Source organism: Amphiura filiformis, chromosome 11 (genome assembly GCF_039555335.1).
Source record: "Amphiura filiformis chromosome 11, Afil_fr2py, whole genome shotgun sequence".
In the NCBI taxonomy this organism is placed as follows: Eukaryota; Metazoa; Echinodermata; class Ophiuroidea; order Amphilepidida; family Amphiuridae; genus Amphiura; species Amphiura filiformis.
Genome location: NC_092638.1, coordinates 45461215 through 45533303, shown reverse-complemented (window position 1 = coordinate 45533303; position 72089 = coordinate 45461215). Strand labels below are relative to the sequence as shown.

Genomic DNA, 72089 nt, shown 5'->3' with positions numbered 1-72089 from the left:
AACATCCTTTTTGCACACCATGACCCAAAATTACTTGAATTAACTATAAATAAGGAACTAAAGATAATATCTAACTGGTTCAAACTAAATAAATTGTCACTAAATATAAAGAAAACTAATTATATTGTATTTAAAAATAAACATAATAATAAACCTGATATTTCATATGATATAAAATAGATAGCACACCAATTGAAAAAGTAAATACAACTAAATTCCTAGGCCTGCTTATAGATCACAACTTATCATGGAACTCCCACACACAACACATTTCAAAATAGTTTCCAAATACAACGGTATCATTCGCAAGGTCCGGCAATTCATCCCCTCATCTTCACTTTTCACCCTCTATAACTCTCTTGTTCTTCCATACCTGTCTTACGGTGCTCTTGTGTGGGCTGACCCCAACAACACCAACTTACATTCGCTATTTCTTCTTCAAAAGAGAGTTATTAGAACTTGCACCTACTCCCTATGGCTTGCTCATACTGACCCTCTATTTTCCTCCCTTCGCACTCTAAAACTCTATGATATATACAAACTTCAACTTGGCTCTTTTATGTATCAATTTCATATTGGTCTTCTCCCGCCAGATCTTCTACATGACAATTTCTTTAACGTAGATGTATCTGCTCATTCTTATAACACGAGACATGCCAATGAGTCATTCATCATCCATACTAACACTATTTTAGCTGGCAATACTTCTAAAACCAAAGGACCCCTTCTCTGGAACACTATTCCACTCAACATCAGACACTCTGTGTCCCATGTTGCTTTCAAAAGCAGGTTGAAAAAATCTATGGTCCTTGAGTATGAATCGGCGTAGCTGCTGCCTATACTCGAAGCCTTACGGTACTTGTATGGATTGCTAATTTTGCCTTATTCTGGTTCCTTTGTGTGCTTTAATTGTCATCCATTGTCTGCCCTCTTACAATAGTACTCACCGAGCTTCTTCACATTAGGCCCTATTACTGTTTCGTCGGAATCACCAGAAGCCTTCGACACTTGTTCCATCTTGCTCTTGATTTAAGTAGTAGCTATGACCCTCACTATTCTCCTCTATCTCTTTCATTCCTCTCCCTCTTTCCTATTTTCTTCTCTTTCTCTCTCGCTCTCTTCTTCTTCTTCTTCTTCTTATCGGATAATGTGTGTGTTTGTCTGTCAACGAGGTCTCTGCACCCCACGCCCCGCGTTTAGCAGAGTCCTCGTCAATCATCTTTTTCCCCTCCCATTTTCATTTTGCTCAACAACCTAATTCTAAAATAAAATCTCTGTCATCATGTATAGCCCCTCTCACTGTAAAGTATGCTGAGATTGACTCATTAACATTATTATCCATTGTATCAATGGTCATTTATGTATTTTGTAAAATCTAATGTATCATACTTATGATTCTTATCATGCATTACTATGCATTATATTATGCATCCATTGTATCAACATGATCAACAAACATTTAAAATGTACTCTGCCATCACTATAACTAAGAGAATTAGAAATATTATTATTATACTATTTTATCATTATGTTATTACATTATTATATTATAATATTACTATATTATCATTACATTATTATGTTCTATTATGTTATATTATTAAAAACATTAAAATTTTATATTTATTATCATGTATTACTATGTTATAGTTGATAGTATGTATTGTATTATTCACTGAGCATGTTTGTAGAGAGCCACCTTATCCGTTGTTAGGCGCTTATCATCGTAGAAGTACTTCATAATCAATTGCAATTGCAGTGTGGTATTTCCGTGATAAACTACTATAAGCACGCTCGTAATATCACTATGCATTTAAAGTGTATTTTGGTCAATCATACATAGTAATGCTATTCTAACTTAATTATATTGATTTAATTGTTACTGCCTAAATGTATTGATATTTATTTATACCAATGACTCTTGTTTACATTTAATTTTATTACTTTGTTGAGCTATTAGTATCACTTGTATATTGATGTTGATGATTGATGAAAATAAAATATGAATGAATGAATGAATGAATGAATTCGAACCGTCGACTTTCGTAATACTAGCACTTTTGGGGACCAGCGTGGAATTATCCTATAAATTCTTATTCATGCTTTCACTGAAGAATCAGAATATTTTGTCCGAGAAACCTTTGATTTCCTCAATTGGAAGCTTTCCAAAGAACACTTGAACCGTGTCATTTTTGATACCATGCAACATTAATGTTGAATTTTTTAAATGATTTAAACTTTGCAATACAATTTCTTGGAAATATTCTAAAAACATTAATGTGTGTGAGATTTTTTAAGCCACATGGAATTCTTTATGCAATCATTCTTTATGCAACAATTATATCAACATTAACGAAAAAAATACCGAGCATCGAGTATCTTACATGCAAGCTTTCATTTTCAGTATCGTGCAGGTTTTCAAATTTGAACAAACCCTAATTATATGTTTTGCAAGTACAGATTATTTAAAAAGAACGGAAAGGATTTCACAGTACAAACTATGAAGCCCATTTACAGTTAACCACTAGTGTGCATTTGTGTTGAATGATCTTCTTTCAAACTTGGAATGAAGTGAATTGACGCATGCATTATGTAATCGCTCATATCTTCGCAATCAGTCAACCGATTCCAGTATAATTAACGTATAAGATGCAGAATAAGATGGATACACACTGGTGTTTAGATCTTTGGATTTTGATGTCTATTTCTCGACTTACGTCCACATTTATTTGCCCGGTAATTTTTTTTGGGGACACCCTGTATACAAACAATTACTATTTTAAGACCAATCTATTGTATTGGCATGTTTACGGCTGTCTCGTTTTAATTTCATCAAAACACACTATATGCTTGTAGACGGGGTTTTACGGTATATCGTGTAATTCGTTTGGATTGTGAACGAATTACCCGATGTATACCGTGTAATTCGTTCATAGTTCAAACACAACATTCGACCTAGCATAATTTGTATAATGGTAACAAATCTGTTAAATGCAATTTTGAAATATCAGACATACCTTTGAAACTGCGGATATGGTATTACAAGTTCTTGTAGGTATAAATCACGCCATGTTTCCACAGGAAATGTGCTATTCAGTGTTTTAGAATAAAACTGAAAATTGTAAAAATCATAAACGGGACATTAAAAATATAACGGTATTCGACCAATTATCGATCAATTAAAGCCATATTATAGTATTTGCTGAGGAGGACGCCCTCACTATTTTTCAAAATTCTGTTTTTTACACGATTAAATTGTACATTATTAAACCAACATACCCTGCCAAAATCAAGACCCTAGGTGCTGTAGTTTTGTCAAAATCTCAATTATCATATTCGTATCTACGGTATCAATAATAATATATGCCGTGCACGACAAAATAAATATTTGCATACAGTTACTGAAGACTTACAGATGAGAATAATTCATTGAGCTTCTTAGCTATTTTGACATCGTCATGAAGGAAGATTCCATGGTTGCGAGCATAGACTGCCAAACAACCGGATGGTTTTAGTACACGATCTACTTCCTTGCAGAATGCTGGGAAATCAAACCAATGAGCCGCCTGAGAACTGGTGACAAGGTCCACCGAATTGTCTGCTGCGGGGATATGTTCGGCATCTGCAACACTGTGAATACAGAAAAGAATAATAAAATCAAAGTGGTATCGTTTAAAGTGGTCGCATTATTACGAAGCATCTGTTCATATTATATGCAATTTATAAGCAATCGAAAAGGATATGCAAACTTATCTCTCTGCGACCTTTTTTAGATTATGAACATTATACTTCTATACAGAGTGTCCCAGAATGATTTATACCGGGAAAGATGGAATTTTTTAGGTATGAACGGCATTTCTATTGGTCATATTGTTTTGCATTTTAAGTTTTACATATATTTAGCTTTCTTAGATTTTTTAGATTTTGAAAGTTGGACGTTTCTAGTAGAAGTTAGAGAGGATTGCGTAAAAATGATGAATTCTAAGTTTTGACAAAGCAACCTATTTTGAAAATCTGTAAAATTACTAACCGTTCAGCACAAAGTTATTTGGAAAATGTTGTCCAGTATATTTGTTGTGTCCTGTTCTTACTTCTACTAAATAGTCGATATCTATCGTTTATTTATGATGTTACGAAGCAATCCTTATATGGAATAAAGGATTTGCTACGCTTGAGTGACCTTAAACTATTCTTTCTTAGCTTAAAGCCAATTATTGCGGTGTGTGAGTTTCATCATTTGAAATGCCGGCAGAGTTGGATTTTTCATAAAAGTATAGAGAAGGTTCGTCCTTAGTGTCACAGCATGCATTTATGTCCACAGTATATTGGCAAACCAACAGCTACGTGACGAAGAAGATCAAAATTTACTGCGGAGGATTCTTGAGGAAGTTATATCCTCTGTAATAATGACATTTTTGGGTAAAAATTGGTATAAAAATCACATAAAAAGTATGTTTTTCAACCGAAATAGCTGATGTCATATTGAAATGTTTCACTTAATCCCATATCAAGATTTATTTAGCATTGTAAGCTCTACATCTGTGCCAAATGTTGTGTCTTTCCTATTAAAGAATGCAGGATTTCTCCAATATATTGCACAGTGTGGCTGAACGATGGTGATAAAGGATCCATGTGTAATGAGGGGCTGTGCAATAATTATGAGCCCTGGGGGAGGGTAAAATTGGGGGGGGGGGGGCAAGAAATTTTTGGCGAGCCGAAAGGGGGGGGGGGCAAGCAATTTTTGGCCAGCCGAGAGGGAGGGCGGGCAATTTTTGACACACATTCATGGGGCGCCTTTTAAATAAAATGCTCTAAAAAGGCTTAGGAAAACAGTACAGAAACGCTTTAATATGCAAATTTTCCTGCTCGCTGCGCTCGCAACATATATCTAGACCATTTAAGGTTTGCAAATTGGGATCCCAAAAATTTGGCATGTGTAAGGGGGGGGGGCAAAGAATTTTTGGCGGGTCGAGAGGGGGGGGCAAGCGATTTTTGGCAGGCCGAGAGGGGGGGCAAGCGATTTTGGCGGGCCGTTCGAAATTTTACCCCCGGGGAAAAATAATTATTGCACAGCCCCTGATGCCTTTGCACTGTAAATTACACCCAGGCTGGGTAATTACACACATGCAGTTTTCGTCCATTTTCAGTAATGTCACGCGAAAACGAATCAAGCTATGTCCATGAAAGTCACCAAATAAGTAGGAGACATGTGTAGCATTGTATTGCACTTATTGAGATTAGATACACTGTTGACTGTATATTTTTGATATTATGTTCAAACACGCTATAATGGTGTTTTATTTTGTCGTAAATGTAAAGCATTAAAAACATCCATACCAATAGTTGATATTCGCTGCAGCGTTTGCCTTTCTAGCTTCATTGACTTGTGCCTCACTTATATCACAGCCCATAACAAATTCAAAATGTTCACCGAGAACAGAAGTACTCTGCCCAGGTCCGCAAGCTACATCAACAGCCAAAAGGAATGGGGCTTTCTTCTGAAAACAAAACAGACCTTGAAATTATTGCAGTATATGTTACCGAAAAAACAACAACAACCAAAAACAAACAAAAAACAACAACAACAAAAACAAAAAACCCGAAAAACAAAAACAAACAAAAAAGCAACATAATATGAAATCATATTTACCATGTTTACAAGAACAAAACAAAACAAAAAACATAATGAGTGAGGCCTTAAAAATTCTCCCAGTATATGTTTATTATGTAAACTAAAAAACGACCGTCTGTTTATAATTGTCAGATGGAAAGAGTCATTATAGAAACGTTTCTACCTGTCTGAACATAGTGAAAGATAGTGATTATTATTTAAGGTTTTAAACCATTTACCTTTTCTTTCAAGAATTCCAGAATTTTATTAATAACTGTGGGACAAGGTTTAGGTCTGTATTTCCTGTACAAGGCAGCGTGTTTGAGTCCGGTGTATAACGACGCCATGGTGTATTTACCAATCTACATAGATAGTAGTAAATAACAAAACAGTATCCCAGGCTAAAAGCTACCGATGACCTCGCCATTCAAATTGCATTCTGATTACGAGGAATGTCCTTCTGATATCAAATAGTTTAAATTGTTTGAAATTTGCGATATAATATAAATTTTATGGCAAATTATTAAAATTTGATATTTTGTAATTTTATAAATGTAATGTTATGTACTTAATGTATATGTAGCTGAGATGAAAAGTCGACCATCAATTGAGAATTTTGACCTTTCAGGCCAAAATTATCATATAATGGGCGGTTTTTCACCACGTCATTACGATATTTTTCACTGTTATATAATATTTTCAAAACTAGCTGTGAAAGCAATAAACAATAATTTGATGACTGAATGTTTTCAGTGTTGAGGAAATCAACTAGAAATTAGTTTAACCATTTTCGAGTTTGTCGAAAATGTCCAAAAATTGCGAGTTAAGATTTTTTAAACGTAATATAAGGTATTTACTTATTTGATTTTCATTTTAGCTGTCATGGTGAATCATCACAATCAGATCACATCAACTAGGCTGGTTATCCCGAACCTGGCACAAACCTATCCACACGTAGATGGTAGCATCCACCAATTATATGTGCAGCTTCCCAAATTCCATTGGGTGAAGGAAGTTTTTGATAACCAAACAACTAGTAACTGATTTTGAAAGCAGGAGGAAACCGGAGATCCCTGGGAAAACCTGCGAGAGCGAGCATGGACCAAGTGCACATGAGTCCTTGGGCCGCGCCAGGGCTTTAACCCAGGACCTCGGTGGTGCAAGGCGAGGGAACAACCGCTGCTCTCCCTCTAGGGGTTTTGTTATAATAAAATTTTAATAATATCTAACTGCAACATTTTCCCTTTAAAATGAGACCAAATATTAATATTTCCATTAAGGTTTGCTAACAAAAAGTAACAAAATTAATAATGATATAGTGAAAAAGTGTGATTCTGCATAGACTTTATACAGCACTTTACATGAGTAATAAAGAATAAATTAGCTTAAATTTAAGACCTTAATGAGCCTTCTAGGTGAAGAAATACTCAGGAGACAATGTTTTGTAATTCATACTGCACGTCAAAATGTAACAAAACCACCTTTTTAGATACCCCAGTATATAGCGCAGGACCACATACATAGGCATACATAATATATATATATAACCACCCACATAAACATACAGCATTAGCCAAATTATAGTAAGATATCCTTACCTTATATATTTTCACCGATATCCTCACTTGGTTAGCATCTTACATATATTAGGTATATTCATTAGTCCTGTATTTTCATGACATATTATTGCAGACGTTAATAAACATACACCTATATACAGACTTGACATTTAGTACGGAATATTTTTTCACAAAATTCCAAGACTGGTCTTAAAAGGGTCTCCATAAACCGCACGGCTAAATATTAATTGGGGTGTGTAAGGAGATGGTATAAAATAATTGTTTGATAGAAAATGTAGCTTCCATGAATTTACATTATGGTGCTTGCTCATAGAATGGCGGATTTAGGGAGGCTGAATTTGAGCTTTGTGGGGACACAATTTCGGACTTTATGCAACATTGTTCTGTTATTATCAAATTTATTGAGATTTGAGGTGATATCCTTAACTTCGTCCGTCAGCAATTGGCATTCATCGCAGCTGAAATACACTTGCAATGTGCCAATTTTTTAACATGGGAGGAGGTTAAAATATGGCTCTTAAAAGTGGTACGTACTCAAGTTTGAATGGCCCCGAGGTCAAATGTTATAAACTTACGGTACAAATCAACTGCGCGGGTTCTTGTCCAATGAACTCGCACCGTTTCTTTGATTACAGTAAGTTTATAGCATTTGGCCCCAGGGGGGCATTCAAACTTTCTGAGTGCGTACCACTTTTCAGAGCGATATTTGTTAAAGCTCCTCCCCGTTCTTATTGGTATTTGGGTTAAGTAAATATCACCTCAAACCTCAATAAATTTGATAATATCAGAATAATGTTGCTCAAATTCAGACATTTTACCCCCACAAAAATCAAATTCAGCCTCCTTGAACCCACCATTTTGGGCTAATTTACTTCACTATGAGCGCCATAATGTAAACTAATGGAAAGCATATTTCTGTCAAACAATTACTTTACACTATCCGCAAATAGATTCATCAAGATTGGCCATTAAAATTATATTAAAATGTTCTCAAACAAATCCAAATAAAGGTGATGTTAACATATATACCTCAATGACGTTTCGTGCTGTAACACGGCACTTTCTCAAATTGAATGACCAGCTTTGCCCTTTGACGTCGGCTGCTTCCTGATGGTAGATGACGTAGGTCAACAGCAGATTGCGTGTACGAAATTCCCTGCCTAGGTTGCCCCAAATCCTATATCGGAGAGACTTCCAGACTTTTCGGTACAAGGATGAAAGAACATAAAACTGAATCGGACCTGGCTTCAGAAAAATCATATACCAGGGCCCAAAGAAAAACATCTGTCGCCAGCGCCCCTAAGAAATCCACTCTCACGGACCATGTCGCCGAGGACAATCATTCCCTTCTGGGAAGAAGCCAAAATAAGAGACATTGAAATTAACAGGAAAAGGAGACACATCAAAGAATCAATATGGATAAGGAAGAGGGGGCAGGCTAATACTCTCAACAGGGATTGTGGGAACTACTTCCTTCCGCACGTCTATGATCAATTATTGACAGCACCACCTACGTCAGCTACCAATAGGAAGCAGCCGACGTCAAAGGGCAAAGCTGGTCATTCAATTTGAGAAAGTGCTGTGTTACAGCACGAAACGTCATTGAGGTATGTTAACATCACCTTTATTTGGATTTGTTTGAGAACATTTTAATATACTTTACACTATATCCCGACACACCCCAATTCATGTTTACCCCGTGCGGTGTATGCAGACCCCTTCCCAGACCAGTCTTAGAATTTTACGAAAAAATATTCCATACTAAATGTCAAGTCTGTATATTTGTAAAGTTCATGGTACATGCGCCAGGATACATAACATACATTCCTGATTCAGCCAGTCAAATTAAGCAGACGGGTCAAGTTGCTAACTTAATGTTAGTTGTTCATGTTGTAGTTTCATGTTCTCTTTAGGGATGCACCATTTGACTTCTAGGGGAGGGCTGGAAATTGATGTCGGGGATTTTTTTTTACCGCCGTAGGTATTGACCAGGTTTTTTAAAATTCATAATATGCACAGTTCAGGTTGTTTAAGTTTTTTTAGCGATTATGAAAAAGTATAATAAAAAAAATGTTGGCCATGTTATCATTATGCAGAGACTTTATTATATTGTAAACTTGCGTCATGAAAACCAGACAATGGTCATGAATGTATCTCCTGTATGCTTTCCTTGTGACCCTTTTCCATTCTTTTATTTATACATTATTATTGTACATGTTGTATGGAGTTTCTCACAATCTAGTTTTGTGCTTCTTTTCGTTGCTCTGTTATAGGTCCTTTTTACGCCTCTGATCGGGTTTTATATCGTCGGCCGTATCACATACTGACGTATTTGCAAAATACGCATTTCGAGAAAATCGAACTTGAAAATCTAGCGATTTTTATTTGCTGCATAATCATGATTAAAATATTATTGTCGATTAATACCAGTTTAACAGTATTTCAAATATACCATATTTTCAATATAATTCACTTATCGCTATCAGAGCATAACTTATTCTTCAAAAAATCAATATTAAATAAAATACGTCACTGTGTGAAAAGGACTAATGTCAATTTCCCCGTTCAAATGACAAATACGTCGCGCAAATACGTTAGTATGTGAAACAGTGTCTCAGTTGCGCAAATACGTCAGTACGTGAAAAGGAAAAAACAGCAATTTTGCCGTGCATTAAAAGGGCATTTCGTGATCCACAGCCTCGTCCCCCACTTTTCTCAAAAAAAGTTGAGATTTTTATATCACTGGAATACTCTGGCTACATAATGTTTATGTACAAAATATTTCTTGCAGATTAAGTCAAGGGAAACAAATTAGTTCGATCTTTCAATCGAACATCGATGCTTGGTCGATCCTTATTATTTATGAAAACAGTTAATTTTAAAAGCATTGTTAATTGTTATAACGAATATTTGCCTGTATTGATATTGACCACTATAAATTTAGCATTAATTTTTATCAATTAGTGATTAGTTCATTAATAACAAGCATCGAAGCAGCATCGACGGTCGATCCAAAGATCGAACAAATTTGGTTCTGGTGCCTAATTCGTTTAGCAAAGATATCGCGAAATTTGAATTTCGTTCTGGTGCACCAGAACGAAATTACAACGTATTGTCTATGGAGCAGTGTAATACACATAATCATGCATAACTCGCAAACGCAAAATCGGAATCAACTGAAATTTTGGGAATATGCTTTTTCGTGGATATGTACTGAAAATGTCATAAAAATAGGATGCTAGGATCACGAAATACTCCTTTAACTGAATCGCGCAAATACGTCGCGCAAATACGTCAGTATGTGAAACGGCAAATTCTTCAAATTGCAGATACGATATACTGGGCTTGCGCAGTATAGGTGATCGGCAAATACGTCGTTATGTGATGCATACATTTCAAGGTTTTGTAAATACGACATAATTAAATTAATTAATATCTTACTAATTAAGCCACTTTGAGGCATGATTTTTGGTGAATTTTTAGAGTAGAACATAACAAACTAACATACCAATTTTCTCAAAAATGTTAAAAATGTCGAATACGCCGACGATATCGTGGGTAATCCATGACGAAATTTAACGTTTATAGTAACTGATGATTCAACTCTATCTTTGAAATCATTCCAGAGAACGTTGACCCCTGCCTCGGCAAGATCTTTACTCTCCACATTACTGATCGCTGATTTTCCGGGCGTCAGTATTCAGATCCTTAGAATTTGCTCTATGATACACGAACACCTTTCTTGGACATTTAGAATTTGTGCAACCATAGCCTTAGCATGCCATCGTAGTCTTAATGTTCCCAGCAGGTGTGCACTGGAAACGTCATCTTATGCGGTTTGCCAGACCTTTGCCGATAAATGTCACCTTGCCAGTACAGAAGATTCTGCTCCTGAAGTTCAGCATTCAGCAACATGTACAATGGAAAAGATAGCCTTCAAAGTAAAAATGATGTTAGGAAGCTTCTCAGGAATCGGCAAGCAGATAATGCTACCGGTCCTGATAAAATCCCTGCTACACCACTCAGCCTGCTGTTTAAGCTTTGCTTCTCCAATAGAGTTTTCCCAAGCCAATGGAAGACTACATCTGTCATCCCTATTCACAAGAGAGATTCAAATTCTAATCCATCTATGAACCGCCCTATCTCTCTGCTCTGCATCATCGGCAAGGTCACCTGAGAACCAACCTCAGAAGTACCTCCTTGATACAGCTGATATCCTTACCATTCTGACCCAAGAGTGATCCAACTCCATGGACAGAGGCATTTGACAAAGTCTGGCATAATGGCCTTTGCTCGAACCGCATGGCAAAAGTACTATCCGGCAAGCTGATCACCAGGATTAGGAGCTACCATGTCAGGTTTTGGCGGTCTGTAATACGCTACAAATACAATGGATTTGGCTCCAATGATTTCTATATGCTCCCACTCTACCTCTCATTCGCTGTCTAAATCCACTCTGTGCAATTTTTAAAAAATGAAGAAGGAGGCGGCCTATATGCTTCACCCTAGCAGGGCGTAAGACAATGCGAAACACAAATTAATATATGCGAGGATCGGAAATAAACGATGCAAGCCCGAGAAATTATAATTTAAATGGCGTGATTGGGGCTCTCGATTGGGGCTCTTCTTCATTATTTAATATATACGAGGGGCAGTCAGTATGTTTTAAGAGTTGACTCGTGACGTCATATGTGGATTGTTTTCATGGCATTTCTCAATGATTACATAAACACTGTACCTTTGTCTTTCAAACAACACATGTAAAAATTATATCATACACATGATTACGTAACAGCATTAGCATAAAATCAATATACTAAGGACACTTCCAAATCACGCAAAAAGGCGGGCCTTTTAAATTACAGAAAAAACACGTGTTTACAATGTCCGAAAACAGCAAAAGTACAAGGTGCATATGGCTAGTTTTGGGCAGGAATAAACACTAGGTCCTCTTTTTGCATTTGGTAAAATATGAGACTTGCCATTAAACGTTGGTGGAAATGGGACGTCTGGAAACTTCAACAACTTTAGGGCTTGAATGGAAGCTAAATTATTCTGCAAAAATGGCGAAAATGAAAAAGCAGTTATTACAAATGACAGTAATTATCTCCAAAATGAAACAGACTAAAATATAATGACTGGTCACGTGTGAGAGCTGGTACTCAGTGCGATGATAACTGGTGCAAATGAAACAACAATCTGCGCATGCGCAGGTGGGATGACCGATACAACATGGTGGAAATGCGCGAAAATGGCAAAATTCCATGTAAATAGGGCCTAAAATATTACAAAATGTTATGAAAATTGTAATTTAAATATTCATATGAATTTTTATGGATGATCTCAACCTGAAATGAACAGAAAAGTTTTAAAAATTAATTTCTCATTCAAACGATGGCCTCTCTCTTTGTACCACTACTTTTGTATAAATGTAACAATGGTACAATAACAGTTATATTTTAATCACGGATTCAAATATTTTCTAGGGAGACTTCCGTTTAAATGTTTGGAGATTAGTCAACAGAACTGGCGAAAAAATTTAAATTTCCACGTTTGCTATTTTTGGCAATATCAAGATTTTTAAAGCAAGAAAAGCCTTGTTTTTGTCAAAATAAGACATATTTGACCACGCATTTTAAATAAACTAAAACCTTTACAGCCCAACAAACATTTTTTAATGAACTGGTAGTTTGTGTACTATTAGTGTTCCAAAAGGCAGCATTCTCCATTCTTTAATTCTTGAGAAAATATAGAAAATACAACAATACCTCATTTCAGCCTCTTATTTCCCTTAACAAAAACGCCTCAATTTCACCAGGTGACTCTAGACCATTGATTTTATGCTAATGCTGTTACGTAATCATGTGTGTGATAGAATTTTTACATATGTTGTTTGAAAGACAAAGGTACAGTGTTTATGTAATCATTGAAAAATGCCATGAAAACGATCCACAAATGACGTCACGAGTCTACTCTTAAAACATACTGACTGCCCCTCGTAATTGGCCGATGAGACACAATGAGAGCCTCAATCACGCCATTTAAATTATAATTTCTCGGGCTTGCATCGTTTATTTCCGATCCTCGCATATATTAATTTGTGTTTCGCATTGTCTTACGTCCTGCTAGGGTGAAGCATATAGGCCGCCTCCTTCTTCATTATTTAATATATAATTGGCCGCTGAGACACAATGAGAGAGTTATCATGGGGACTTATGTTGAGATTGCCGAGTACCGACTGTGAACTCAGGTAGTACAGTGGTAAAGCTCTGGACCGGTAATCCAGCGACCGGGGTTCAATCCCCGCTGATTCCTGAGTTTTTCTCTCTTAATATTTTCATATGCCAGTTTGCTCGAGCCCCAATCATGCCATTTAAATTATAATTTCTCGGGCTTGCATCGTTTATTTCCGATCCTCGCATATATTAATTTGTGTTTCGCATTGTCTTACGCCCTGCTAGGGTGAAGCATATAGGCCGCCTCCTTCTTCATTATTTAATATATGATTGGCCGCTGAGACACAATGAGAGAGTTATCATGGGGACTTATGTTGAGATTGCCCGAGTACCGACTGTGAACTCAGGTAGTACAGTGGTAAAGCTCTGGACCGGTAATCCAGCGACCGGGGTTCAATCCCCGCTGATTCCTGATTTTTTCTCTCTTAATATTTTCATACGCCAGTTTGCTCGAGCCCCAATCACGCCATTTCAATTATAATTTCTCGGGCTTGCATCGTTTATTTCCGATCCTCGCATATATTAATTTGTGTTTCGCATTGTCTTACGCCCTGCTAGGGTGAAGCATATAGGCCGCCTCCTTCTTCATTATTTAATATATGATTGGCCGCTGAGACACAATGAGAGAGTTATCATGGGGACTTATGTTGAGATTGCCCGAGTACCGACTGTGAACTCAGGTAGTACAGTGGTAAAGCTCTGGACCGGTAATCCAGCGACCAGGGTTCAATCCCCGCTGATTCCTGATTTTTTCTCTCTTAATATTTTCATATGCCAGTTTGCTCGAGCCCCAATCACGCAATTTAAAAAAAAAAAGCAGGATTAAGGACGCCTTTGTTCGCGTTACTATTGCTGTAAGCCACCCTGTCCTTCCTTATTATGTTTGTTTCATAATACACTAATACCCAGAATGTATAACCAAAATTTCCTCAACACAGAAAGAATTGAGTTATTACAATAACCTAAAACCTAAAAAAAAGGTACAGGATTGCGGGACAGTCCCTATCGTATCATAAAGAGCAAGTTGATTGATGGTGTGTTGTTTGTTCAAACGGGAAGTATAGTGTTATTACAGTAACCTAAAGCGGAGCGTCCAAACAAATCCCCAATGCGTTAGAGATATCCCCAAACAAATTCCAAAAGAGAAATCCTTAATATTTTCGGAGAAATATTTACAACTTGGGTTGGTTGATAAGTGAATGGATGGTAGATGGAATACTACGAATCCCCGAGTGATAAGACACAATAATAATAGCCACTTGAGATAGCCAGACACCGCAATTAGCTATCAAGCTATTCCTAAACCCAGATACTACATATCGTACATACAATGGTAATTATTGGTTTTGCAGGCGGTAACATTTTATTTTCTGTGCGCGTATGAAAGAGTAAATAAAATAAACTAATACAAAATATACAATTTTTGTGTTTTCATTATCATAATTATTATCATAAATAAAATAAAACAGCAGCAACATAAGCCCAAACATGCTTATTTGTTGCAGATAATAGACTTACATTTCCTTTCAGTGATATGTTGTACCTGGCCAGACACCGTGAAATGTAGTGCTACTTCTACTATTAACGGTAATTATGTTGTTACATATGTTTTTGTGTTTAAACATTACTAGTCCTTAAATATGTGACTTACTTTATTTTTAAAAAGGGTTAAATGTCGGGTTATATCGGGTATCAAAACGTTTTAATAACATTTGTAAAACATTTTTGAAAACGTGATGCAAAACATATTAACAGAGTGTTATTTAATTGTTTTCCAAATGTTTACCCAAAATATTTTACAATAACGTTTTTAAAACGTGTTCATAATCTTCAAATGTTATTAAAACAGTTTGAAAAAACGTTTTAAGAACATTTTGTTTGTGTTTGCTGGGCATATAAGTAGCCTACATTTATGCGATTTGATTCATATCTAAATTCGACTAAATTTGAAAGAAATCTTAATCACACAGTCTATGTATACCCATGCAATGGTAATTATGGAATGCACAGCGTATGTACATCTAACAAAAAAAAACATGCATTGATAATTATTTTTAATAACGACAGGAAAAAGACGTTTTGCTCGAAACCGTGACTTCATCTCTTACTCATTAGTATGATCGATTATGTAGATACGGCACGATTTAGGGTGTAAAAAAAATCGGATCTTTTTTTTTTCTACAGCCTCACATTTCTATAGAACTAAAAGACTGTTGCCTCACAAAACAATCAATAAAAAAGCAGAAAACATGTATAATAAATACATGAATGAAATTATGCAGCATTGGAAATGTTTGCGACATTGTAACCAGTATTATAAATCATAACAAAGACTGAGGGAAATATAGTCCAGTTTCGATATAAAAAATATAACACAAAAGAAATCCAATCACAAAATAATACAAAACATAACATAGTGGGTTTTTTTTAATTCTTCTGCAAATGATCTCCTCACAAAACAATATAAAACAAAAGAACTCCAATCACAAAATAATACAAAACATAACATAGTGGTTTTTTTTATCTCTCCTGCAAATGATCGCCTCACAAAACAATATAAAACAAAAGAAATCCCATCACAAAATAATACAAAACATAACATAGTGGGGTTTTTTTGTCTCTCCTGCAAATGATCGCCTCACAAAACAATATAAAACAAAAGAAATCCAATCACAAAATAATACAAAACATAACATGGTGGTTTTTTTTACCTCTCCTGCAAATGATCGCCTCACAAAACAATATAAAACAAAAGAAATCCAATCACAAAATAATACAAAACATAACATAGTGGTTTTTTTATCTCTCCTGCAAATGATCGCCTCACAAAACAATATAAAACAAAAGAAATCCAATCACAAAATAATACAAAACATAACATAGTGGGTTTTTTGTCTCTCCTGCAAATGATCGCCTCACAAAACAATATAAAACAAAAGAAATCCAATCACAAAATAATACAAAACATAACATAGTGCTTTTTACCTCTCCTGCAAATGATTGCCTCACAAAACAATATAAAACAAAAGAAATCCAATCACAAAATAATACAAAACATAACATAGTGCTTTTTACCTCTCCTGCAAATGATTGCCTCACAAAACAATATAAAACAAAAGAAATCCAATCACAAAATAATACAAAACATAACATAGTGGTTTTTTTTATCTCTCCTGCAAATGATCGCCTCACAAAACAATATAAAACAAAAGAAATCCAATCACAAAATAATACAAAACATAACATGGTGGGTTTTTACCTCTCCTGCAAATGATCGCCTCACAAAACAATATAAAACAAAAGAAATCCAATCACAAAATAATACAAAACATAACATAGTGGTTTTTTTTGTCTCTCCTGCAAATGATCGCCTCACAAAACAATATAAAACAAAAGAAATCCCATCACAAAATAATACAAAACATAACATAGTGGGTTTTTTATCTCTCCTGCAAATGATCGCCTCACAAAACAATATAAAACAAAAGAAATCCAATCACATAATAATACAAAACATAACATAGTGGGTTTTTTTGTCTCTCCTGCAAATGATCGCCTCACAAAACAATATAAAACAAAAGAAATCCCATCACAAAATAATACAAAACATAACATGGTGGTTTTTTTACCTCTCCTGCAAATGATCGCCTCACAAAACAATATAAAACAAAAGAAATCCAATCACAAAATAATACAAAACATAACATAGTGTTATTTTTTACCTCTCCTGCAAATGATCGCCTCACAAAACAATATAAAACAAAAGAAATCCAATCACAAAATAATACAAAACATAACATAGTGGTTTTTTTTATCACTTCTGCAAATGATCGCCTCACAAAACAATATAAAACAAAAGAAATCCAATCACAAAATAATACAAAACATAACATGGTGGTTTTTTTATCTCTCCTGCAAATGATCGCATCACAAAACAATATAAAACAAAAGAAATCCAATCACAAAATAATACAAAACATAACATAGTGGTATTTTTTGTCTCTCCTGCAAATGATCGCCTCACAAAACAATATAAAACAAAAGAAATCCCATCACAAAATAATACAAAACATAACATAGTGGTTTTTTTATCTCTCCTGCAAATGATCGCCTCACAAAACAATATAAAACAAAAGAAATCCCATCACAAAAAAATACAAAACATAACATAGTGGGTTTTTTTATCTCTCCTGCAAATGATCGCCTCACAAAACAATATAAAACAAAAGAAATCCAATCACAAAATAATACGAAACATAACATGGTGGGGTTTTTTTATCTCTCCTGCAAATGATCGCATCACAAAACAATATAAAACAAAAGAAATCCAATCACAAAATAATACAAAACATAACATAGTGGTTTTTTTATCTCTCCTGCAAATGATCGCCTCACAAAACAATATAAAAGAAAAGAAATCCAATCACAAAATAATACAAAACATAACATAGTGTTTTTTTTGTCTCTCCTGCAAATGATCGCCTCACAAAACAATATAAAACAAAAGAAATCCCATCACAAAATAATACAAAACATAACATAGTGATTTTTTACCTCTCCTGCAAATGATTGCCTCACAAAACAATATAAATCAAAAGAAATCCTATCACAAAATAATAAGAAAACATAACATGTGTTTTTTTTTTATCTCTCCTGCAAATGATCGCCTCACAAAACAATATAAAACAAAAGAAATCCAATCACAAAATAATACAAAACATAACATAGTGGGTTTTTGATCTCTCCTGCAAATGATCGCCTCACAAAACAATATAAAACAAAAGAAATCCAATCACATAATAATACAAAACATAACATAGTGGTTTTTTTGTCTCTCCTGCAAATGATCGCCTCACAAAACAATATAAAACAAAAGAAATCCAATCACAAAATAATACAAAACATAACATAGTGGTTTTTTTTGTCTCTCCTGCAAATGATCGCCTCACAAAACAATATAAAACAAAAGAAATCCCATCACAAAATAATACAAAACATAACATAGTGGGTTTTTATCTCTCCTGCAAATGATCGCCTCACAAAACAATATAAAACAAAAGAAATCCAATCACAAAATAATACAAAACATAACATAGTGGTTTTTTACCTCTCCTGCAAATGATCGCCTCACAAAACAATATAAAAAAAAAGAAATCCAATCACAAAATAATACAAAACATAACATAGTGTTTTTTTTTATCACTTCTGCAAATGATCGCCTCACAAAACAATATAAAACAAAAGAAATCCAATCACAAAATAATACAAAACATAACATGGTGGGTTTTTTTATCTCTCCTGCAAATGATCGCATCACAAAACAATATAAAACAAAAGAAATCCAATCACAAAATAATACAAAACATAACATAGTGGTATTTTTTTGTCTCTCCTGCAAATGATCGCCTCACAAAACAAAATAAAACAAAAGAAATCCCATCACAAAATAATACAAAACATAACATAGTGGTTTTTTATCTCTCCTGCAAATGATCGCCTCACAAAACAATATAAAACAAAAGAAATCCAATCACAAAATAATACAAAACATAACATAGTGGTTTTTTTTGTCTCTCCTGCAAATGATCGCCTCACAAAACAATATAAAACAAAAGAAATCCCATCACAAAATAATACAAAACATAACATAGTGGGGTTTTTATCTCTCCTGCAAATGATCGCCTCACAAAACAATATAAAACAAAAGAAATCCAATCACAAAATAATACAAAACATAACATGGTGGGTTTTTTTTACCTCTCCTGCAAATGATCGCCTCACAAAACAATATAAAACAAAAGAAATCCAATCACAAAATAATACAAAACATAACATAGTGGTTTTTTTTATCTCTCCTGCAAATGATCGCCTCACAAAACAATATAAAACAAAAGAAATCCAATCACAAAATAATACAAAACATAACATAGTGGGTTTTTTTTGTCTCTCCTGCAAATGATCGCCTCACAAAACAATATAAAACAAAAGAAATCCCATCACAAAATAATACAAAACATAACATAGTGCTTTTTTTACCTCTCCTGCAAATGATTGCCTCACAAAACAACATAAAACAAAAGAAATCCAATCACAAAATAATACAACCCATAACATAGTGAGTTTTTACCTCTCCTGCAAATGATTGCCTCACAAAACAATATAAAACAAAAGAAATCCAATCACAAAATAATACAAAACATAACATAGTGGTTTTTTTTATCTCTCCTGCAAATGATCGCCTCACAAAACAATATAAAACAAAAGAAATCCAATCACAAAATAATACAAAACATAACATGGTGGGTTTTTTACCTCTCCTGCAAATGATCGCCTCACAAAACAATATAAAACAAAAGAAATCAAATCACAAAATAATACAAAACATAACATAGTGGTTTTTTTGTCTCTCCTGCAAATGATCGCCTCACAAAACAATATAAAACAAAAGAAATCCCATCACAAAATAATACAAAACATAACATAGTGGGTTTTTTATCTCTCCTGCAAATGATCGCCTCACAAAACAATATAAAACAAAAGAAATCCAATCACATAATAATACAAAACATAACATAGTGGGGTTTTTTTGTCTCTCCTGCAAATGATCGCCTCACAAAACAATATAAAACAAAAGAAATCCCATCACAAAATAATACAAAACATAACATGGTGGTTTTTTTTACCTCTCCTGCAAATGATCGCCTCACAAAACAATATAAAACAAAAGAAATCCAATCACAAAATAATACAAAACATAACATAGTGCTTTTTTACCTCTCCTGCAAATGATTGCCTCACAAAACAATATAAAACAAAAGAAATCCAATCACAAAATAATACAAAACATAACATAGTGCTTTTTTACCTCTCCTGCAAATGATTGCCTCACAAAACAATATAAAACAAAAGAAATCCAATCACAAAATAATACAAAACATAACATAGTGGGTTTTTTTTTTCTCTCCTGCAAATGATCCCCTCACAAAACAATATAAAACAAAAGAAATCCAATCACAAAATAATACAAAACATAACATGGTGGTTTTTTTTACCTCTCCTGCAATCGATCGCCTCACAAAACAATATAAAACAAAAGAAATCCAATCACAAAATAATACAAAACATAACATAGTGGGTTTTTTATCTCTCCTGCAAATGATCGCCTCACAAAACAATATAAAACAAAAGAAATCCAATCACATAATAATACAAAACATAACATAGTGTTTTTTTGTCTCTCCTGCAAATGATCGCCTCACAAAACAATATAAAACAAAAGAAATCCAATCACAAAATAATACAAAACATAACATAGTGGGTTTTTTTTGTCTCTCCTGCAAATGATTGCCTCACAAAACAATATAAAACAAAAGAAATCCAATCACAAAATAATACAAAACATAACATAGTGTTGTTTTTTTAATCTCTCCTGCAAATGATCGCCTCACAAAACAATATAAAACAAAAGAAATCCAATCACAAAATAATACAAAACATAACATAGTGGGTTTTTTTACCTCTCCTGCAAATGATCGCCTCACAAAACAATATAAAACAAAAGAAATCCCATCACAAAATAATACAAAACATAACATAGTGGGTTTTTTGATCTCTCCTGCAAATGATCGCCTCACAAAACAATATAAAACAAAAGAAATCCAATCACAAAATAATACAAAACATAACATGGTGGTTTTTTTTATCTCTCCTGCAAATGATCGCCTCACAAAACAATATAAAACAAAAGAAATCCAATCACAAAATAATACAAAACATAACATAGTGGGTTTTTGTCTCTCCTGCAAATGATCGCCTCACAAAACAATATAAAACAAAAGAAATCCCATCACAAAATAATACAAAACATAACATAGTGGGTTTTTATCTCTCCTGCAAATGATCGCCTCACAAAACAATATAAAACAAAAGAAATCCAATCACAAAATAATACAAAACATAACATAGTGGTTTTTTTTGTCTCTCCTGCAAATGATCGCCTCACAAAACAATATCAAACAAAAGAAATCCCATCACAAAATAATACAAAACATAACATAGTGGGGTTTTTTATCTCTCCTGCAAATGATCGCCTCACAAAACAATATAAAACAAAAGAAATCCAATCACAAAATAATACAAAACATAACATGGTGGTTTTTTTTACCTCTCCTGCAAATGATCGCCTCACAAAACAATATAAAACAAAAGAAATCCAATCACAAAATAATACAAAACATAACATAGTGGTTTTTTTATCTCTCCTGCAAATGATCGCCTCACAAAACAATATAAAACAAAAGAAATCCAATCACAAAATAATACAAAACATAACATAGTGGGTTTTTTGTCTCTCCTGCAAATGATCGCCTCACAAAACAATATAAAACAAAAGAAATCCCATCACAAAATAATACAAAACATAACATAGTGCTTTTTTACCTCTCCTGCAAATGATTGCCTCACAAAACAATATAAAACAAAAGAAATCCAATCACAAAATAATACAAAACATAACATAGTGCTTTTTTACCTCTCCTGCAAATGATTGCCTCACAAAACAATATAAAACAAAAGAAATCCAATCACAAAATAATACAAAACATAACATAGTGGTTTTTTTTATCTCTCCTGCAAATGATCGCCTCACAAAACAATATAAAACAAAAGAAATCCAATCACAAAATAATACAAAACATAACATGGTGGGTTTTTTTTACCTCTCCTGCAAATGATCGCCTCACAAAACAATATAAAACAAAAGAAATCCAATCACAAAATAATACAAAACATAACAACAGTGGTTTTTTTTGTCTCTCCTGCAAATGATCGCCTCACAAAACAATATAAAACAAAAGAAATCCCATCACAAAATAATACAAAACATAACATAGTGGGTTTTTTATCTCTCCTGCAAATGATCGCCTCACAAAACAATATAAAACAAAAGAAATCCAATCACATAATAATACAAAACATAACATAGTGGGTTTTTTTTTGTCTCTCCTGCAAATGATCGCCTCACAAAACAATATAAAACAAAAGAAATCCCATCACAAAATAATACAAAACATAACATGGTGGTTTTTTTACCTCTCCTGCAAATGATCGCCTCACAAAACAATATAAAACAAAAGAAATCCAATCACAAAATAATACAAAACATAACATAGTGTTATTTTTTACCTCTCCTGCAAATGATCGCCTCACAAAACAATATAAAACAAAAGAAATCCAATCACAAAATAATACAAAACATAACATAGTGGTTTTTTTTATCCCTTCTGCAAATGATCGCCTCACAAAACAATATAAAACAAAAGAAATCCAATCACAAAATAATACAAAACATAACATGGTGGTTTTTTTTTATCTCTCCTGCAAATGATCGCATCACAAAACAATATAAAACAAAAGAAATCCAATCACAAAATAATACAAAACATAACATAGTGGTATTTTTTGTCTCTCCTGCAAATGATCGCCTCACAAAACAATATAAAACAAAAGAAATCCCATCACAAAATAATACAAAACATAACATAGTGGGTTTTTTATCTCTCCTGCAAATGATCGCCTCACAAAACAATATAAAACAAAAGAAATCCAATCACAAAATAATACAAAACATAACATAGTGGGTTTTTTATCTCTCCTGCAAATGATCGCCTCACAAAACAATATAAAACAAAAGAAATCCAATCACAAAATAATACGAAACTTAAAATGGTGTTTTTTTTATATTTGGTGCAAATGAGCGCGTCACAAAACAATATAAAACAAAAGAAATCCAATCACAAAATAATACAAAACATAACATAGTGGTTTTTTTATCTCTCCTGCAAATGATCGCCTCACAAAACAATATAAAAGAAAAGAAATCCAATCACAAAATAATACAAAACATAACATAGTGTTTTTTTGTCTCTCCTGCAAATGATCGCCTCACAAAACAATATAAAACAAAAGAAATCCCATCACAAAATAATACAAAACATAACATAGTGATTTTTTACCTCTCCTGCAAATGATTGCCTCACAAAACAATATAAATCAAAAGAAATCCTATCACAAAATAATACAAAACATAACATGGTGGGTTTTTTTTGTCTCTCCTGCAAATGATCGCCTCACAAAACAATATAAAACAAAAGAAATCCCATCACAAAATAATACAAAACATAACATAGTGGGTTTTTGATCTCTCCTGCAAATGATCGCCTCACAAAACAATATAAAACAAAAGAAATCCAATCACATAATAATACAAAACATAACATAGTGGTTTTTTTGTCTCTCCTGCAAATGATCGCCTCACAAAACAATATAAAACAAAAGAAATCCAATCACAAAATAATACAAAACATAACATAGTGGTTTTTTTGTCTCTCCTGCAAATGATCGCCTCACAAAACAATATAAAACAAAAGAAATCCCATCACAAAATAGTACAAAACATAACATAGTGGGTTTTTTATCTCTCCTGCAAATGATCGCCTCACAAAACAATATAAAACAAAAGAAATCCAATCACAAAATAATACAAAACATAACATAGTGGTTTTTTTACCTCTCCTGCAAATGATCGCCTCACAAAACAATATAAAAAAAAAGAAATCCAATCACAAAATAATACAAAACATAACATAGTGTTTTTTTTTTTATCACTTCTGCAAATGATCGCCTCACAAAACAATATAAAACAAAAGAAATCCAATCACAAAATAATACAAAACATAACATGGTGGGTTTTTTTTATCTCTCCTGCAAATGATCGCATCACAAAACAATATAAAACAAAAGAAATCCAATCACAAAATAATACAAAACATAACATAGTGGTATTTTTTTGTCTCTCCTGCAAATGATCGCCTCACAAAACAAAAAATAAAACAAAAGAAATCCCATCACAAAATAATACAAAACATAACATAGTGGTTTTTTATCTCTCCTGCAAATGATCGCCTCACAAAACAATATAAAACAAAAGAAATCCAATCACAAAATAATACAAAACATAACATAGTGGTTTTTTTTCTCTCCTGCAAATGATCGCCTCACAAAACAATATAAAACAAAAGAAATCCCATCACAAAATAATACAAAACATAACATAGTGGGGTTTTTATCTCTCCTGCAAATGATCGCCTCACAAAACAATATAAAACAAAAGAAATCCAATCACAAAATAATACAAAACATAACATGGTGGGTTTTTTTACCTCTCCTGCAAATGATCGCCTCACAAAACAATATAAAACAAAAGAAATCCAATCACAAAATAATACAAAACATAACATAGTGGTTTTTTTTATCTCTCCTGCAAATGATCGCCTCACAAAACAATATAAAACAAAAGAAATCCAATCACAAAATAATACAAAACATAACATAGTGGGTTTTTTTATCTCTCCTGCAAATGATCGCCTCACAAAACAATATAAAACAAAAGAAATCCCATCACAAAATAATACAAAACATAACATAGTGCTTTTTTACCTCTCCTGCAAATGATTGCCTCACAAAACAATATAAAACAAAAGAAATCCAATCACAAAATAATACAAAACATAACATAGTGCTTTTTTACCTCTCCTGCAAATGATTGCCTCACAAAACAATATAAAACAAAAGAAATCCAATCACAAAATAATACAAAACATAACATAGTGGTTTTTTTATCTCTCCTGCAAATGATCGCCTCACAAAACAATATAAAACAAAAGAAATCCAATCACAAAATAATACAAAACATAACATGGTGGGTTTTTTACCTCTCCTGCAAATGATCGCCTCACAAAACAATATAAAACAAAAGAAATCAAATCACAAAATAATACAAAACATAACATAGTGGTTTTTTTTTGTCTCTCCTGCAAATGATCGCCTCACAAAACAATATAAAACAAAAGAAATCCCATCACAAAATAATACAAAACATAACATAGTGGGTTTTTTATCTCTCCTGCAAATGATCGCCTCACAAAACAATATAAAACAAAAGAAATCCAATCACATAATAATACAAAACATAACATAGTGGGGTTTTTTTGTCTCTCCTGCAAATGATCGCCTCACAAAACAATATAAAACAAAAGAAATCCCATCACAAAATAATACAAAACATAACATGGTGGTTTTTTTTACCTCTCCTGCAAATGATCGCCTCACAAAACAATATAAAACAAAAGAAATCCAATCACAAAATAATACAAAACATAACATAGTGTTATTTTTTACCTCTCCTGCAAATGATCGCCTCACAAAACAATATAAAACAAAAAGAAATCCAATCACAAAATAATACAAAACATAACATAGTGGTTTTTTTTTATCACTTCTGCAAATGATCGCCTCACAAAACAATATAAAACAAAAGAAATCCAATCACAAAATAATACAAAACATAACATGGTGGTTTTTTATCTCTCCTGCAAATGATCGCATCACAAAACAATATAAAACAAAAGAAATCCAATCACAAAATAATACAAAACATAACATAGTGGTATTTTTTTGTCTCTCCTGCAAATGATCGCCTCACAAAACAATATAAAACAAAAGAAATCCCATCACAAAATAATACAAAACATAACATAGTGGTTTTTTTATCTCTCCTGCAAATGATCGCCTCACAAAACAATATAAAACAAAAGAAATCCAATCACAAAATAATACAAAACATAACATAGTGGGTTTTTTATCTCTCCTGCAAATGATCGCCTCACAAAACAATATAAAACAAAAGAAATCCAATCACAAAATAATACGAAACATAACATGGTGGGGTTTTTTATCTCTCCTGCAAATGATCGCATCACAAAACAATATAAAACAAAAGAAATCCAATCACAAAATAATACAAAACATAACATAGTGGTTTTTTTTATCTCTCCTGCAAATGATCGCCTCACAAAACAATATAAAAGAAAAGAAATCCAATCACAAAATAATACAAAACATAACATAGTGTTTTTTTTTGTCTCTCCTGCAAATGATCGCCTCACAAAACAATATAAAACAAAAGAAATCCCATCACAAAATAATACAAAACATAACATAGTGATTTTTTACCTCTCCTGCAAATGATTGCCTCACAAAACAATATAAAACAAAAGAAATCCAATCACAAAATAATACAAAACATAACATAGTGGTTTTTTTTTGTCTCTCCTGCAAATGATCGCCTCACAAAACAATATAAAACAAAAGAAATCCAATCACAAAATAATACAAAACATAACATAGTGGTTTTTTGTCTCTCCTGCAAATGATCGCCTCACAAAACAATATAAAACAAAAGAAATCCCATCACAAAATAATACAAAACATAACATAGTGGGTTTTTTATCTCTCCTGCAAATGATCGCCTCACAAAACAATATAAAACAAAAGAAATCCAATCACAAAATAATACAAAACATAACATAGTGGTTTTTTTTACCTCTCCTGCAAATGATCGCCTCACAAAACAATATAAAAAAAAGAAATCCAATCACAAAATAATACAAAACATAACATAGTGGTTTTTTTTATCACTTCTGCAAATGATCGCCTCACAAAACAATATAAAACAAAAGAAATCCAATCACAAAATAATACAAAACATAACATAGTGGTTTTTTTTATCTCTCCTGCAAATGATCGCATCACAAAACAATATAAAACAAAAGAAATCCAATCACAAAATAATACAAAACATAACATAGTGGTATTTTTTTGTCTCTCCTGCAAATGATCGCCTCACAAAACAAAATAAAACAAAAGAAATCCCATCACAAAATAATACAAAACATAACATAGTGGTTTTTTTATCTCTCCTGCAAATGATCGCCTCACAAAACAATATAAAACAAAAGAAATCCAATCACAAAATAATACAAAACATAACATAGTGGTTTTTTTTGTCTCTCCTGCAAATGATCGCCTCACAAAACAATATAAAACAAAAGAAATCCCATCACAAAATAATACAAAACATAACATAGTGGGGTTTTTATCTCTCCTGCAAATGATCGCCTCACAAAACAATATAAAACAAAAGAAATCCAATCACAAAATAATACAAAACATAACATGGTGGTTTTTTTACCTCTCCTGCAAATGATCGCCTCACAAAACAATATAAAACAAAAGAAATCCAATCACAAAATAATACAAAACATAACATAGTGGTTTTTTTTCTCTCCTGCAAATGATCGCCTCACAAAACAATATAAAAACAAAAGAAATCCAATCACAAAATAATACAAAACATAACATAGTGGGTTTTTTTGTCTCTCCTGCAAATGATCGCCTCACAAAACAATATAAAACAAAAGAAATCCCATCACAAAATAATACAAACAAAACATAACATAGTGCTTTTTTACCTCTCCTGCAAATGATTGCCTCACAAAACAATATAAAACAAAAGAAATCCAATCACAAAATAATACAAAACATAACATAGTGCTTTTTTACCTCTCCTGCAAATGATTGCCTCACAAAACAATATAAAACAAAAGAAATCCAATCACAAAATAATACAAAACATAACATAGTGGTTTTTTTTTATCTCTCCTGCAAATGATCGCCTCACAAAACAATATAAAACAAAAGAAATCCAATCACAAAATAATACAAAACATAACATGGTGGGTTTTTACCTCTCCTGCAAATGATCGCCTCACAAAACAATATAAAACAAAAGAAATCAAATCACAAAATAATACAAAACATAACATAGTGGTTTTTTTTTTTGTCTCTCCTGCAAATGATCGCCTCACAAAACAATATAAAACAAAAGAAATCCCATCACAAAATAATACAAAACATAACATAGTGGGTTTTTTATCTCTCCTGCAAATGATCGCCTCACAAAACAATATAAAACAAAAGAAATCCAATCACATAATAATACAAAACATAACATAGTGGGGTTTTTTTGTCTCTCCTGCAAATGATCGCCTCACAAAACAATATAAAACAAAAGAAATCCCATCACAAAATAATACAAAACATAACATGGTGGTTTTTTTACCTCTCCTGCAAATGATCGCCTCACAAAACAATATAAAACAAAAGAAATCCAATCACAAAATAATACAAAACATAACATAGTGTTATTTTTTTACCTCTCCTGCAAATGATCGCCTCACAAAACAATATAAAACAAAAGAAATCCAATCACAAAATAATACAAAACATAACATAGTGGTTTTTTTTATCACTTCTGCAAATGATCGCCTCACAAAACAATATAAAACAAAAGAAATCCAATCACAAAATAATACAAAACATAACATGGTGGGTTTTTATCTCTCCTGCAAATGATCGCATCACAAAACAATATAAAACAAAAGAAATCCAATCACAAAATAATACAAAACATAACATAGTGGTATTTTTTTGTCTCTCCTGCAAATGATCGCCTCACAAAACAATATAAAACAAAAGAAATCCCATCACAAAATAATACAAAACATAACATAGTGGGTTTTTATCTCTCCTGCAAATGATCGCCTCACAAAACAATATAAAACAAAAGAAATCCAATCACAAAATAATACAAAACATAACATAGTGGTTTTTTTATCTCTCCTGCAAATGATCGCCTCACAAAACAATATAAAACAAAAGAAATCCAATCACAAAATAATACGAAACATAACATGGTGGGTTTTTTTTATCTCTCCTGCAAATGATCGCATCACAAAACAATATAAAACAAAAGAAATCCAATCACAAAATAATACAAAACATAACATAGTGGTTTTTTTTATCTCTCCTGCAAATGATCGCCTCACAAAACAATATAAAAGAAAAGAAATCCAATCACAAAATAATACAAAACATAACATAGTGTTTTTTTTTTGTCTCTCCTGCAAATGATCGCCTCACAAAACAATATAAAACAAAAGAAATCCCATCACAAAATAATACAAAACATAACATAGTGATTTTTTACCTCTCCTGCAAATGATTGCCTCACAAAACAATATAAATCAAAAGAAATCCAATCACAAAATAATACAAAACATAACATGGTGGGTTTTTTTTGTCTCTCCTGCAAATGATCGCCTCACAAAACAATATAAAACAAAAGAAATCCCATCACAAAATAATACAAAACATAACATAGTGGGTTTTTTGATCTCTCCTGCAAATGATCGCCTCACAAAACAATATAAAACAAAAGAAATCCAATCACATAATAATACAAAACATAACATAGTGGTTTTTTTTGTCTCTCCTGCAAATGATCGCCTCACAAAACAATATAAAACAAAAGAAATCCAATCACAAAATAATACAAAACATAACATAGTGGTTTTTTGTCTCTCCTGCAAATGATCGCCTCACAAAACAATATAAAACAAAAGAAATCCCATCACAAAATAATACAAAACATAACATAGTAGTTTTTTTATCTCTCCTGCAAATGATCGCCTCACAAAACAATATAAAACAAAAGAAATCCAATCACAAAATAATACAAAACATAACATAGTGGTTTTTTTACCTCTCCTGCAAATGATCGCCTCACAAAACAATATAAAAAAAAAGAAATCCAATCACAAAATAATACAAAACATAACATAGTGTTTTTTTTATCTCTTCTGCAAATGATCGCCTCACAAAACAATATAAAACAAAAGAAATCCAATCACAAAATAATACAAAACATAACATGGTGGGTTTTTTTATCTCTCCTGCAAATGATCGCATCACAAAACAATATAAAACAAAAGAAATCCAATCACAAAATAATACAAAACATAACATAGTGGTATTTTTTTGTCTCTCCTGCAAATGATCGCCTCACAAAACAAAATAAAACAAAAGAAATCCCATCACAAAATAATACAAAACATAACATAGTGGTTTTTTATCTCTCCTGCAAATGATCGCCTCACAAAACAATATAAAACAAAAGAAATCCAATCACAAAATAATACAAAACATAACATAGTGGGTTTTTTATCTCTCCTGCAAATGATCGCCTCACAAAACAATATAAAACAAAAGAAATCCAATCACAAAATAATACGAAACATAACATGGTGTTTTTTTTATCTCTCCTGCAAATGATCGCATCACAAAACAATATAAAACAAAAGAAATCCAATCACAAAATAATACAAAACATAACATAGTGGTTTTTTTTGTCTCTCCTGCAAATGATCGCCTCACAAAACAATATAAAACAAAAGAAATCCAATCACAAAATAATACAAAACATAACATAGTGTTTTTTTTTTGTCTCTCCTGCAAATGATCGCCTCACAAAACAATATAAAACAAAAGAAATCCCATCACAAAATAATACAAAACATAACATAGTGATTTTTTACCTCTCCTGCAAATGATTGCCTCACAAAACAATATAAAACAAAAGAAATCCAATCACAAAATAATACAAAACATAACATGGTGGGTTTTTTTTTTCTCTCCTGCAAATGATCGCCTCACAAAACAATTTTAAACAAAAGAAATCCCATCACAAAATAATACAAAACATACCATAGTGGTTTTTTACCTCTCCTGCAAATGATCGCCTCACAAAACAATATAAAACAAAAGAAATCCAATCACAAAATAATACAAAACATAACATAGTGGTTTTTTTTGTCTCTCCTGCAAATGATCGCCTCACAAAACAATATAAAACAAAAGAAATCCAATCACAAAATAATACAAAACATAACATAGTGGTTTTTTGTCTCTCCTGCAAATGATCGCCTCACAAAACAATATAAAACAAAAGAAATCCCATCACAAACTAATACAAAACATAACATAGTGGTTTTTTTATCTCTCCTGCAAATGATCGCCTCACAAAACAATATAAAACAAAAGAAATCCAATCACAAAATAATACAAAACATAACATAGTGTGTTTTTTTTACCTCTCCTGCAAATGATCGCCTCACAAAACAATATAAAAAAAAAAAAAAGAAATCCAATCACAAAATAATACAAAACATAACATAGTGTTTTTTTATCACTTCTGCATATGATCGCCTCACAAAACAATATAAAACAAAAGAAATCCAATCACAAAATAATACAAAACATAACATAGTGGTTTTTTTTTATCTCTCCTGCAAATGATTGCATCACAAAACAATATAAAACAAAAGAAATCCAATCACAAAATAATACAAAACATAACATAGTGGTATTTTTGTGTCTCTCCTGCAAATGATCGCGTCACAAAACAAAATAAAACAAAAGAAATCCCATCACAAAATAATACAAAACATAACATAGTGGTTTTTTATCTCTCCTGCAAATGATCGCCTCACAAAACAATATAAAACAAAAAAAATCCAATCACAAAATAATACAAAACATAACATAGTTGGTTTTTTTATCTCTCCTGCAAATGATCGCCTCACAAAACAATATAAAACAAAAGAAATCCAATCACAAAATAATACGAAACATAACATGGTGGTTTTTTTATCTCTCCTGCAAATGATCGCATCACAAAACAATATAAAACAAAAGAAATCCAATCACAAAATAATACAAAACATAACATAGTGGTTTTTTTGTCTCTCCTGCAAATGATCGCCTCACAAAACAATATAAAACAAAAGAAATCCAATTACAAAATAATACAAAACATAACATAGTGTTTTTTTTTGTCTCTCCTGCAAATGATCGCCTCACAAAACAATATAAAACAAAAGAAATCCCATCACAAAATAATACAAAACATAACATAGTGATTTTTTACCTCTCCTGCAAATGATTGCCTCACAAAACAATATAAATCAAAAGAAATCCAATCACAAAATAATACAAAACATAACATGGTGGTTTTTTTGTCTCTCCTGCAAATGATCGCCTCACAAAACAATATAAAACAAAAGAAATCCTATCACAAAATAATACAAAACATAACATAGTGGTTTTTTTACCTCTCCTGCAAATGATAGCCTCACAAAACATTATAAAACAAAAGAAATCCAATCACAAAATAATACAAAACATAACATAGTGGGTTTTTTTTTATCTCTTCTGCAAATGATCGCCTCACAAAACAATATAAAACAAAAGAAATCCAATCACAAAATAATACAAAACATAACATAGTGGGGTTTTTTTGTCTCTCCTGCAAATGATCGCCTCACAAAACAATATAAAACAAAAGAAATCCCATCACAAAATAATACAAAACATAACATAGTGGGTTTTTTATCTCTCCTGCAAATGATCGCCTCACAAAACAATATAAAACAAAAGAAATCCAATCACAAAATAATACAAAACATAACATAGTGGTTTTTTTTGTCTCTCTTGCAAATGATCGCCTCACAAAACAATATAAAACAAAAGAAATCCCATCACAAAATAATACAAAACATAACATAGTGGGTTTTTTTATCTCTCCTGCAAATGATCGCCTCACAAAACAATATCAAACAAAATAAATCCAATCACAAAATAATACAAAACATAACATGGTGGGTTTTTTTTACCTCTCCTGCAAATGATCGCATCACAAAACAATATAAAACAAAAGAAATCCAATCACAAAATAATACAAAACATAACATAGTGGTTTTTTTTGTCTCTCCTGCAAATGATCGCCTCACAAAACAATATAAAACAAAAGAAATCCCATCACAAAATAATACAAAACATAACATAGTGGGTTTTTTTATCTCTCCTGCAAATGATCGCCTCACAAAACAATATAAAACAAAAGAAATCCAATCACAAAATAATACAAAACATAACATAGTGGTTTTTTTGTCTCTCCTGCAAATGATCGCCTCACAAAACAATATAAACAAAAGAAATCCCATCACAAAATAATACAAAACATAACATAGTGGGTTTTTATCTCTCCTGCAAATGATCGCCTCACAAAACAATATAAAACAAAAGAAATCCAATCACAAAATAATACAAAACATAACATGGTGGTTTTTTTTATCTCTCCTGCAAATGATCGCATCACAAAACAATATAAAACAAAAGAAATCCCATCACAAAATAATACAAAACATAACATAGTGGTTTTTTACCTCTCCTGCAAATGATCGCCTCACAAAACAATATAAAACAAAAGAAATCCAATCACAAAATAATACAAAACATAACATAGTGTTTTTTTTTATCTCTTCTGCAAATGATCGCCTCACAAAACAATATAAAACAAAAGAAATCCAATCACAAAATAATACAAAACATAACATAGTGGGTTTTTTTTTTTTGTCTCTCCTGCAAATGATCGCCTCACAAAACAATATAAAACAAAAGAAATCCCATCACAAAATAATACAAAACATAACATAGTGGGTTTTTTATCTCTCCTGCAAATGATCGCCTCACAAAACAATATAAAACAAAAGAAATCCAATCACAAAATAATACAAAACATAACATAGTGGTTTTTTTGTCTCTCCTGCAAATGATCGCCTCACAAAACAATATAAAACAAAAGAAATCCCATCACAAAATAATACAAAACATAACATAGTGGGTTTTTTTATCTCTCCTGCAAATGATCGCCTCACAAAACAATATAAAACAAAATAAATCCAATCACAAAATAATACAAAACATAACATGGTGGTTTTTTTACCTCTCCTGCAAATGATCGCATCACAAAACAATATAAAACAAAAGAAATCCAATCACAAAAAAAAAAAAAACATAACATAGTGGTTTTTTTGTCTCTCCTGCAAATGATCGCCTCACAAAACAATATAAAACAAAAGAAATCCCATCACAAAATAATACAAAACATAACATAGTGGGTTTTTTTATCTCTCCTGCAAATGATCGCCTCACAAAACAATATAAAACAAAAGAAATCCAATCACAAAATAATACAAAACATAACATAGTGGTTTTTTTTTGTCTCTCCTGCAAATGATCGCCTCACAAAACAATATAAAACAAAAGAAATCCCATCACAAAATAATACAAAACATAACATAGTGGTTTTTTTATCTCTCCTGCAAATGATCGCCTCACAAAACAATATAAAACAAAAGAAATCCAATCACAAAATAATACAAAACACAACACAGAGGGTTTTTTTTTTAACACTCCTGCAAAAGATCGCATCACAAAACAATATAAAACAAAAGAAATCCAATCACAAAATAATACAAAACATAACATTGTGGGTTTTTTGTCTCTCCTGCAAATGATCGCCTCACAAAACAATATAAAACAAAAGAAATCCAATCACAAAATAATACAAAACATAACATAGTGTGTTTTTTTGTCTCTCCTGCAAATGATCGCCTCACAAAACAATATAAAACAAAAGAAATCCCATCACAAAATAATACAAAACATAACATAGTGATTTTTACCTCTCCTGCAAATGATTGCCTCACAAAACAATATAAAACAAAAGAAATCCAATCACAAAATAATACAAAACATAACATGGTGGTTTTTTTGTCTCTCCTGCAAATGATCGCCTCACAAAACAATATAAAACAAAAGAAATCCCATCACAAAATAATACAAAACATAACGTAGTGTTTTTTTACCTCTCCTGCAAATGATCGCCTCACAAAACAATATAAAACAAAAGAAATCCAATCACAAAATAATACAAAACATAACATGGTGGTTTTTTTTACCTCTGCTGCAAATGATCGCCTCACAAAACAATATAAAACAAAAGAAATCCAATCACAAAATAATACAAAACATAACATAGTGGGTTTTTTTTATCTCTCCTGCAAATGATCGCTCCTCACAAAACAATATAAAACAAAAGAAATCCAATCACAAAATAATAAAAAACATAACACTCCTGCAAATGATCGCCTCACAAAACAATATAAAACAAAAGAAATCCCATCACAAAATAATACAAAACATAACATAGTGCTTTTTTACCTCTCCTGCAAATGATTGCCTCACAAAACAATATAAATCATAATAATACAAAACATAACATGGTGGGGTTTTTTTTTATCTCTCCTGCAAATGATCGCATCACAAAACAATATAAAACAAAAGAAATCCAATCACAAAATAATACAAAACATAACATAGTGGTTTTTTTTTGTCTCTCCTGCAAATGATCGCCTCACAAAACAATATAAAACAAAAGAAATCCCATCACAAAATAATACAAAACATAACATAGTGGTTTATTTTATCTCTCCTGCAAATGATCGCCTCACAAAACAATATAAAACAAAAGAAATCCAATCACAAAATAATACAAAACATAACATAGTGGTTTTTTGTGTCTCTCCTGCAAATGATCGCCTCACAAAACAATATAAACAAAAGAAATCCCATCACAAAATAATACAAAACATAACATAGTGGTTTTTTTATCTCTCCTGCAAATGATCGCCTCACAAAACAATATAAAACAAAAGAAATCCAATCACAAAATAATACAAACATAACATAGTGGGTTTTTTTTTGTCTCTCCTGCAAATGATCGCCTCACAAAACAATATAAAACAAAAGAAATCCCATCACAAAATAATACAAAACATAACATAGTGGTTTTTACCTCTCCTGCAAATGATTGCCTCACAAAACAATATAAAACAAAAAAGAAATCCAATCACAAAATAATACAAAACATAACATAGTGGTTTTTTTACCTCTCCTGCAAATGATCGCCTCACAAAACAATATAAAACAAAAGAAATCCAATCACAAAATAATACAAAACATAACATAGTGGGTTTTTTATCTCTCCTGCAAATGATCGCCTCACAAAACAATATAAAACAAAAGAAATCCAATCACAAAATAATACAAAACATAACATAGTGGTTTTTTTTTGTCTCTCCTGCAAATGATCGCCTCACAAAACAATATAAAACAAAAGAAATCCCATCACAAAATAATACAAAACATAACATAGTGATTTTTTACCTCTCCTGCAAATGATCGCCTCACAAACAATATAAAACAAAAGAAATCCAATCACAAAATAATACAAAACATAACATGGTGGTTTTTTTTGTCTCTCCTGCAAATGATCGCCTCACAAAACAATATAAAACAAAAGAAATCCCATCACAAAATAATACAAAACATAACGTAGTGGTTTTTTTTACCTCTCCTGCAAATGATCGCCTCACAAAACAATATAAAACAAAAGAAATCCAATCACAAAATAATACAAAACATAACATAGTGGTTTTTTTATCTCTTCTGCAAATGATCGCCTCACAAAACAATATAAAACAAAAGAAATCCAATCACAAAATAATACAAAACATAACATAGTGGGGTTTTTTTGTCTCTCCTGCAAATGATCGCCTCACAAAACAATATAAAACAAAAGAAATCCCATCACAAAATAATACAAAACATAACATAGTGGGTTTTTATCTCTCCTGCAAATGATCGCCTCACAAAACAATATAAAACAAAAGAAATCCAATCACAAAATAATACAAAACATAACATGGTGGGGTTTTTTTACCTCTGCTGCAAATGATCGCCTCACAAAACAATATAAAACAAAAGAAATCCAATCACAAAATAATACAAAACATAACATAGTGGGTTTTTTATCTCTCCTGCAAATGATCGCCTCACAAAACAATATAAAACAAAAGAAATCCAATCACAAGCAAAACATAACATAGTGGGTTTTTTTTGTCTCTCCTGCAAATGATCGCCTCACAAAACAATATAAAACAAAAGAAATCCCATCACAAAATAATACAAAACATAACATAGTGCTTTTTTACCTCTCCTGCAAATGATTGCCTCACAAAACAATATAAAACCAACGAAATCCAATCACAAAATAATACAAAACATAACATGGTGGGTTTTTTTATCTCTCCTGCAAATGATCGCATCACAAAACAATATAAAACAAAAGAAATCCAATCACAAAATAATACAAAACATAACATAGTGGTTTTTTTGTGTCTCTCCTGCAAATGATCGCCTCACAAAACAATATAAACAAAAGAAATCCCATCACAAAATAATACAAAACATAACATAGTGGTTTTTTATCTCTCCTGCAAATGATCGCCTCACAAAACAATATAAAACAAAAGAAATCCAATCACAAAATAATACAAACATAACATAGTGGGTTTTTTTGTCTCTCCTGCAAATGATCGCCTCACAAAACAATATAAAACAAAAGAAATCCCATCACAAAATAATACAAAACATAACATAGTGGTTTTTTACCTCTCCTGCAAATGATTGCCTCACAAAACAATATAAAACAAAAGAAATCCAATCACAAAATAATACAAAACATAACATAGTGGTTTTTTTTACCTCTCCTGCAAATGATCGCCTCACAAAACAATATAAAACAAAAGAAATCCAATCACAAAATAATACAAAACATAACATAGTGGGTTTTTTTATCTCTCCTGCAAATGATCGCCTCACAAAACAATATAAAACAAAAGAAATCCAATCACAAAATAATACAAAACATAACATAGTGGGTTTTTTTTGTCTCTCCTGCAAATGATCGCCTCACAAAACAATATAAAACAAAAGAAATCCCATCACAAAATAATACAAAACATAACATAGTGCTTTTTTACCTCTCCTGCAAATGATCGCATCACAAAACAATATAAAACAAAAGAAATCCAATCACAAAATAATACAAAACATAACATAGTGGGTTTTTTGTCTCTCCTGCAAATGATCGCCTCACAAAACAATATAAAACAAAAGAAATCCCATCACAAAATAATACAAAACATAACATAGTGGGTTTTTTTTATCTCTCCTGCAAATGATCGCCTCACAAAACAATATAAAACAAAAGAAATCCAATCACAAAATAATACAAAACATAACATAGTGTTGTTTTTTTGTCTCTCCTGCAAATGATCGCCTCACAAAACAATATAAAACAAAAGAAATCCCATCACAAAATAATACAAAACATAACATAGTGGTTTTTTTTATCTCTCCTGCAAATGATCGCTTCACAAAACAATATAAAACAAAAGAAATCCAATCACAAAATAATACAAAACATAACATAGTGGGTTTTTTGACCTCTCCTGCAAATGATCGCCTCACAAAACAATATAAAACAAAAGAAATCCAATCACAAAATAATACAAAACATAACATAGTGGTTTTTTTTATCTCTCCTGCAATTATTATTAGAATATGTATCCAATATGCATTAAGTATCTATGCATATGTAATATGCAAAATTATGTATGCATGTAATAGGCCTATGCATACTCATGTATATGCAATGTACATATGTTATAGGTAAACTTATCTATATGCATATACAATTTGCATATATAATGTTGCTATTTATCTAATGCATATATATATATATATATATTGAAATATGCACAATTAATTATCTATCGAATTATTCATAATTGAAAATGCAATATGCACTCATGCAATATGCACTCATAATATGCACGTTGTAATATGTATGCATAATTGTCTATGCTTATCCAATATGCAATATGCATAGATACTTAATGCATATGCATTTGTAATATGATTACTTATATATGCATGTTGCATATGTAATATTATATGAAACATGCATAATAATATGCATATGCAATAATATATCTATGCATATGTTATAAGAAAATCATAGATGCATATGCACGTGTAATATGCATAATCATATTTATTATTCTGTTTAACCACCAGAGATGACGCTATTCCAAGCATATTCTAATTAAATTGCAAAATGAAAAATAATATGCATAATTACATACATATGCAATATGCATAATTCTTAACTTGATTTACACACGTAATATGCATAATTATCTATGTAGAATATTATAGAATATGTATCCAATATGCATTAAGTATCTATGCATATGTAATATGCAAAATTATGTATGCATGTAATATAGGCCTATGCATACTCATATATATGCAATGTACATATGTTATAGGTAAACTTATCTATATGCATATACAATTTGCATATATAATGTTGTTATTTATCTAATGCATATATATATATATATATATATATATATTGAAATATGCACAATTAATTATCTATCGAATTATTCATAATTGAAAATGCAATTTGCACTCATGCAATATGCACTCATAATATGCACGTTGTAATATGTATATGCATAATTGTCTATGCTTATCCAATATGCAATATGCATAGATACTTAATGCATATGCATTTGTAATATGATTACTTATATATGCATGTTGCATATGTAATATTATATGAAACATGCATAATAATATGCATATGTTATAAGAAAAATCATAGATGCATATGCACGTGTAATATGCATAATCATATTTATTATTCTGTTTAACCACCAGAGATGACGCTATTCCAAGCATATTATAATTAAATTGCAAAATGGAAAATAATATGCATAATTACATACATATGCAATATGCATAATTCTTAACTTGATTTACACACGTAATATGCATAATTATCTATGTAGAATATTATAGAATATGTATCCAATATGCATTAAGTATCTATGCATATGTAATATGCAAAATTATGTATGCATGTAATATAGGCCTATGCATACTCATATATATGCAATGTACATATGTTATAGGTAAACTTATCTATATGCATATACAATTTGCATATATAATGTTGCTATTTATCTAATGCATATATATATATATATTGAAATATGCACAATTAATTATCTATCGAATTATTCATAATTGAAAATGCAATATGCACTCATGCAATATGCACTCATAATATGCACGTTGTAATATGTATGCATAATTGTCTATGCTTATCCAATATGCAATATGCATAGATACTTAATGCATATGCATTTGTAATATGATTACTTATATATGCATGTTGCATATGTAATATTATATGAAACATGCATAATAATATGCATATGCAATAATATATCTATGCATATGTTATAAGAAAAATCATAGATGCATATGCACGTGTAATATGCATAATCATATTTATTATTCTGTTTAACCACCAGAGATGACGCTATTCCAAGCATATTCTAATTAAATTGCAAAATGAAAAATAATATGCATAATTACATACATATGCAATATGCATAATTCTTAACTTGATTTACACACGTAATATGCATAATTATCTATGTAGAATATTATAGAATATGTATCCAATATGCATTAAGTATCTATACATATGTAATATGCAAAATTATGTATGCATGTAATATAGGCCTATGCATACTCATATATATGCAATGTACATATGTTATAGGTAAACTTATCTATATGCATATACAATTTGCATATATAATGTTGCTATTTATCTAATGCATATATATATATATATATATATATATATATATTGAAATATGCACAATTAATTATCTATCGAATTATTCATAATTGAAAATGCAATTTGCACTCATGCAATATGCACTCATAATATGCACGTTGTAATATGTATATGCATAATTGTCTATGCTTATCCAATATGCAATATGCATAGATACTTAATGCATATGCATTTGTAATATGATTACTTATATATGCATGTTGCATATGTAATATTATATGAAACATGCATAATAATATGCATATGTTATAAGAAAAATCATAGATGCATATGCACGTGTAATATGCATAATCATATTTATTATTCTGTTTAACCACCAGAGATGACGCTATTCCAAGCATATCCGCGTTTATTTGGTCTGCTTAACAACGTACGCGATATATTGTTTTGTTTTGTTTCGTTTCAAATATTTGGCATCACTTGATAAAGGACCATTGGTCCGAAACGTCGTGTGTTTATATTAAACCATTGTGTGTTTTATACAACAAACTGGTACTGTTTTTACTTATTATCTACGACTCTATATATATATATATATATTGAAATATGCACAATTAATTATCTATCGAATTATTCATAATTGAAAATGCAATATGCACTCATGCAATATGCACTCATAATATGCACGTTGTAATATGTATATGCATAATTGTCTATGCTTATCCAATATGCAATATGCATAAATACTTAATGCATATGCATTTGTAATATGATTACTTATATATGCATGTTGCATATGTAATATTATATGAAACATGCATAATAATATGCATATGCAATAATATATCTATGCATATGTTATAAGAATATATAAATACAGTTTATAAATACAAATAACATAGATCGATATAGGTATGTATACAAATCAGTTGGAGTAACATTGAACAGCAATATTAATGGTGAAAGCAATTATCCATGCAAGAATTATCAAGCTGTATACCATAAACAATGTACTGTATATAATATATTTAACATGATTAGAAGTATGACTGAGGATATGGCCATAAAATAAAGATACCGTTATACATGATAATATAGGTATCCAGGATAGAATAACAGAATTGGCAAGATTATACAAGTTATTATTAATAACTTTGCCTAAAAAAATCATCTATAATAAATAAATTTATAAATAGTATACAAATATTGAATGTTTGAGTTCAATGGTAAGAATATATTTCAAATCAACGAGGCTTTGACGAGTTAAATGGAACAGTTCATATTTCTCATGATTCATAAATTAGTTCACTTAGGCTACACATATCATAATCAATTAGGCTTCATCGTGTTTTATTTTGCACGACAATCGCACTGTATGAACATCTTAACTGGGACGAACTTGAACTTTTTACAGTTGATGTTTTCTGATTTTCAGTTACTGACCTTTAATTTACTGTGACAGAGTATAAGGTCAAGTTCACCGATTTCCAATTTCGTTAGGTCAAATGCATTTAGGCTATATCATTTATGAATAAAAATGTTTTCGTGCAAACGAGCCATAATCTTATAAAAAAAACCTATATATTAATATTCTATAACCCAGTTTGAGTTATACTTTATAATTGAAAAGATAGTTACTTTATCATGTACGATGATGTAGTCAGGACATGCAGATTGTTTATATTCACATAATGCTTTGTTTGGCCCTTTACACTAATATTACAATTGTTAGCCAAATATAATTGAAAAGATAGTTACTTTATCATGTACGATGATGTAGTCAGGACATGCAGATTGTTTATATTCACATAATGCTTTGTTTGGCCCTTTACACTAATATTACAATTGTTAGCAAAATACTATTTATATATTGTATTTACATACTACTTAACATCAACACATACTACTTAACATCAACACTAAAGGTCCGGTCAAATAAATACGTGAAATATTGAGAGAATATATGAATTTATTAGTGAATACAATTGCCATCGACATAAAAGTAAACAATAAGCTTACAATACGAACAATAATATCAACATAAACAAATTGGCATACCTGCATGAATCAATATTGACGTTAAAAAACTTGCTTACCTAAACAGACAACCTTGTTACATATATCGAGGGGATGAAAGCTCGTAGAATACCATGCATGCGAAAAATGTGGAGAATAACAAATTGGCATACCTGCATGAATCAATATTGACGTTAAAAAAACTTGCTTACCTAAACAGACAACCTTGTTACATATATCGAGGGGATGAAAGCTCGTAGAATACCATGCATGCGAAAAATGTGGAGAGATTGTACATCCTTGTGACATATATCGAAGGGATGAAAGCTTCAAGATTATCATGCAAGGAAAATGTGCATAGACTGTAGAGGGCGGTAATGTGAGTGCGGTGCAAAATCCTCACATTGATTTTACTCCCTAAATCATGCCATAGCTGCGATTATGAGTTCCAACGAGTAATGTACAAACATTAATGGTGTTACAGTTTATCTAAAATTATATGTCATCCATGTGTTAAGATATTTTGGGGACATCCTGTATAATTAAAATTGCAGTCCCAGTAGGTCTTGTAAGATACTAATTGACAATATGTGTCATGTGACATTCCAAAAATAAAATGTTCCTCAAATTTGACTTCCAAATGTGTATTATAGTAGTTAAATTAAAACAAAATTTGTGAAAAACACAAAATCGCTTAACTTTGAAATGTCCTTTTAAAAGATTGAAACTATGTGATTGTTACAAAATTTGAACAGGAAAATGGAAAGGTGAATATGTCATGGCCCACAGGTGTTTTTTTACTGGACCACACGCTTCAATTATGACTTAGACTAACTTTACAGGAAGCAATATTCTGGTGTGGTTGTGACCATTGTATAAACAAAATGCTGTGAAATAAGGGAGCGTTCATAAATACTTTGGGGATCGAGGGGATCAAAAAAGTTTTAGCTCTCCAAAACGCGGTCAGAAAAGTGTTTGCTCCTTATAGAGGGATTGTGGGTCTCAAACAACACTGCTGTCGGGCATTCCAGAGCGGTGTAGGCAATTTGTATTACTTCACGGGGGCAGAACCACAGACTTCTACGTAGGAACCCGATGGATTGTTTTACTTCTTGATGATCTTGTTGATATGTACGTCCCATCTGAGATTACTGTCCAATTCCACTCCAATATACAATAGGAAGTAACTTCCTCTAAAACTTGTCCGCAGAAGTAAAAAGTTGATGTAGTGAGTTCATTTTGTTTGAAATCTTTATGATGTAACACTTGGAGGCGTTGACCTCCATAAGCCACTCTCCCAAGGTAAGGTGGGATACCGTTTTTCTAGATGAACACACGACGCAGAGTCTGGTCTTGCAAGATTAGTTATCTGTGAGATCATTAATATATAACAAGAATAGTAATGGTCATAAGACCGTACCTTGTGGTTCACCGGAAATCACTTCTGTCAGCTGGTTCTGAAGCTGCACCATCACACATGACTCTCTGAGTGCCAGTGGTGGCGCCACGGTGGGGGCCGGGGGGGGGCATGAGTCATAACTCTTGTCCCCCTGCCCCTCCCCCGTAAAAACACACAATTATATACGAAAATGTTACCTTTTTGCTGTAATTTTGCGCAAAATTTGTTTGATTTTGCCCCCCCCCCCTGAAATTCACTTTGCTCCCCTAATGTCCACCGAAAAAAATTCCTGGCGCCGCCACTGCTGAGTGCACCCAATGAGGAAATCTCCAATCCACTCAACAAGACTACCTGCGATGCCATGATGTTTTTATTTTTAAGCAGCTTCTGGTACGTGCGGCACCTTGTCGAAGGCCTTACGAGAATTGTCATGTGAGAATGTCATGTCATCCATTCTATACGCAAGGCCTTCAACTGTTTGGATAAGTTTCCGAGAAAAAACCATTAAAAAGCAATAACTAAATATGGATATAGCTAGCACTAAAACTTGTACGTCACTATGTAATACTCTACACATATACATCAGATTGCCCAGCCGTGAATTAGAAATAAGCGATCAACCCGTAGTAATCCTATGTAGAGTGTCCATCCATCTACAGACCATGCAGTTGCAAGGGAAGATATTTCTAGTTGTGCGTCTGTCATCGGTCCATCGCGTTTGCTGGTTGTTAGCCATGTTCATGCTGCCGATGAATGATAGTAAACTGGTGCTGCCATTAATCAATGATAATGTATCAAACCCGGATTGCTCATGGACTGTAAGTAATCATAAATAAAGGTCTATTCAGCGATTTGCTAATTCGAAAAACCATAAATTTCATCAAAATTTAGTTTTCTGCACCTTTGTTAGTATCATAAATGCGCTAACATAGCAAAGTGATAACTAATAGGACATTTTCAATGAAACTGTAATTTTTCTACTTAAGGATACGATGTATTGTTGGTCGAAGCAGCAAAATAAATGAAGTTCACAGCATCTTGCGAATGGCAGTGAGCTTTAGCAAAAATTGCATTGCTCAATTCATAGCGAGCGTGTAGAAGAATTCAAATACCACAGATATACTTTTGTAGGTCCTGTGGTTCTTGAGTTATGTTGTAAAGAGGGCTTTTACAACACTTTTGTAAAACGTACATAACTCATTAACAACAATAAATTAAGCAAGTTTATGATTTGTAGAATGAACTTTTGCAAAACACCAAAGTGTTATTTTTCAAAGAAAACAGGTGCATGGATTTTGAATGGGTCTTCAACTTTGACAAAGCTGCTGTTTTCCTCATTGTTTTGCCACATTTTCCTTTTAGAAATACCTAATGACATTTTTAATGACGTATCCTTCACTAAGCAATTAACACATTATTTTACATATTTTTTTTACCTTTTTGCTGGGATCACTTTAAGCCTCCTATAGAACTCCACGTTAAACGGCCAAAATAGCCATATTTTTATTTATCCAAAATCAACTATGGCAAAGTCTATGAAAGTGATATTTTTTTCGTACATCATTTTTGTAAAATCAGTTGATTTTGGGAATAATCATTCCAAGAACATACTGCAGTGTCATCAATGTTACAGACCTTAAAGGTTATCAACAGGATGTGACATCATCAGGAGATATCAGGAAATTTAAGCCTTAAAGTGATGTTTGATGCGAATTTAAAATTATTTAAAAGTACTAGTATACCAGGTAACATGTGATAGAAAATATGGAGGGAAAGGGCTGTGGATATTGAATACTGGACATTTTGATATTCTTGACAAGGTTATGGTGTTTCTGAGTCCAGCATTGGTTTTGTTTTGAGGGTTTGTCTAATGTTGATTAGGGCTGTGCAATAATTATATGAACCCCTGTGGTGGTGAATTCTCAAAATGGTCTGCCAAAAATCGCTTGCCCCCCTGACCGTGCCAAATAATCTTTGCCCCTTTTGACGTCGCAAGAAACTTTTGCCCCCCCCCTTGACATGCCAAAAAATATTTGCCCCCCCATACACATGCAAGAATCTGGGGAACCCGAATTTAAAATGTGAAATTGTCTTACCATAATAATGCTAGCGCAGCGAGCACGAAATTTTGCATATTTGAACGTGTTCCTAAAGATTTTTACACCTTTTTAGGACGTAATAGAAACGGTGCCCAAAATATCTGTGCAAAAAAATCGCTTCCCCCCTTTTGACCTGTCAAAAATCGTCTAACTCCCCTTTCGACCTGCCAAAAAATCTTTGCCTTCTTCTATAATTCACCATCCCGGGGTACACCTAATTATTGCACCACCCCTTATAAGATGTAGAGCCATTTTGGAAATTGACCCTGGTGACCGCTAGATGTCACGAAATGTCATAAAATACTCCGGGTTTTTTGTGAAAGATATGTCAAATTTCTTGTCTGATCGCACGGGTTAAACAAAATCTAATATTTTGTGCTATCCTATTTTTATGGAGTTAGCGTACAAAAACATCATTTCATATGAAAAGGTTTGACTACAAAAACGATTCTCTTATAAATGCATCTATACGCACAGTTTTCACCTCGATACACCCGAGTATGCAGAAATTCCCAGCAGCCTCCACGCAGTCTGTGTTATACTACACGGTTGAGTGCATAACACCATAAGAAGTGTGTGAGATCTAGTGGAAAATAGACATCTGTGATTGGTTTTGCCAAACATCAAGTGTTCCTTTCATCCAATCACTTTCCCCTAAAAACACTTTTTAACATTAGGTTAACAGATAACGCAATTCAATGTTATAGCAAGGCGAATGTGGTAAATGTGTTGAAAACTACCTATCCAAGCACATTTTTTGACCAAAATGTAGGTTTAAAAGTCAAAACCTCAAGTGCTCCTTACAATATTTTTCAAATTTCATGTCATTAAATGAAAGAGGGCACTTATGTTGGCAATATACGAGCTACATTAGAATGGGCAATGGCCAATTTTCTTTAAATTGCAAATATTGTGCAAAAGTTACTCTTTTCGCCTGTTTTGCCATACTGTTGTAAATTCAATGAACTATGACTCTGCTAAACAGCGCTTACAAATTGATATATTGGGTAAAATGTCAAGGTTTTGGCTGTACAGGGATAAACATTTCAACGTACTGGGTTTTTGTTCTAAAATTTGATCATCAAAATGCCATAAAATATGAATGCAAAACGTTCAATTTACCAAATCGGAAATTCCTAAGAAAGGTAAATGGATGTAGAATTTAAAACTACAAACAATATGCCCAATATAGCACTGAATGTCATAGCAAAAACAAATTAACTTTTAATATATTATTCTGGGACACCCTGTACTTGTTGTTCACATCACTTAAAATGTGTACTAAAGTTCAAAATGTCAAATAATATTATTTTGATCTGACTTTATAACACACTGCAATGACGCAGATCGTGGTTTGTTTGGCATGTAAAACTAGGCCTATGTCATTTTAAAGAAAAGGTGAAAAGGTTATCTTAAATCGTGTTTTCATCAGTACAATGTGTAGACACTGGTATAATGGTATTAAAACATCAGAAAAAGAGTAACAAATGCCAAGGAAATTTTCAAAAAAACTTTTTATCATGAAATGTAAGGAATAACTATTATTAACTAATATTATTATGGCTAAATTAAATCTAAAAAATGTAAATAGCGCCCTCAATATGCACACATTATACAGTTTTTGGAATAAAATTTATCATAAAAAAGCAGAAAAAGGCAAATAAGTTGATAAAGAAACAAAAATCTATCTTAAAAATAGCTAAAATTATACATGTATGTATATATTAGTGTGATAGCTGTTGGTATGGTCCCAACTCAAAGGAAAAAAATCTTTGTTCTTAGTTCTGTGTAAATACGTACACATTTGGTAAACACCTTAATTTGGGTATAAAATAGTTAAAAAGCGTAAATTTTTGAGAGATGATCCCAATGTAAATCAACTTTCACTTCAAATAGTATGAAAAGTCCAGGAACGCCACTACAAATAAACTGCAAACTGCTTCAAATGGGTCTTCATATTGAACATTTTTCGTAACTAATATTTTTAGTGTAAAAAGTGTCCACCAAATGCCTTCAGTTGGCGCCCATCTTGTAAAATTTTCCGACGACTTGCCTCCCGCTTGCCTGCTCCGCGGTCTAAAAAACTTGTGTTCCTCCTGCGATCAACTTCGGATTGACGCCCTTGCTTGCGCCTTACATAATGCTGGTGGTATAGCACTGCGCTACTCCCATATATTTCAAAACATAAAATTGCATCCAATTCCCCTCACGTATACCCAACCCAAAGTCCTGAACAACTTCTATGAAATCATGAAATTTTGAGATGACAAGATAAATGATGACATAATTGACGACATAATTTCGAGTCGATGAGATAATTTTGAGATGACGACATAATTTCGAGTCGATGAGATAAGTGACAACATTATTGACGACCTAATTTCGAGTCGATGAGATAATTTTGAGATGACGACATAAATTTCGAGTCGATGAGATAAGTGACAACATAATCGACCTAATTTCGAGTTGATGAGATAATTTTGAGATGACAACATAAATTTCTAGTCGATGAGATAATTTTGAGATGACGACATACATTTCGAGTCGATGAGATAAGTGACAGCGTAATTGACGACCTAATTTTGAGTTTAAGAGATAATTTTGAGATGAGATAAATGATGAGAAAAATAACTACAAAGTTACGAGTTGATGCGATAAGTGACGACATAATTGACGACATAATTTCGAGTTGATGAGATAAATGATGATGGTATATGAAACATTTGGGATACATATTTTGAGATTACCCATCCTGAAACATGTATTTTAGGCATAAAAATTACTGCTCCAAAAGTTACATAATATGAGAATTATGAAAAAAAAAAAGTTCAAAAATTACGGATTTATGCAAATTAGGGCACACATGTTAAGGCACGTTGCACACTTGTGAAACATACATAGAAATTACCGATCCTAAAATGTGCTTTTATGGTATTTAAATTACCACAAACTTTATTTAGTGTAGACTAGGAATGATGACCAAATCAATATAAAATGTCCCAAAATTGGCGGCCATTTTAGATTTATGCAAATTAGGAAACACAATTTAAGGCACGTTGCACACTTACGAAACATACATAGAAATTACCGATCCTAAAATTTTAGGTATTTAAACCTCAAACGTTGTGTAGACTGGGAATGTTGACCAAATCAATATAAAATGTCCCAAAATTGGCGGCCATTTTGGATTTATGCAAATTAAGGCACCCATATTGAGACATTTGGCAAACTTGTGAAACATGTATTGATTATCCATTCTGGAATAAGCATTTTAGGCATCTTACGTACCTCAAAAGTTCTATAAGATGAATTCTAAATTCAAAATAAAGTGAAAAATCTGTGGATTGGCGGCTATTTTGGATTTATGCAAATTAGGCATATTTCCACCACTTGGATATTTAGGGACTTTTAGTATGTCATTCTAGGGACATTATACAGGGTGTCTCAATATAAATAGGCCCTGTGTATCGGGGGACATAACTTAAAATATTAGCAGTATAATTAAAACTTTCTTGCAGATTCAAAATCCATGAAGTGTCTGCTATAGATTGGTGCATAAATTATCAAAATCCGTTCACTCGTTACTGAGATAATTGGAAAACTCATTTTTGGACCCTTCCAATGGGAAAATACACATTAACAATATTGTGTTGCATTGTTAGAATTGAAGAAATTAATGAAGTTAATGGTTGACTAAGTATTGTTGGTCGAAACAGCCAAAAGATCGATTTTCATCATCTAAATCAATAAATAACACTAACGGTTTAATAACACTGATGGTTTGGAAAACTCCATACTTTGAAAACTTGCTTGATTTATTGCTGTTAATGAGTTATGTACGTTTTACAAAAGTGATGTTGTTTCATCCCTCTTTACAACAAATCGAGAACCACAGGACCTACAAAAGTATATCTGTAATATCAATGCAATTTTTGCCAAAGCTCACTACCATTTCGCAATATAATGTGAACTACCAAATCGTAATCATTTAAAATAGTGTCAAACCTTAACTTCCTAGTGTTGCTAGGTAGGAGATAACTTGCCTGATCTGCAACTATGCCTCTTTGTTATTGATGTTGTTTATCAAGTTTTGTTTATTTCACCATCAATACTGTCACCTGAACATTTCATTTTGAGGGAACCAATTTCTTTTGAATCAATTTTCAGCTACTTCAATATAAAGTTCGCCCTGCTGTTGGTTGACAAATATAAATGTATGAACAGCGATATTCTCACGTATTTTTGTGGGACCGGAGAGCACATCAGACATATAAGAAAAACTCAATATGTTAAAATGTTCAATTTATGGTCGGCTTTTCATTCCAGCTAAATACACTAAGTACATATCATTAGATTTATGAAGTTTACTTCGATGATGGTTAAATATCAAAAGTACAAAAAGTATCAAACAAATAATTTGCATAAAATGTGTGTTATATCGCGAATTTAAAAAAATATACATATTTGATATCAGGACATTCCTCGTATTCAGAATGCAATTCGATATGTTTATGTGCTCTCAGGTCCCACAAAAGTTACTGTGCAAACGTTGCTCTCCAAGCCCTTAACCCAAAGAGAAACGTGTGAAAAAACATTCTTTGGGTGATTGATTTTAAACTCTTACTCAGCAACACTTGGCGTTTCCTTTTATTTCCTTATAATAAACTACACATTATCGTTAATGTGTATTACCCCATTGGAATGGTTAAAATATGTGTCTATTTGTGCAAATTTATTTATCTCAGTGACGCGTGAACGGATATTGATAATTTTTGCACCAATGTTAAGCAGACACTTCGTGGCTTTTAAATCTTTAAGAAATTATTTATTTTACTGCCGATATTCTAAGTTATGCACCACATTCCATAGGGCCTATTTTAATTGAGACACCCTGTAGAAAGGCATTGTGGTAAAAAAATTGTTGCAATTTGTTTGAGGTCAGCCGATACTTTACCCGGACTATAAATGAGTGCATAATTTCGAGTTGATGATATAATTTCGAGATTTTGAGACAGTGAGATAATTGATGAGATAATTATGTCGTCATCTCGAAATTATCTTATCAACTCAAAATTATGTAGTCAATTATGTTATCACAATATCACTTATCTCATAATCTCGAAGTTATGTCGTCAATTATCTCGTCAATTATCTCGTTATCTCGAAATTATCTCATCAAATTATGTCTTCAATTATGTTGTCACTATCTCATCCACTCGAAATTTGTTGTCAACTATGTTGTCATTTATCTCATCATCTAGAAATTATGTTGTCATCTCCAAATCATCTCATCAACTCGAAATTACGTCGTCAGTTATGTTGTCGCTTATCTCATCAACTCGAAATTATGACGCCAATTTTGTCATCATTTATCTCATCATCTCGAAATTATGTCTGCATCTCGGAATTATCTCATCAACTAGAAATTATGTCGTCAGTTATCTTATCATATATCTCATCATCTCGGAATTGTTTTGTCAACTATGTCGTCAATTATCTCGTCAACTCTTGGTGTCCCTTTGGTGCTTTCGAAAGGAAGTGAAATTTTCTATGAATTATTTATTATCGATTACATTTGAAATGCCATAATTATAAAACCGGGGTTTGTTTGTTTGTTTAATCAGTTTTCAGATGGATCTCAGCAACAAATACAGCCCTGCCACACCTTGTCTTATATCGGTATGTACAAAGCCTATCTGCTTCTCCATCTTCTTTATATTATTATTAGGACTACTTTTATAAACAGTGTTGTTGTTATCATTACATGTATATTACTCGTATATTATAATAATAGTATTATTAATTTATTATGCATTTATGTAGTGAAGATAATATACAAACTGAACACCCCAAATAGGTGCACTTATTCCTTAACCCAACAACCTCATTTTCTAGTATGATAATAAAATGTGGGACTTGGACAGTCAAGAGTAGGTCTATACTACAGTTTCGGAAACTGACTGCGAGCTCTTGATAGGTATATGGCTCTCTGTACATGGGACCGATGGCTTTACACCCCCTCATAATAACGGAACTTTCTCATGATAACTTGTTTTAAATTATCCAATTCTAAATGCCACAATGGGAACGACAGAAATCTGAATTTAATCTACAGATGATGCCAACTAAATTCAGACTTTTACCTCAGACCAGTGCCTCACCAAGGTCTTAGCTTTGCTTTAAAATATCAGATCAAAAGTTGGAACAATTAAAAAAATTCTGTGTGTTCCAGTGGGATTATAGCATTCTTTGGGCTCTTAAAAATCGACCTACCGACCCAAGTAAATTTTGAGCTGAAAGGGCAAACATACCTCCTTTTCGGCCTTATTAGATCTATCACTTATTGCCATTTCGTCGACGGGTCCTTAAAGAACTTTAGCAAAATTACCCTCGATTAGAGAAAAGCGAGGGTAATAAATTTTGTTTCACTGGTTTCATTTTCTGATATTGGATTTCAAAATTTGATCTCATATACCTGGACACCTGCTGATGTTTGACCTTTTGCATGTCAACACATTCCTGGTGCTCTGGAGGTCAGCTGGGCAGGGGAGTGAGTTTCAGGGCTGGAATTGCCGGAGGGCATATAATATGGTGACCCAAGTGAAGTCCAGTTGGTTAGGATGACAGATTGACCACTGTGTTTATAAGACTAACTTTCATGCTCATGGCAATTGCCATGGCAACTGGCTGTCAAAGCTGAAAACATTTGAAGAAAGCATGGATTCAAAAGTTTTAAGGATATGTACATGAAATGCCGACTATTTTCTTGTTTTAGACCCAGATGTATGCCCCGTCCCACCTTCTATACGTTACCCCATTGATGAGAACCACAGAGCAGGACAAGTGACCGAGCTCAAATTAACAGAAATCACAAAGTCTCTACAGTTTGATCATCCGTTGGGCAACGGGAGTTATACATGCATACGAATTTCCTATATTATTGAAAGACAGGGTGAGTATTGAGTTGTTTTCAAATACTCTTCATGTAGGAATTAAAATACAGCTGTAGGCCTACCAGTTGGTCAAGAAAGTAATACCTCTGTACTTAACATTATAATTAAATCGGTTGTTTGAATATGACCATTCAGATATATGAATATACTCTCGGAAATGTTAAATTTTCAGTTTCTTAGTATATAGTAAACAGCATTTACAAAGCTGGATTTGGCAGAAAACCCCCATTGAAAACAGGAAACAAAATATTTCTGAGTTCCGACTGATTTGGCTTGATCGCATCACATAATATAGACGACATTTATTAGCCCACCTATACATCTGCAACTAATAGTTCATCACATTTGGATGAAATGTATACTATGACTCATGATGGTGCGCACATTAACATGCTTAATTCGAGGAAAAATAACATACACGCCTACGTCAGATATATCACGGTGCGTATTCCCGTGGTGGGTATTCACCTTGGTCGCTTAACCACTGGCGTATAGGACTTTTATTAAAAAATAGAGGGCAGCATTCCACACCTCAACGTTTCTATTATTAAATCGCAATTGTAATTTCAAACACTATAAAATATTTTATGATATTAGTGCATACGAAAATGTTACATGTAGTTCTAATAAAATGCAAATAAAATAAATAACAGACATGATTTTTACTCCTTTTGTTGTGGTTTAATTCGTGTGTGATCATTAGCTGAAATATTTGAGACATAATTTAACGAGTTTAGGGAAATTTTATAGCCCGGAAAGCTTACCTAAATGTTGACCTGTGGTAAATTACGTGGGTGGACGATGGCCATTTACAGAAAACGGACTCGTTATTTTTTGGAGTGACTCATGTCATGTTTAAGTTACATTAAGGGCTACCTCAAGATGTTTGTATTTTATCTGCTCTCCTCTTAGAAATCTGGATTTACTGATTGTAAAATGTGCCTACCGGCACTCTGACTGAACTCACAACTCGTAACATTAAAACACCGTCTAGTTGATGCACAAACTCTGTGATAATTTATAACTGCACTGAAAGTTAATTTTGGTATTTCTATCGTATTAATTCCATAAAATTGTAGCTACTTATCATGTATATTTAATTTATACTAGATAAATTATAGATTTACAGTAGGTAACACACAATATGAATAAAATATCGAATTTATGAGCATCACTCATGAAAAAATCATGGCCCGTGCGGTGAATTGCCAGGGTGCATTGCCAGGGATTTTATTAGCTTTTATTCCCAGATTGGGGATAGGCCTATTATAAGAGTAGTAGGCCTAGGAAAGAAAATGCGATTGCTTAGGTAAAAAGACAAGCGATGTAGTTTCCCTAAGGACTTTAATGAACAATAATCTCGACCTGGAGTGACTTTTTAATAAGGTAACTTTGTCAAAATGGTTCACTTTTTATGACTTTCTTTTTCCATGTCAAGTTCAGAAAATCAAACTATGACCCCGGACTAAAACGCATACATAGGGCCTACATAGGCCTAAATCAAAAGTATCCTTTCCAAAATTGTGATTTTTCAAGATTGTGATTTGATCAATTCTGGGACGAAAATAATTTGACTGGCACAGCTTTCACTTTTCCAAATTTGACAAAATATTTAGTATCGGAACATGATAGGCCTACCTGTAATAATATAATTCTTTTTCTCTTTCAACATACGACAGACCTGGATTATGATGAATGTTTTTTTTTAAATAGCGTGTGAATACGAGCTTTGTTTCTAATATTTTGGTATGATTTTCTGTTTTGTCCTTTTTTTTTTTTTTTTTTACATCGAAAAGTGTAATTATATGAAAACAAAAAATATAGGCCTAAAGTAAATAAATGAATAATAGAAGAAGCATAAGGTAACGGAAAACTCCGTTTTATAGGCCCGACTGGCCAGATCTTGTGTTTTTGGGATTAAATTTTTTTTTTTTTACTTGTTGCTAGAATTATATAAAATCAACCGTTTAGGGGCCAAAATTGATGATTCCGGAATTTTTTGAAAAATATTCAGAGCATCCCACAGCCACAGGGAGGGGGAGGGGCAAGACTTCTCACAACTTCGGGGACTGGCCCCTGGTTGGGGGATGCTCCCCCCCTCTCACGGGGGGGGGCAACTTCCCCTCCACCCACCCCTCAAGTGTCTACACCACTGTTTAACTGTCATTTTGGCCTCCATAAAACCAAATTTAAACCAAATAAAAAAATCCTGACCGACTGACCCTACTTAAGGTTGGTCTGAACCCTGGAATTATGGAAACTTTCGGGCCTCATAACTTTTAAATTGTTGGTCTAAAGTATATAATAGTATACATATTTAGAATGGCAAAGACTTGATAAGTTCATCTGTGAGGTCAAATTTTGACCAATTTCACCAAAAATATTTGAAATTTGGGCCAAAATCGGGCTTTTTATGATTTTTTTTAAATATCAGCGTTTTTGACATTTTTGGCGCAAATTTCTCAAAGTTGGTCGAAATTCAAGAAAATGAAAAAACGGGTCCTAGATATTTTAATTTAGTTTTTAAAAAATAATAAAAAAAAAAAATTGGCCCAAGAATTTTTTTGTTATGATGCACGAAAAAGAAGTGGGCCAAAACCGTTATTTTTAGGATTTGGGGCCAAAAGTGCCATTTTGGCCCAAATTTGACCTCACAGATGAACTTACCAAGTCTTTGCCATTCTAAATATGTATACTTTTATACACTTTAGACCAAGAATTTAAAAGTTATGAGGCTCGAAAGTTTCCATATTTCCAGTGTTCAGACCAACCTTAAAAAATCCATCCGCCCGTAAAACAGTGTTTTTTCCTCGCCTAATCAAGAAGTTGTGTACCCTCAAAGAAATAATTAATAAAAGCCAGAAGTCATTTTCTAGTCAAGTAATAAATGTAAGTCCTGTATTACAAGTAGGCCCTCTATTAATATTTTAATGGTTACATTGCGTTTATTAAAAGGACTACATCATCAAATCACAGAATGTTTATTTTTTTTTATTTTTTTTTTTTATTGAACAAATAATAGCAAAATACAAAAGAAATGTGGTGAATTACATAATCATACAAGTAAATCGTAAGGCTTTTGATGTAAATATAGATGATAAAATGTATAATGGGCTATCCCAGAAAAGGGGGTATCATGCATGGCCACGAAGTTTCAAATAGCACCCTAAACAAGTATTTATGAGGTCTGAAAATGCACCCCTTAAACAAGTATGACAAGTGCAATTTCATACCCTAAATAAGTATTGATATTATTTTTGCCCCATTAGAAGCAAGTAAATCAGTCATATTTTGACTCTAAAACCCTTCATGATAACTGGGAAAACACAAATTCAAAAGTTCATAACTTTTAACCTTTATTACATACTACATTTGTCTCAAAGGACCCTAAACAATGATTTATTGTACAAGGTATACCCTTTTTCTCAAATTTCCTTGTTTTAGATACTCTATTCACGATACGTAAGTACAGTGCCTGATCATGAAAAAAGACCCTTTTTACTTGAATCTTTGGCCACGCATGATACCCCTGGTCAATGACCAGTAGCCCCCTGTGCAGAAAATAAGTGCACACCCCCTATAGAGGAGTAACTTTTCAATCAAAGAAATGTCCGGATTTCCAAGTCTGCTTTCTGAAAACGGCTTGAATTCCAGTTGCCAATGTTACTTGAAAAATCCTGGAAATCCAATTAAATGTAAGAAAAATCACGGCAATGTCCCAAATGAAGTCTCAAATTGAAGATTTCTGACTTTGAAGCATTTTTCTGTTAGATTTTTTGCTTTTAGACACTTTTAAAAATCTGGATTTCAACAGTCACAACTGGACAGAAAGTCTGGAAATCTGAACTCCTCTATAGTTATTCCTTGTTACCAATTTAAGTTAGTTTAAGGGGGCAGGCAGGATCACTCAGAAATGTAATAGACATTATTTTGCATTGTATCTTTAAAAGTACCATAAGCAGTGGCGTACCGTGGCCGCTCCTACCCCGGGGGGCTGAAGAAAATTCAATTTTGCCGCCCCTTCCTCAACAACCCAAAAAGGTTGACCCAATTTTTTTTTTCGGTGGTTTGAAAAAGTGAAGAGCAAAAAAAAAGGATTATAAGCGCTGGTGCCCTAAGAGCAACATATTTTCACATAGTAGAATTTTTTCAAAGAGATGCATCACTATGTACAATTGGAATTGACAAAAGGGAGACCGGATGTTATTCTACATGGGGAAACACATTTTGTCCGACAGGTAGGTATTAACTCGCAATTTGGCACTTTCTCATTATGTTGTTGTAATACATGAGTAAGAAAAGTTAATGAGTTAATTAAATATGAATTATTATGAACTATTCTGAGGTGTATTGAAATTTCTGTGACCTTTTACCGTTCACCTTAATACGCCTAAATAATGTCTTCCCGAATCTTATACGAAGGTGCTTTATTATTACTCAAAGAATAAAGAAAACTTGAATTCAGTAGCACGGTACGCGGTCAAAGTTTTTTATCACAACTTACATATCCCATTAATATATCGTTTAATTAAATCATTGTACGAATATCTCTTTAAACCCAAAAAAATCGAAACACGAGCAGATCCCTTTCCGATCCTTTACGAAAATTGAATTGTTCTTAAAGGGCCGTGATCCGAGTTTTCATGTTCTGTTTGTCTATCTTACATTGAGGCCTACCATGTTTCTAACTTTTGAATTGTATTGCTCAAGTGGTTTTAATATGAGAAGCAAAAACGTCTGTATAACAATACCTATAGGATAGATAGTATATAATTCCGGTTGTGGTTACCACAATATCGCCGGCGTTAAATTTTGCTGGAGTAACAAGAAAAATTTTCTTCTGATACCAAAATCTCGGTTTTTATGACGCAAAATGTGGGAATGTGTCGAAAGGTTCACACCCCTTTAATGGCTTTCGAACGTTTCTTTTCAGTACACCCTTGCACAAAGCATCCGTGTGGTAGCCATGGACGTTGTGAAAGTCTTAATGGAGAGAATCATACGTGCATCTGTGATTCTGGTTATCAACCATACAACAACACATGTTTCAGTAAGTAGCAATGTTTTATTCTGAAACATATATCGAAGGTTTTAGTTCCCCCATATACAATAGCTGCCAGGTGTCGTATGTTTACACGATATAATGCAGACATTGTGAAATGTATATGGGGCAGCTATATGAGATACGTCCTTTATGCACTAATATCTTAACAATTATTGTCAAACAAGCAAAGTGTATATTTTGTAGATCATTCAGCCATTGTTTAATTACTTACGTTTCGGATTACTAATAACAGGGTTATTAAAGCCATAATGTATAAATTAATTTTGTTATTCTTTGTCAAAATTAATACATAATATTAGTAACAACTGTCCAGGTGGTTTTCTGATCATAAGGTAAATAATGAGGTAAAATTAAGAAAATCCATAATCACTAAACAATGCCCAAGTTTTTAGGCCTACTTTTGTCATGTACACCAAAAAAGAAAGAAAGAATGGAAGAAAGAAAAAAAATCAATACCCAGTCCGTCTGATAATGCCACTCCTCTCTTTGTGATATTCAGAAATGTTGTGTTTGTCAGCCAATTTTAAAATTAGCAACCAGACATGTGATTAATAGCATTAAATTTCGCGCGCGGTAACCAAGGGGACTCGGAGATTCTAACAATGCAATTAAGGAATAAAATGTTAGTTAGATAAAACAGCAAATGGGTCATACCATTAAATCTTCACTGGTAAGCAAATGTTCACAAGACAGATCCAAAAATAGTAAATTAAGTACTCACTAGAAATATTTCGATTCCTATCAGAAATCTTGTTCACTCTGGTTTTGGTGAGTGGTAGTGTTTCTAGATCTTATCTAGTGTTTCTAGACTATTAAAACACCCAATGTGTTTTTATAAACCTAGGTAACGATTTGTCCTAAAAAATGTAAAAAATGTATGTTTTTTTAATTGCAAGATTGAAGTTTAACAATCATTACATTAAACACCTTAACAGAAAATCCTTGTTTGAATGAATTTGGTAATGAGATCGGTTTGTGTGGACCAGTCGGAATTTGCCATTTTGAAACCTCAGGAAGTGATGCTGCTCAACCAAACTACACCTGTAGCTGCAAACAAGGTTACCTACCTCATTCTGAGAGAATATGTGACAGTAAGTATGTGTACTGAAAATATACTGAAAGTATGTGTAATAAAATGGTAGTTAGATAAAACAGCAAATGGGTCATACCATTAAATCTTCACTGGTAAGCTAATGTTCTCAAGACAGATCCAAAATAAATAAATTAGGTACTCACTAGAAATATTTCGATTCCTATCAGGAATCTTGTTGGCTCTGGTTTTGGTGAGTGGTAGTGTTTCTAGATCTTATCTAGTGTTTCTAGAACATTAAATCTTATTGATAACACCCAATGTGTTTTTATAAACCTAGGTAACGATTTGTCCTAAAACATGTAAAAATGTATGTTTTGTTTTTTTTAATAAAAAAAATGTTTGTTATTTTAATTGCAAGATTGAAGTTTTGCACATTAACAATCATTATATTAAATACCTTAACAGAAAATCCTTGTTTGAATGAATTTGGTAATGAGACCGGTTTGTGTGGACTATTCGGAATTTGCCATTTTGAAACCTCAGGAAGTGATGCTGCGCAACCAAATCACACCTGTAGCTGCAAACAAGGTTACCTACCTCATCCTGAGAGAATATGTGACAGTAAGTATGTGTACTGAAAGTTATGGAAAGTTCGGGGAAAGTTGTGGTTGGGGAAATTTAAAAGTCAGCTAATATAGGCAGACAGGTAATATAACCAGCCAGTACAACAAATAAGAAATCCATTTAGTACACACACTGATTTGCATCTGCCACTACGAAATCCAACTTGGCGTTGCTATCAACTTGAGACGAGATACACGTACTACTATAGTTACACGTTTTACTTGAAAATATGCCCTATAACCACTGATAACGCCGCTCCGTAATCTAAGGAATATTCAGTAATTTTGCCAGGAAAATACATTTTAGAACAAAATTTTCACACAAACCTTATAGCATTTAACTCCAAAAGTTCCACAAGTTCAATGCGAAGCAAAACGTTGTATTAAGCTGTCGATCGGATCACACCTTGGCGTTTTGAACGTTTCTTTTTCAGTTCACCCTTGCACAGAGCATCCGTGTGGTAGCCATGGACGTTGTGAAAGTTTTAATGGGGAGAATCATACGTGCATCTGTGATTCTGGTTATCAAGCATACAACAACACATGTTTGAGTAAGTAGCAATGTTTTATTCTGAAACATATAAGATTTTAGTTCACGAAGTCCCACCTGATAGCTGCCAGGTGCCATATGTTTACAGTATCGAATGCACGGGAATTATGTAAATAAAAATATTTTTTTACTAGATTCGCCGTCGCAAATAATAAAGGAGACGAACAGAAAAAGTTATCTCCCCCAGGAATCGAACCCAGGACCTCAGGTTCACAAGACCCGTGCCTACCCAGCAAACACAAAAAGGTTTTTAAAACGTTTTAACTGGGGTTATATTTTGGATTTTTGGTCTTGGTAAAAACGTTTTAAAAACATTAAATGTCGGGTTATATAAAGGTCATGAGAATGTTTTAAAACGTTTTGTATGAAAATACACTAGAAAACTTTTAAAATGTTTTCAAAATGTAATTGTAAAATATTTTTTGCAAACATTTGTTGCCAAATATTTTGTCAACATTTAAATAACATTATGTTATAATTTGCAGTAAGTTATCATGCTATGAAAATGCTATGAAAACGTTTATACACTTTACATATCCCAACATTTATACATACATACATACATACAAAAGTACATTTAATATAGCGCTGTTACATCAAGATCAAAGCGCAGTATGAACCAGTGAAAAACGGCAATAAGAGAAAATGGCAAATATATATTATACAATGTTACAAGCAAAAACATTATTCATCATTTGGATACAAGTGTGTTTTCAGACATTTTTTGAACTTGAAGAGTGTGTCACAGTTTCTGATTTCAGCTGGTAAGGTGTTCCAGATGTGCGGAGCGATATGTAAAAGTCCGGTTATGAGCAGATATGAGTGTTTTAGTAGGAGTGCGTTCGGATAGCCGGGTGATGTCAGAAGCTGAACGAAGACTAGCTCGTTAAAAATTTAAACATTTTCTGGCAACCTTTTCTAACCTTTTGCGAATGATGTTGAAAATGTTGGCCACGGGAGCTTCGTGATTAGGCTGGTTTAAATTAGAACCTATAAGCGGACACTTAAACTTATCTCCTCCTCACTCTCCACGCCTGTGTGCTTCTTTCACTGCTTAGAAGGCATCGGCAACACTGACTGAGCGAGATGGGTTCAAATGAGGTTTTCATGCAGGGTCGAATAGATGTGTGAAATCAAGCTTTTCTGTTCATAAGTATTTCTTTCATACAGGGTGTCCCAAGAAAAGAGGCCCCTCATTGAGCCCTCTTTTTCGCCTATTTGATCAAATATATTTTGGTATGTAAAGAAACCTTTAATTGTTAGCTTTAATAAACCAAAACATTTATTTCAATTGGTTCACAACTTTTGAAGATATGCCCTTTTAAAGACAAGTACCCGTTTTTCACTCTGTCCACGGATAGCAAACATAATGGTTGGGATGGGTCATGCTGTGGAGTGGCCTGCACGATCACCAGACCTCACACCACTTGATTTCTTCATTTGTGGCAAAATCCAAGATCTTTGCAAACGTATTACTGCTATATTCGCAAATAGGCCTATCCGGCGCACAAGGTTGGTACGCAACGCAACTGATGCAATGAGGACTAGGGCTGAAACCTGTATTCGTCAAGGAGGCAACCAGGTAGAGGGCAGAACCAAAGACAAACTAAACAGCCCTTTTCAGTGCTACCTTTTATTCCAAAAAGATAAATGACTTATGTTGTCAATAAAAAGAAAGCAAGAAACAATAAAGTAAGAAAGTAAGAAACATAATAAAACAAAAAGGCATAAAATAACCGCAAAATTGCAAGTATAGCAAAAGAAGTCCCATCCCACATCAATTTCGCCCAAATTAATGACACTTAACAAAATCCATAACCCACAAGCCTTCCGGTAAAGCCCATTCCCTAAAACAAAGTTGTTATTTTATAAAGTTATCATCGAGGAGTGTTTTATATTCATGCATGCACTTTTTAATCTTTGAAGTAGCAAAACCTCCTCCGTGGACAGAGTGAAAAACGGATACATTTCTTAAGGGCATATCTTCAAAAGTTATGAGCCGATTGAAATAATTGTTTCGGTTTATTAAAGCTAACGGGTAAAGGCTTCTTTACATACCAACATATACTTGATCAACTTTTCTAAAATAGCAGAAAAAGATGGCGCAATAAGGGGCCTCTTTTTTAGGACACCCTGTATGTAAATGCCACCACAAACTTACTACTAAATACAAAAACTTGGTGGCATAAGCTCAATGCGAAATCCATTTTTATACTGTGGAAATGAGGCATACCAATATAGTATTCATATTTTCACTGAAATACGGCAGTTGTCAAAAGATTTGCTTCTTGCATAATTAGAAAGAGTTCGCACCCTTAATTACTACCGTACCAGATGAAAAGAAATATTAATTATGAAGAAAAGCAGAGAGTCAGGATAAATTTGCCATAGTTAATAGTGCACCCAAATAGTATTCTTGCACAATTCCACTCCTCTCTTGGTGATATTCGGGAATGTGGTGTTTGTCAGACAATTTTGAAATTTACACCAGACATTAAATGAATAGCATTAACTTTCGCGCGCGTTACCTAAGGGAAGCCAGTTAGATAATACAGAAAATGGGCCATACTATTAAATCTTGTTGATCACCCTATGTGTTTTTTATTTGTTTCTATAAACCTAGACTACGATTTGTCCTAATAAGTGTAATGTATTTTGTTTAAAAATATGTAAGTTATTTTTATTGCAAGAGTGAGGGTTTGTCCATTAACAATAATTATTAAATCAAAAACCTTAACAGAAAATCCTTGTTTGAATGAATTTGGTAATGAGACCGGTTTGTGTGGACCATTCGGAATTTGCCATTTTGAAACCTCAGGAAGTGATGCTGCTCAACCAAACCACACCTGTAGCTGCAAACGAGGTTACCTACCTCATCCTGAGAGAATATGTGACAGTAAGTGTTTGCTGGGAATACACTTTGACCTATTTTGACCCATACTTCATTAATTTGGCATCCTGGAGCATCCACCACCCCCACTCCCACCCCGTGGGATGCTGGCCGCCATGATATTTAAGATTTTTGGGCCTTTTTTTTGTATTTTTAGCCCATTATTGATCATTTTCGTCAAAGTTTGCCCCCCCCACCTTAAAAGTTGCCTTGCCACAACCGCCCCTCCCTTGAACACCCTCTGAAAAAGTGCTGGTTACGCCACTGAATAAATCGCACCCATACGCAATACGCATACGGGCTATACACTATACACCGATCTTTTTGTTTTTGTTATATAGAGGGCGACGTAAAAGTAAAGCCTACTGGTGCTATATCTATATCTACTGTCATTGCTGGAGGAAGCCTACTTGGGGTTGTAGTTGCACTTGGAATGTATTACAAGTACAAAGGTATTATCTCTTCATAGTAAAAATGGCTGCCCACCACAATGGGATGCAATGCCCGAATTTTCACTTTTGATATATTTGACAGGCCAATTCCCCTCCAAATAAGCTTAAGGGGGTACTAAACCTCTGCCCAATTTTGTGCCTATTTTTGCATTTTTCTCAACTCAAATATTGTAGCGCATTGGTGACAGGTAAGATATGTATATTATAGGGGCAAAGACTACAACTACTACACTGAAAATTCAGCAACTCAAGGCAAGTAGTTATTGATTTATTGATCAAATATTGGTTTCCCTCATTTTTGACTGTAACTCCACAACTGATGTCTGTGCTGAAATAAAATTTCCAGTGCAGTAGTTGTAGTCATTGCCTCTATAATATACATATCTTGTCACCAATGCGCTATAATTTTTTGAGAAAAATGCAAAAATAGTTTGTAATAGGTAGTAAGCAGTCAGTAAAACAAGTAGCGAAACCCTTTGTTTTCTATTGTTATTTGAGAGGATCAATGGATCATAATATCCCAAATCAAGCTTTGCCGACATTACATTTGTGGTGCAGGTCATATTTTAGAAGAAATAAATATTAGTACTGGTAATCTTGTAAAAATGTAATAATTAGATTAAAACTAACCCCGATATACTCTCGCGTTAAAATGTCTTTCCACATTCCCTATAACCTTAGAAAATGTTAAATTGTAATGATACTACAAATGGAAAACGTATCAAATCTAACTGTCACTAAAATATAAATCTTTTAATCAATAATAGTCATAATTGCAAGAACCTGGAACCATCATTTATTACAAAAATAAATAAAGAAAAAATATCTTTTGGTAAATTACACAGTAAAATTACATTGAAAAAAGTGGCGGCGCTGTTTAATGAGGTTCATTATGACGTCAATACCCTGTTGCTATCAAAAAGTTATCATGATCGACTTGCAGTGTTTCCGACTGCACTGCTGGTCATCATCAATAATGTTTGATACAAACGCTCTTTTGGTTCGGTTGTTATTATTATATTGGTGTTGTTTTTTTCGGCCGTCCAGATTTCGGGCGAGTGTCCATTGAGCCATAAATCTCCTTTTTTCTCAAATCGTATCGAACAGATTCCTCGTCAATATTCAACAATCTTGCAATTTCACGGTTAGATTTTCCTTCACTATGATATGCTTCTATCATTGGTGATCGGTAATTTTTGGCATTTTTAGCCTGATCTGATGTTAAAACTGAACAATTTTGGAAGTCGAAAGTAAACTATAATGCGCTGCTAGATAGGAAATCGCTGTAGTGAGGCTGCATGATATTAACTGTATGGAAGTTATCTCCTTTGGATCGTGGCAAATAAGATAATCGCATAACAATTACTAATCCGTTAGGGATACCTTTTTTCCTCTAGTATCACAATTCATAACCTTGATCATTTGTTATGCATCACATGTTTTAAAGAAGAGTTCAAATACCCCGAGCGTCCAGGGTTCGATTTTTGACGGCAAAAACCTGTTTTTGCCGGCAAGGGTGGCAAAAGCGGTTAAAACCGCGGTTTTTCCACCTGCGGCAAATATACCTGCGAACCCTGCGAGCGTCATCTGTTGTTATGGTGGTCGCCAAGGACTGGCGTTATAATTAGCTAATTAAGCACAGCGCCGCCACTTTTCCTGTGGGGATTTTGTACAGGTTTTTCATGAGATTATTAGAAAGTTTGTTTCGTTATTTTCCAGCAATGTTAGTATTATTTACTAAAAATTCAACAATTGTTACTGCGGAAAGACATTTCAATGCGGGGTACGGTTATTTTGGATCGTCGGTACATCTTAGGCCGTCGATACACGATGGGACTTTGGGGTCAATTGCAATTGCAATTTTGTGTGCACTGCTTGTGCATGGTAAAAGTAGGCTTACATTGCCAGTTTTTAGATTCATGAGCGCACTCGGCCCAAAAAAATTGAGTATAACAATGCAGGTTTTCTCTTCAAAAAGTTCAGACAACTCTATATTCTGTATTTCAAACACATTTTGGCGGGGAAAAAGGTCTAATATCAATATGGACTGGCAGTTTATTTCGATGATTTCACTTAGGGAAACCTGACTCAATCTTAACGGTTTGAAATTAAGTGGTCTTGAAATTTGTATACCTGTGTCTTTACAGACTGTGTTGGAATACTTTCTAAAATTACTAAAATGGGCGCTACCCTGATCAGTATGATTTGACTATATTTATCATTAAAAGTATTAATTGAACAGCAAAATTATTACACATGAGGAGGGGATTCCGAAATTATAATATGTTATCAAAAACAACATTTGAAAGCACATGCCGACGGAACAAATATTTATCGACAGAAACGTTTACAATATAATCACAAAGTTGAACAAAATAGACGATTTGGCTGCACAGTATTCTCGTGTTGTTTCCGCCTTTGCATTCAAATGTACAGGAATACCATCCGCTGCGTAGTGTAGTCAGTTTGAGACTTATTGTCTACAAGCATTTATGGCAGCGCGACGGTGGTCACGTGTGTATTAATAAATACGTATTAAAAAATAGTCGAAGCATACGGCTGATGAAGCTAATATGTTTGGATGGTTATGTGCCTGCCGAAAAACTGCTCGTGTCTTATCAAGATAAGACTAAAATTCAGTGTTTGTCGGGGTGGGTGGGTGAGCGGCAAAGCCCTGATCCATACCGATGTTGGTCGAGCGGCGAAGAGTGCGAGCGAGAGAGAAGGCGCTCACACCCCAGAGCTCCAGGTAAAAAACTTTTTGAAACTAAAATAGGTCTCGTCGCACCAAATGTTTACAATGCATTCATAGAGTAATGCACGAATTATAATGTGCATGAATTTGCCAACTGCCAAGTAATACAGACTTACATCCGCCTCTGGAATGTTATGGTCACTAAAATGACCCAGGCCAAAATTACCTGCATCCGAGTTCACTCAACAACAAACACACAAACACACTGTTTATTATATACAACAAATTGATTATTGTTTATTAATTAGTGCAGTATGGCTGTCAATCAAAAAACAATACATAATCATACAAAAAAACTGAGAAATACTACACAGATTTCTTTTTACTACGATTACTTATCTAAGCTTGGTGATCTTGATTGGCTGAAGATCTGATGAGATTCATTTGACAGTTCTTGATCCAAGATACGACAGTGTCCAAGATCCTGTATACCCAAGGAAAACCCCTGGTTTACCACAGTCTCAGTCCAAAGTCTTGCTGACTATGTTTTCGCTATCCTATGCTAGTGTTTTCCAAATGGTCTTCTATGTTGACCATAAATTCCACTCTCGGGAGATCTCTTGATCAAGCTTTCTGCTCTGCTTGGTGTATTTTATTCTCTCCAATACACCAAAGGCGGTAGTAGAGCCAATAGTGCTCGATTTTGCTGTCGATTCAAAGAAGCGGCAGACTGAGAGACTGTGGTAGACCAGGGGTTTTCCTTGGGTAGACAGGATCTTGGGCATTGCCGAATCTTGGATCAAGAAGTGAGACCATCAAAGGAATCTCATCAGATCTTCAGCCAATCAAGATCACCAGATTAAAAGTCTCTGATTGTGTCATAAATTCTGCACGTAATGCCATGATTTTTAAGGACATGTTAGTTTATTCAAATCGTGTAAAGATCTGAATTTTGAAACCGTTGAGGGCGTCTTCCTCCGCATGTTACAATATGGCTCTGCTAACGATATCAGAATGTCTAACGTTAAATTTGTGCTCACTTTTGAACTTTTTTGTTTATTATTGCAGCTCACATGCACAATAACACTAATGATATAGAATCGGCAGAGAATGAAGTCAGTGTCAAACATCCCAAAGGTATTTTTTGTCTCAGCCATATCTAAACATAGGCATAACTACCAAACGGGACTCGTCACCAGTGGCGGCACCCCGGTGAAAATAAGAAATAGGTGCGATATCAACATGTGCACACATGAATCCCAAATACCGCATTAGGCGTATTTTTGGTATTCAGCTCCATCCCATGTCATTAATAACACCCCCCCCTCTGTTGGTAATGTTATTGCAAGGACTCTGCAATTAGCAGCATAATGTTATAGGAGTTCGATTTAGTGTTTGAATATAATGTGTGTCAGATGTTCTGTATTTGAATTGCTTGTACCCATGCATCAAAGGACTCAAAAGACTCAGTTTCTGCAAACAAGGAAGATGAGGCTTAACATGAATAGATTTCTTTCATTATTAGGCGCAGTAAGCTCAAATAATTATGTCTAAAGTCTAATATCGACACTTCAGTGTTCCTGATACTTTTTATCGATATCCGCATCTCTAACGCTATATTACTGTTCTTTCTTTTCAACTTTTTAAAAATGAATGCAGCTCACGGGAACCATAATACTAATAATATAAATACAGCAGAGGATGAAGCCAGCGACAACCTTTCCAAAGGTATTTTGTCTCATCCATATCTAAACATAGGCCCTATCTGCCAAATGGGCTATTCTAGAAAATAAGTGCACACCCCCTATAGAGGAGTAACTTTTCAATCCAATAAAAGTCCGGATTGCCAAGTCTGCTTCCTGAAAACGACAAGTGCCAATGTCACTTGATAAAGCTTGGAAATCCAATTAAATGAAAGAAAAATCACAAAATTGTCCAAAATGAGCTCTCAAATTCAGGATTTCTGATTTTGAACTACATATTTCTGCTGGAATTTTTTGCCTTTGGATTTCCAAAGTCTGGATTTCCAACAGTCACGACTGGACAAAAAGTCCGCAAATCCGAACTCCTATCTATATGGTGTGCATCTATTTTCTGGAATAGCCCAATGAAAGTCGTCACCCGTGGCGGCATCCTGGTCGAAACTTAGAAATAGAGGAGATGGACAATTCCAAGCGCATCATTCCGCAAAGCGAAGTTTGCACATGAATTTCGTTTTAATGAAGCAACCAAACATATAGGTAAATAGCATAATTGAGACCATTTTTGGTAAGTGAATGATTAAGGTAGGAGAAACTTTTCCGAATGACCCTAATTTCCAGTAATTTGCATATAAAAACTTCGCATATAAAACTTCGCGATGCAGAATAATGCTTGGAATTGCCCAGATATCCACATATGTGCGGCGAGTTAGCGCAGCGGTAATTCCCTCGCTTTGCACCACTGAGGTCCTTGGTTCAAGCCCCGGCGCAGCCCAAGGACTCATGTGCACTTGGTTTATCCCGATTCCATACTCGCTCTGGCAGGTTTTCTCCGGGATCTCCAGTTTCCTCCTGTATCGCAAAAATCGGTGATTAGTTGTTTGGTTATCAAAAACTTCCTTCACCCAATGGAATTTGGGGAGCTGCACAGATAATTGGTGGATGTTACAATCTAAATGCGGATTTTTTTTTATTTACATGTAAATCCAAAATACCGTATAAGGCGTATTTTCGGTATTCAGCCCGCCCTGTCATTGACAACACACTTCCCTCTGTGTTGGTGATGAGATAGTAAGGACTCTGCAATCAGATGTGATGGGATAGTAAGGACTTTGCAATCAAAATGTGCAGCACGACACTATATAAAGTTATTTATAGGACTGCTATAGTAGCAGTATTATCTGTCTGTTCCGCGACGGCGATACGTTGGTCACGAAAAGCCGCCAAAACTATAATAAGTCGACGTCAGAACGCTAATATAGCTGACGGAAAAACGTCAACATAGCACAAGTTCGTTCGAATAATTTCGCTTTTAAAAAGAGCTGCCGACCTGGCGCGGAGGCTGACGGACCATGTTTAATATATTTGTGTAAAACTTTGTTTGGAAGAAATGTGTGAAAATAAAGGCATAATTGAATCCATTCGTGGACATTCATTGTCACTATTATTTTAATTACTGCTTTAAACAAAATAGGTGACCAAAACAAAAACGAGGACGGTCACCTTTTTTATTCATTACGCATTGTTGATATCTACGGGGGGATTTTCCCCCTGAAAAGTTGATTTAAAAAATTGAACAGCCATGTTACACTGTTAATGTTTTAAACAAAAAAGTATGTAAACGGGTGTCAAAACGGTCAGTATTTTATCCACAATATTGATCACCCAATCGTAAAAAATGGCATATGATTTGGTCTAAATTTCAGTGCTTGAAATAAACCTAACCCAAAATCTTCAAGGGCCATTCGGGCCATTAGCTGTGCAACAACAGTAAAACATCAATTACCACCTGTCAAATTCACAGATAACCTTGTCACTGAATAATTTGATTACCTGGTAGGTTTGGTTCACTTCAGAAGAAATGCTTTGGCGCGACTAACTCTTTAACAGCACAGGTTGATTGCAATGCATTCTGAACATAGAGCATTCAAATACCGACACCGAGTGCGACATCCAAGAATGACACGGCAAACCACTGGTCCTTGTGTATATTATTGTCCAAAAATGGCCTCATAAGTATGTTTACTTTCTTTACATGTGGCACTAGATGGGCGGTAAGCGCATTACCTACAAGGTGGAGACAAATGAGGCACGCAGCGTGATTAAGAAGGGTTAGGCCTACAACGCCCAGAAAATCAATGATTAAATGAAGGTTGTCTACGGTAGTAGTATACGGGACTGTAGGGACGATTTCAAGGTCACACGAGCTCATGAATATTAATGAGGGGGTGTGGCTAATTAGTATATATGAATATGAATGAGGGGTGAGACTAATTAGCATATTTGAATATGAATGAGGGGGGGCTAATCGTTAAAAAAAATCCCCACAAAAAAAATAAAGAAAAATTTCCACAAAACAAATACCGCCATTTTAAAAAGGCCAACCGGTTAATCCGCCATTTTGAAAAGGTCAAACCGCCATTTTGAATGGACGTTAATATTTAGGGACGTCGAAAAACGATTTGAGCAAATGAGAAAGACGAGAAATTGTGTTTGCTTTTTAATCTTTCACCTTAATTAGGAACATTTAAGAAATAATACTAATAATTCTATATTTTGAAGAATATTAAAGAGAACACGAAGAACGCTAGATACGTTCAGATCCAGAAGCGTTCACTACAGTTCACTATTCTCGCTTCAAACTCTCCAGGTTGTCCCTAGCACGGTTGGCCAACTCCGCTCGCTTCAAACTATCCACCTTTCCCCTAGCCCGACGGACCAGCTCAGCTTTCGTGTAGATGAACCCATCTTGTAATAAGCAATAAGCGATTTTTCGAAATATCATCATTTGTAAAAGCCCTTCTCTTCCGTTCCGATATCCTTTATCTTTCCATTTTGCCACGGATACCGTCGTACTTTCCGTAAAATCGACCAGGTTGACGTCCAAGTTTTGAATATTAGCGACCTCTAACCATATAGCACGAACGTAGTTCAGATCCAGCTCGAGTAAGGCTTCTTCATAAACTACGTCCCATAAGGTGTCTTCTTCGTCAAGATATAAACAGTCATGTTGGGTCTGACTCGGACGATCGTTTATACAACCGTTACAATGTTTTTTCATCGATGCTTCGGTCAGGCGTTGGAACTCTTCACCGATGATGTAGTGTACAAATTGACGGAGTAGATGGACCTGTCTCTCATTCTCCGTGTCTTCGAAACACTCGGTCCGATAATCTTCTTCTTCTCGCCCTTTGCTAAAAGATAGGCGATCCGTTGAACCCATAGTAACTCGGTTTGTTGAAGAAGCGCTATCGGTTTACTGATCGAAACTGAATGACTAGACCCTCGAATCACCTTTTTTATAATACAAGAGCTCCTCGTCCGAGTCTCTCAGGAGGTCCCGGAAGGTAACGTAGTTGACCGATTGAACGGTTTGGAAGTAATAATTTAAGTTCTTCGCACCGTCGATGTTTATAGTATAGTTAGAGGTAAAAAAAGAGTTTTTTTTTTCTTTACAGACACGGTCCTCTACAGCGTGAGAGGAAACTTCACACGACGTCGACTAGACCTCTCTTTTATATACATTGTCCAAGTTGTCCTGTTGGTTCACGCGTATAGTTTGAATTTCATCATGGTTACCATTTCTCTCATCCATAAGGTGTAGATCTCCACAATAACACGGTGTCACAAAAATGTAACGCGGATCATCTATCATAAAATCTACACACGCGTCAAATTCGTCCATATAATCCTCATTGTCTTCGAAACCTTCACCGGTTTCCGTTTCTTCGAGGCAATCGTGTTCCGCTTTAGGGTATGGCAGAACAACGTCGCAAACTTCGCAAGTAAAAATCTGTATATATATCGGTTTGGTAGGATCGTAAAATTCACCCTCGATGTCCCACGTTGCTAGTTGATGCGCGTCTATAGAAATAATTTCATAGGGTTCTCGATGATGGGGTTGGACGTTTTCTGCAGCCATCGCGAAAAGTCACGGACTTTCATTTGGGTACTGGAAGAAATAATGACGGCGAGTAAT

General features: G+C 33.5%; 1 protein-coding gene and 3 long non-coding RNA genes across 4 annotated transcripts in view; 3 read left to right on the top strand and 1 right to left on the bottom strand.

The window, feature by feature from the left end:
* LOC140163710 (uncharacterized) overlaps nucleotides 1-5967 on the bottom strand; it is a 6422-nt gene extending 455 nt beyond the window's left edge. The window contains exons 1-4 of the mRNA XM_072187025.1: nucleotides 5851-5967; nucleotides 5338-5498; nucleotides 3414-3630; nucleotides 3018-3112 (exon numbers count right to left, since the gene is read on the bottom strand). Of these exons, the coding sequence (XP_072043126.1) occupies nucleotides 3018-3112; nucleotides 3414-3630; nucleotides 5338-5498; nucleotides 5851-5958 (581 nt within the window). The 5' untranslated portion in view covers nucleotides 5959-5967. The remainder of the gene's footprint in view (nucleotides 1-3017; nucleotides 3113-3413; nucleotides 3631-5337; nucleotides 5499-5850) is intronic.
* A 38559-nt stretch (nucleotides 5968-44526) lies between these two features.
* On the top strand, nucleotides 44527-53098 carry LOC140164022 (uncharacterized). The gene is made up of 3 exons (XR_011860466.1): nucleotides 44527-44868; nucleotides 51774-51828; nucleotides 52925-53098. It is a non-coding gene; the product is annotated as an uncharacterized lncRNA (long non-coding RNA).
* A 4940-nt stretch (nucleotides 53099-58038) lies between these two features.
* On the top strand, nucleotides 58039-63260 carry LOC140164020 (uncharacterized). The gene is made up of 4 exons (XR_011860465.1): nucleotides 58039-58152; nucleotides 59103-59258; nucleotides 59666-59821; nucleotides 63114-63260. It is a non-coding gene; the product is annotated as an uncharacterized lncRNA (long non-coding RNA).
* Nucleotides 63261-63604: 344 nt separating this feature from the next.
* On the top strand, nucleotides 63605-68139 carry LOC140164019 (uncharacterized). Its single transcript, XR_011860464.1, has 3 exons — nucleotides 63605-63715; nucleotides 67479-67547; nucleotides 68070-68139. It is a non-coding gene; the product is annotated as an uncharacterized lncRNA (long non-coding RNA).
* The last annotated feature ends 3950 nt before the right edge of the window (nucleotides 68140-72089 follow it).